General features: G+C 32.2%; 3 protein-coding genes across 5 annotated transcripts; 2 read left to right on the top strand and 1 right to left on the bottom strand.

Annotated features, from left to right (window-relative positions):
* Nucleotides 1-18,534: 18,534 nt before the first annotated feature.
* LOC111204420 (mitochondrial import inner membrane translocase subunit TIM17-2-like) lies at nucleotides 18,535-19,774 on the bottom strand. Of its 3 annotated transcripts, none has more exons than XM_048752523.1 (2): nucleotides 19,621-19,774; nucleotides 18,535-19,375 (listed from the first exon to the last, which is right to left on the bottom strand). In XM_048752523.1, exon 2 carries the CDS (start codon nucleotides 19,373-19,375, stop codon nucleotides 18,719-18,721), a length of 657 nt encoding a protein of 218 aa, XP_048608480.1. In that variant the 5' UTR covers nucleotides 19,621-19,774; the 3' UTR covers nucleotides 18,535-18,718. The 3 variants fall into 3 exon arrangements, with proteins under 3 accessions (XP_048608480.1, XP_022554774.1, XP_048608481.1); XM_022699053.2 differs by having other exon boundaries at nucleotides 19,541-19,754; XM_048752524.1 differs by having other exon boundaries at nucleotides 18,535-19,504; nucleotides 19,621-19,733.
* A 7,578-nt stretch (nucleotides 19,775-27,352) lies between these two features.
* LOC106427742 (zinc finger protein ZAT11) lies at nucleotides 27,353-28,097 on the top strand. Its single transcript, XM_013868459.2, has one exon. The coding sequence runs from the start codon at nucleotides 27,423-27,425 to the stop codon at nucleotides 27,960-27,962; it is 540 nt and encodes a 179-aa protein (XP_013723913.1). The 5' UTR covers nucleotides 27,353-27,422; the 3' UTR covers nucleotides 27,963-28,097.
* Nucleotides 28,098-40,152: 12,055 nt separating this feature from the next.
* LOC106427735 (type I inositol polyphosphate 5-phosphatase 8) lies at nucleotides 40,153-47,247 on the top strand. Its single transcript, XM_013868451.3, has 9 exons — nucleotides 40,153-40,638; nucleotides 40,730-40,913; nucleotides 45,234-45,318; nucleotides 45,402-45,506; nucleotides 45,605-45,995; nucleotides 46,085-46,269; nucleotides 46,359-46,464; nucleotides 46,540-46,688; nucleotides 46,779-47,247. Exons 1-9 carry the CDS (start codon nucleotides 40,615-40,617, stop codon nucleotides 47,065-47,067), a joined length of 1,518 nt encoding a protein of 505 aa, XP_013723905.1. The 5' UTR covers nucleotides 40,153-40,614; the 3' UTR covers nucleotides 47,068-47,247.
* The last annotated feature ends 4,398 nt before the right edge of the window (nucleotides 47,248-51,645 follow it).

Consider the following 51,645-nt stretch of genomic DNA (forward strand, 5'->3'; position numbering starts at 1 on the left):
AAGATTGCAACTAATTGTTTGACATGTGTGGAGAAACTTACATCTGATAATATAAACTAGCCGAGAATCGAAATCTGCTTTTGATATATCATGTTTAGATAGTCTAAAAGATAGAACTAAAGTTAAATTGTATGTTCATATTAAACCATAATTTCTCAGACCCAAAGTCATTCCACTCGTACCAAAATTTTATTATATCCAAACCTTACTTTACTGCCATTTTCTCTGTGCTGTTGATATAATTTTATGATTGACTTCACCAGTTGTAGGATCTTTTTCTCTTTAACCTAGTAATTTGAATTGTAGCTCGACTATTCTAGAGATAGCCAGGTTCGTTAGCTACAAGCATACCATATTAAATATCCAGTCCGTTGTCCATATCCAATTGGTCTTGCAGCAACAAAAGTGTTCCAGACGGAAATCAAGAAAAATTGAGTTTTACGCCTTGTTTCCGAATTCAACTACGAACCATTTGGATTTTACAGGATGGTTTGCAACTCAAAAAGTTTTAAGACTATATAAAGGCGAAGAAATTTAATTTTCACGTAGAAAATACATGAATCTTAATTAAGGTTAATGTAAAATTTAGTCTTAAAACTCAAAAATGTGATGAAAATAAAAAGCATCAAACGTTGACCTAAAGTCCCCAAAATTTTAAGAGTTAGCATACTTAAACAGATGTCTCTAAACTGTTAAAAATATTTATAAATAAAAATTCCTACTAAATTGTTTATTTAGTCCCCCAAAATTTTAGGACCAATTCTGACTACATGTAATTTTCCTGTTAAAAAACTGATTTGAATGACTAATGCATGGGTCTCTTTAAACTGTGAAAGAAAATAAGATTCAGAAACTACACATTTTCTACACTTTTAGCAACAACAAAAAACTAAAATTTGTTTAAAAATAAAAGCTCATATTGTGCTATATCCCGACTAATTAACAAAGATTAATAAAAATCCGCGTGGAAGAAAATCTCGTTGAAAATCTTAAGAGTCCATGGGAAGCATGATGAGTGTCAGCTGCATGAAAGTGTGTAGCTTTCATTTTCCATGCATGAAAGTTAAGCTTAAATATGTCACTGAAACGATTAAAGTAGCTTGTAATTATCAAAAGCACAAACTTTATTTGCTAGTAAAGTGCGACTAATTATTAAAAACAAACTCAGAAACACTAATACAAAAGAAAAACACTAGTGCTCTGTCTACCGATGCTCGAATGCTTTGTAACTTTTTTTGTAGTCTTTGTAGAAAATCAGTGGCACATTCGACATGTTCAAACAATGTAACACATGTTTGAATTAATTAACTTGTAAGTTTTAAAAGTATACTCAACAGTCAAAAACAATCATATCCTATAACGTAATACTGTTACACCATTCTAAGATCATGATTAACCCGGAGTCCGGTTCTTAGTTTTTTTAGTTAAAAATTAAAAAACAGTTTTTTAACTTCCGCTAAAAAACTTAAATCCCGGGTTAATCATACTCTAATAATATTATGAAATTCAACTTGATAATAATATTATAACAAAGTACCATTCAAACCCCCGCATATCAGTAAACTGTTCCCCTCGCAGAGGAGTCCAGAAATCCACGTGATCTACAACAGAAACCAGAAGATGAAGTGTGCCTTTCCACAGTTTTGAGTTTTGACCCATTCAAAAGTTTCAGTTGACGACTAAATCTTGTCAGTCTATTCGTACGATTAATAAAAAAAACATACAAGATTCAGAAAATGTGACACAGACTCGTAGAAACAACAATAATATAAATCATTATAATAATTTTTTTTATTTGACCAAATCAATATAATAATTATTATCATCTATTTTGGGGGCAATTCAGAAAAGGCAAGACTCGAAGATTTATCCTGTGTCTCTAACTAAAATGGAAATAAAGCAAGAACACCAATTATGTCTGTACATGGAGCCCACTTCACTTATCTTATGACTCGTTTCAACTGTTTATATATGCACTTAACAAATCTCTAATTAGTAAATGTTAACTACTAAAATCCATCTCACTTGTACAAAAAAACTCATTGTTTACTGCTCCCAGTGATCCATGCATGCACCTAATAAGCATGAACCTAGCTTTTAGTTGAATTAGGAGCCACATTCTCGCGAATTGGTTTGAATGATTGTATATGATGTGATACTATGTGATGTGCAATGAGAGACAAGTGAATTTGAAGCAAATAGACAGAGAGGCAATGACAAAAGGAGAGAGCATTTTCATGATCACAAGCTGGTATGAGTTTTCGGACAACTTAACTTGTATGTGGATGGGTTAGCTTTGTCTTCTTCCCTAATCCAGGAAGCTTTTTTCCATTCTAATGGATTCCACCGTTTGATACTGTATGCATGTAGCATTTGTCAAGAGTCCCGACCCAACACATACCTAACTAAAGAAAGATCATTGAATTTGGATTGCAATCATTAGATTTCCCGTTACATTGTTATCCTCCAAGCTGGATTGTGAAGGAACCTTTAATATCCTCATTAGATAGAATCACCAAAGTCTAATATATTTCGAAAAGGATTAAAGACCACATCTAGAGAGTTTGTCAAATCCTTTAAGAAAAATGTTTTACAAGATAAAACTCGTTTTGAAGTAAACATGTAGTGAGGATGGCAATGTTTTACTTAGCTTTGATCACATATAGTCTTCCTATAATGCAATGACAATATTCATTGTCTGTTTCATGAAAACATTCCTCGACAAGATTTACAAAAGCAGAAACCAAATGTCTACAAAAATGATATTAATTTTGTATGTTTCAAAGTTCAAACAAGTTGAGAGGGGAAATAAGAGTCGCTAGATTCAAAGTAACACGATGTTTAACGTCACCTCAGTTTATTTTTCTTCCAAAATATCTTCATGCACCAGTAGGCTGTCCAAAAAAGGACAGAACAAACTACGTGAATATAGGAGTTGATTGAAATGTTTGCCTAACTTTTCTGTTACAATCACAGTCACAGACAAGTATAAGCAAAACTGGTGGTTTGTGAGCTGTTTCCAAGTAGGTCAAAGGGAACATACTTCTGTTTACAGGGAGCATTTGTGGTTCCACTTTCAAAACCACAAAAGCATTTGTGAAGATCTCTTCTGTTCTATCTTACCTAGTGTTTGCGAATGTTAGTCATGTTTTCCGTACTAATTTGCCTTGCTTGAAAGAGAGATTATCGCCACAAGACACATTTAAAGGTCAAGCTCTGAACAGCAATATATAACTGAGCACTACAAAATGAAACATAGCTCTGTAGTGAAGCGCTTTACGTAATTCAAAGACTATATACAAACGATCGAGCTACTTGATCTAAAAAGTAAACTTCGCCTCAATAAATGCATTTCTATCCAGATAGACGCATACTTCGATAAATTCGGGTTTTCGATCGGTGACTTTGGCCAGTCGGAGGTGAACAAGGTCCGGCGAAGGTGTCATTAAGCTGGCTATGTCTCGTCTAATCTCACAGCTTGTGAACATTTGATCTTAGTTTCATCAAGAGAAACACAAATAATTTCAAAACACCATAGGGCAGCGATAAGTCGAAAACATCTCTGCTTTAAAACTAAACGTTTGGTAGTGACATTACCACATCGTAGCTTCATCAATAGAATACATTTTTAAAAATCAATAACAACTAAACCAGCCGGTACAATTGGTAGTGACATTACCACACTTCTTTTGCATCAAAACAACACAGTAACAGTTCTTTTATCTCTAGAGACCAATTCTTTGACTCGAGACTAATAGACAGCAGATCAAATGCTACTAGTTGTTGTCCAAAGCAAGAGGATGATCGTGCCATTAACTTTAAAACTAAGAAGAGAGGAGATAACTCGTTAACATTCAGAAAAGAAGCAAGCAATGCATGATCAGGTTGCCATCATTTAAATGCTATTTTTAAATGATTTAGAAATTAGGATTACATGAATATTTGTTGATAGATGAGTATTCTTTCGGATTTTTTCATCAATATTTTGTATTTTTATATATTTTTTTAAAAAACTGTTATTTTCGGAAAGTTTTCATTTTTTTAGAGAAATATTGTAGATTTGAGTTTGTGATTTAGAAATTAAGATAACAAGAATATTTGTGGATAGTTGAGTATTCTTACAGAATTATTCTATCAATATGTTGTATTTTTGAATAATTTTCTTAAAAACTGCTACTTTTTGAAAGTTTTCATTTTTAGAGAAATATTGTTGATTTGGGTTTTTGATTTAGAAATTAGGATAACCAGAATATTTGTAGATAGTTGAATATTTTTTCAGTGTTTTTCATCAATAGGTTGTATTTTTAAATAATTTTCTTAAAAACTGCTATTTTTGGAAAGTTTTCATTTATTAGAGAAATATTCTAGATTTGGGTTTTAGAACTGTTATAATGTGGTTTTCCAAAAACTCTAAAAAACTCTGAAATACAACAATATTTCTTTAAAAAATGAAAATTATTTCCAAATATAGGAGTTTTAAGAAAATTATTTAAAAATACAACATATTAATTAAATATTCTTAAAGAATATTCATCTATCCACAAATATTCTTGTTATCCTAATTTCTAAATCACAAAACCCAAATCAAGAATATTTCTCCAATACATGAAAATTTTCCAAAAATAGCAGATTTTAAGAAAAATATTTAAAAATACAATATATTGATGAAAAACTCTGAAAGAATACTTAACTATCAAAAACTATTCTTGTTACCGTAATTTCTAAATCAAAAACTCAAATCTACAATATTTCTCTAAAATGTAAACTTTCCAAAAATAGCAGTTTTAAAGAAATTTATTTTAAAAATACAACATATTGATGAATAATTCTGAAAGAATACTCAAACTATCACACATATTCTTTTTCCATCCTTGTGAACTAAACACAACATATCTCTCACTTTCTCTCCACAATGAGCTAAAAAAACCCAAGATTTTGATTCTAAATTTTTTATGGTTCATAGAGTCATAGAAGCTAACGATTCTGGGTGGGTTACTTTCGTTTGTGATTCTGTGTGCTTGGAGAAGCCTTATGTATGCTAAGGAACTTATCTCACCAATTTAAGGTATGACATCAAGTTTTTTTCCAGATCTGTTCGTCAGACGACTTACTTGGGAAGTCGTCTGGCTGTAGACAACTTACCTGGAAGTCGTCTGGTCAACGCAGAGGTTATTTTTGCAATTGACTTTGAAATCTGTAACCTGAGACGACTGAAAGTTAAGTCGTCTGTTTTTGTTTGGTTTCAAAAAAATTTCTAAAGAACCTAGACGACTTACATTTCAGTCGTCATAGGTTAGTTTTGCATTTGACTGGATAATTTCAGAAGTTTGACTTCCCCAGACGACTTACATTTCAGTCGTCTGGCAAAAATTAAAATAATAATATTTTTTTAAAAGTAGACGACTTACAGTTAAGTCGTCATAAGTTAGTTTTGCAATTGAAAAAAAAAACTTCAAAATTTAATTATACACAGACGACTTATACTTCAGTCGTCCACGAGACGACTTACTTGTAAGTCGTCCAGGATTTTTTTCTGAGATTCTGGTCAAACCTCGTAAATCCTGGACGACTTACATTTCAGTCGTCTCGTGGACGACTGAATTATAAGTCGTCTGTATATAATTAAATCTTGAAGTTTTTTTTTTCAATTGCAAAACTAACCTATGACGACTTAACTGTAAGTCGTCTACTTTTAAAAAAATATTATTATTTTAATTTTCACTAGACGACTGAAATGTAAGTCGTCCAGAAAAGTCAAACTTCTGAAATTATCCAGTCAAATGCAAAACTAACCTATGACGACTGAAATGTAAGTCGTCTAGCTTTTTTGGAGTTTTTTTTTTAGCCAAACAATAGTAGACGACTTATTTTTCAGTCGTCCGAAATAACAGATTTCAAAGTCAATTGCAAAAATAACCTCTGTGTTGACCAGACGACGTATAGTTTAGTCGTCTGGACAACTTAGATTGAAGTCGTCCGCGTCTTCTCCGCTAGTTTTTAAGTCTTCTACGTTAGTTTTTGAATAACTTGTATTTTTAAGAGTGATAAGTAACTTCAAGATATGTAAAACTCACATTTACAAAATATGTTCTCTCCCTTAGTTTTTCTAAATTTGACTAAGTTTTTCAACGCAAACTTATAATAAAATATGATATGCTTTGACTAGTTACTATTGTTTGTTTCCATCTCTTAAGTATTATTGTTATAGACAATAATGATGACTATTGTTATGAGTTGGAAGAAGGGTTAAAATACTTCTTAAAATGTTGTATCAATATAAAGCTACCAACATTCTTGTTTATTAAGATGAGAAAAAGGCCATTGGAGTTTATTATTGCATATGAGAGATCCAAAGATAAGAAAAAGGCTACTGAAGTCTATTATTTCATTGATTTGTAAATGTGTAAACACATTGTTAGCACATTTAATACATCTTGGAAAATATTATTACTGATTTTACAAAAAATTCACAACTAAAAGAGTAGACATGCAATTCACAAAACAGACCACAAACAAAACTATTATAGATCATTCCTCTACAAAGACAAGCTTGGATTCCACTTGAGTAAACAAAACCACACGACTTTTAAGAAGTCCAGACGACTTCTAAGAAGTCCAGACGACTTCTAAGAAGTCCAGACGACTTCCAAGAAGTTCAGACGACTTTGTCAGAAGACATTTAGGAAGTTCAGATGACTTCCAGACGACTTTACAGGAAGTCCAGACGACTTTACAGGAAGTCCAGACGACTTTACAGGAAGTCCAGACGACTTTACAGGAAGTCCAGACGACTTTGTCAGAAGACTTCCAAGAAGTCCAGACGACTTCCAGACGACTAACAGGTAAGTCGTCCCAGAAGTCTTCCAGATCTGAAAAACCTGCATATTAAATCCAGATCTGAAAAACCTGCATATCCAAAAACGTTCAAATGACTAAAAAACAGAAAAATGAGTGAAAGATTAGATAAATCTACCTTTACAGAACACACAAAAATACATATCTAAAAATAATAGATCTACCTTTAAATTAGTGGAAGATGAGTACCATCTAATTAAAAACCTGCAAAAAAGATAGATTAGTAAGAAAGACATGAGACAAAACTGGAAAATTCATATAAAGTTTGGTGTTTTCAAGTCAAAGAGATTAGAGTGGGTTTGGAGAGATTTAGTTTGGGAAAAAAGTAAGAACTTTATACAACAAGAAGTTCCCAAATGAAGAAAAATCAGACATAAGAACTTACTAAAACGCTCAGATCTATTATGAAAGGGAGACTTCGTCAGAAGACTTCCATGAAGTTCAGACGACTTCCTGGAAGTCCAGACGACTTCCCTGAAGTCCAGACGACTTCCTGGAAGTCCAGACGACTTCCTGGAAGTCCAGACGACTTCCTGGAAGTCCAGACAACTTCCTGGAAGTCCAGACGACTTTGTCAGAAGACTTCCAAGAAGTCCAGACGACTTCCAGACGACTTCCAGACGACTTCCAGACGACTAACAGGTAAGTCGTCCAAGAAGTCTTCCAGATCTGAAAAACCTTCATATCAAATCCAGATCTGAAAAACATGCATATCCAAAAACGTTCAAATGACTTAAAAATAGAGAAAATGAGTGGAAGATTAGATAAATCTACATTTATAGAACACACAAAAATACATATCTAAAATTAATAGATTTACCTTTAAATTAATGGAAGATGAGTACCATTTGATTAAAAACCTGTAAAAGAGATAGATTAGTAAGAAATACATGAGACAAAACTGAAAAATTCATATAAAGTTTGGTGTTTTCAAGTCAAAGAGATTAGAGAGAGGTTGGAGAGTTTTAGAATGATGAACATTACATTTTTGTTGCAGCCATTTGAGAGGAGGAGAGAGAATGTGTAAATTTTTCTTTATATAGGGAGACAAAAAATCCAATTAGATTAAATATTTTTTACTCAGACGACTTCCTGGACGACTTACATTTCAGTCGTCTGGTGAAGAAATTAAAACAGACGACTTACATGTAAGTCTTCCAGAAGAGTTTAATATTTTTAGCGGGAAATTAAATATTTTTAGCGGGAAACTAAAATAGAAGACTTTCCAGACGACTTACAATTAAGTCGTCTGGTTTAAATTATTTAAGCGGGAAAATAATTTTTTTAAAAAATTTTAGGCGAAAATATTTGGACGACTTACATGTAAGTCATCTGTTTTAATTTCTTCACCAGACGACTGAAATGTAAGTCGTCCGAGTAAATTATTCAACAGACGACTAAAATATACGTCGTCCGAGTAAATTATTCAACAGACGACTGAAATATAAGTCGTCCACACCCTAAACATAACCCCTAAACTTAATTATCTAATTTAAGACTTCATAAAATCAAATCAAACTTGAAAAGTGTTTACTATACACATAAATAAACACATATAGGTGAAAACTAATTTTTGAAAAAAACATTTTAGTTTTCCAAAATCTAACCCTAACAATACATACAATACTACAACATATGTTTGCCAAACTCCTAAACCAAAGTATTTCATGATTCACTACTTCCACTCATCTATCTTCAAAACAAATCAATTTTATCATATCTTAATTTATATCACTTAAAACTGTTTATAATTACTTGATTTTTATTTTTCACGCATCAAAATATTTTTTTACAAGATTTATAAATTATTTTTAAAATAAACCGATACCAGACGACTTACACTTCAGTCGTCCAGACGACTTCCAACATCTCAGACGACTCAGACGATTTACTAGGGCTATATTCGTAAAAATGGTTTCTGTTTTTTTGTTTGGTCACAAGGGGCTGAGCTGTAATTTCACTAGGCTATTAGGTTAGTTTTGAATTTGATTCAAGTTTGGGTATAAGTTTAGGATTAAAATCAAATTGTGGGTTAGTTTTGGCAAAAACCCCAAAATACAATATATTGATGAATAATTCTGAAAGAATAGTCCACTATGTACAAATATTCTTGTTATCTTAATTTTTAAACCACAAACCCAAATCTACAATATTTCTCTTAAAAAATGAAAATTTTCCAAAAATAGCAGTTTTTAAGAAGTTTTTTTAAAAATACAACCTGTTGATGAAAAACTTTAAAAAAATACTCAACTGTCCACAAATATTCTGTTTATCCTAATTTCTATACGACAAACCCAAATCTACAATATTTCTCTAAAAAAATTGAAAAATTTCCAAAAATAATAGGTTTTAAAAAAATTATTTAAAAATACAACATATTGATGGAAAACTTTGAAAGAATACTCAACTATCCATAAATATTCTTGTTACCATAATTTCTAAATCGCAAACCTAAATCTACAATATTTCTCTATAAAATGAAAACTTTCCAAAAATAGCAGTTTTTAAGAAATTTATTTAAAAATACAACCTATTAAAGAAAAACTATGAAAGAATATTCATCTATCAAAAAATATTCTTGTTATTCTAATTTCTAAATCATAAACTCAAATCACGAAATTTCCCTTAAAAAATGAAGACTTTTCATAAATAGCAGCCTTTAAGAAGATTATTTAAAAATACAACATATTGATGAAAATTTCTAAAAGAATAATCATCTATCTATAAAAATTCTTGTTATCCTAATTTCTAAATCAAAAACCCAAATCTACAATATTTCTCTAAAATGTAAACTTTACAAAAATAAAAGTTTTTAAAAAAATTATTTAAAAATACAACCTATTGATGAAAAACTCTGAAACAATACTCAACTATCCACAAATATTCTTGTTATCCTAATTTCTAAACCACAAAATCAAATCTACAATATTTCCCTAAAAAATGAAAACTTTCCAAAATAGCATTTTTTAAGTAATTTATTTAAAAAATACAATATATTGATGAATAATTCTGAAAGAATACTCAACTACCCACAAATATTTCTGTTATCTTAATTTCTGAACCACAAACCCATATCTACATTATTTCTCTAAAAAAATGTAAACTTTCCAAAAATAGCAGTTTTTAAAAAAATTATTTAAAAATACAACATATTGATGAAAAACTCCGAAAGAATACTCAAATATTCACAAATATTCTTGTTATCCTAATTTCTAAACGACAAACCCAAATCTACAATATTTCTCTAAAAAAAATGAAAACTTTCCAAAAATAGCAGTTTTTAAGAAGATTATTTTAAAATACAACATATTGATGAAAAACTATGAATGAATACTCAACTATCCACAAATATTTTTGTTACCATAATTTCTAAATCGCAAACCCAAATTTACTATATTTATCTATAAAATGATTTTTTTCCAAAAATAACAGTTTTTAAGAAAATTATTTAAAAATACAACCTATTGATGAAAAACTCTAAAAGAATACTCAACTAACCACAAATATTCTTGTTATCCTAATTTCTAAATCACAAACTAAAATCTACAATATTTCGCTAAGTAAATGAAAACTTTCCAAAAATAGCAGTTTTTAAGAAAATTATTTAAAAATACAACCTATTAAAGAAAAACTCTGAAAGAATATTCAACTATCCACAAATATTCTTGTTATCATAATTTCTAAATCACAAACTAAAATCTACAATATTTCGCTAAGTAAATGAAAACTTTCCAAAAATAGCAGTTTTTAAGAAAATTATTTAAAAATACAACCTATTAAAGAAAAACTCTGAAAGAATATTCATCTATCAACAAATATTCTTGTTATTCTAATTTCTAAATCATAAACTCAAATCTCTAAATTTCCCTAAAAAAATGAAGACTTTTTATAAATAGCAGCTTTTAAGAAGATTATTTAAAAATACAACATATTGATGAAAATTTCTAAAAGAATAATCATCTATCTATAAAAATTCTTGTTATCCTAATTTCTAAATCATAAACCCAAATCTACGATATTTCTCTATAAAATGAAAACTTTCTAAAAATAGCAGTTAGTAAGAAGATTATTTAAAAATACAACATATTGATGAAAAACTCTGTAAGAATACTCATCTATCCACAAATATTCTTGTTATCCTAACTTCTAAATCATAAACTCAAATCTACAATATTTCTTTAAGTAAATGAAAACTTTCCAAAAATAGAAGTTTTTTTGAAAATATATAAAAATACAAAATATTGATGAAAAAAATCTGAAAAATATTCATCTATCAACAAATATTCTTGTTATCCTAATTTCTAAATCAAAACTCCAAATCTACAATATTTCTCTAAAATGTAAACTTTCTGAAAATATCAGTTTTTAAGAAATTTATTTAAAAATAGAAAATTTTGATTAATAATTCTGAAAGAATACTCAACTATCCACAAATATTCTTGTTATCTTAATCTATAAACCACAAACCCAAATACACAATATTTCTCCTAAAAAATGAAAACTTTAAAAAAATAGCAGTTTTTATGAAGATTATTGAAAAATATAACATATTGATGAAAAACTCTGAAAGAATACTCAACTATACAGAAATATTCTTGTTATCATAATTTCTAAACGACAAACGCAAATCTAAAATATTTCTCTTAAAAAATGAAAACTTTCCAAAAATAGCTGTTTTTAAGAAGATTATTTAAAAATACAACATATTGATGAAAAAATCTGAAAGAATACTCAACTATCCAGAAATATTCTTTTTTATCCTAATTTCTAAAAGACAAACCCAACTCTACAATATTTCTTTAAAAAAATGAAAACTTAAAAAAAATAACAGTTTTTAACAAGATTATTTAAAAATACAACTTATTGATGAAAAACTCTCAAAGAATATTCAACTATCCACAAATATTCTTGTTATCCTAATTTATAAATCCTAATTTAAAAAAATTATTTAAAAATACAATATATTGATGAAATATATTTAAAGAATACTCATCAATCCACAAATATTCTTGTTATCCTAATTTCTAAATCACAAAACCCAAATCTAGAATATTTCTCTAACAAATGATTTTTTTTTAAAATGTTTTTCTGTTCATTGCTCTTTTCATTTGTTTAGTTTAGTTACTGTTAAAAAAAATTGGTTGAAATTGACTCATTAGATAAATTGGGACAAAAATAAATGGGGATAGACACAAGTATAGTTTTATGTAATACTTAAATAATGGAGTCTCATTTTTATTTTTAGATACTGAGTTGTATATTCGCATGATCCACATTGGGATAGTTCTATACCAAATTCTGAAAGAATAATCATCTATCTACAAAAATTTTTGTTATCCTAATTTCTAAATCAAAAACTCAAATCTACAATATTTCTGTAAAATGTAAATTTTCCAAAAATAGCAGTTTTTAAGAAATTTATTTTAAAAAATATAAAATATTGATGAATAATTCTGAACGAATACTCAACTATCCAAAAATATTTTTGTTATCTTAATTTCTACAGCACAAACTCAAATCTACAATATTTTTCTAAAAATTGAAAACTTTCCGAAAACATCAGTTTTATAAAAAAAATATATAAAAATACAAAATATTGATGAAAAAATCTGAAAAAAATACTCATCTATCAACAAATATTCTTGTTATTCTAATTTCTAAATCAAAAACCCAAATCTATAGTATTTCTCTAAAATGCAAACTTTCCAAAAATAGCAGTTTTTAAGAAATTTATTTAAAAAATACAATATATTGATGAAAAACTCTGAAAGAATACTTAACTATCAAAAAGTTTTCTTGTTACCATAATTTCTAAATCGCAAACCCAAATCTACAATATTTCTCTTAAAATGAAAACTTTCCAAAAATAGCAGTTTTTAAGAAAATTATTTAAAAATCCAACCTATTGATGAAAAATTCTGAAAATATATTCAACTATCTGCGAATATTCTGGCTATCCTAATTTCAAAATCAAAAACCCAACTCAACAATATTTCTCCAAAAATGAAAACTTTCCAAAAATATCAGTTTTTAAGAAAATTATACAAAAATACAACATATTGATGAATAATTTTATAAGAATACTCAACTATCCAAAAATATTCTTGTTATCTTAATCTCCAAACCACAAACCTAAATCTATTATATTTCTCTATAAAAATGAAAACTTTCCAAAAATAGCAGCTTTTAAGAAGATTTTTTAAAAATACAATATTGATGAAAAACTCCGAAAGAATATTCATCTATCCACAAATATTCTTGTTATCCTAACTTCTAAATCATAAATTCAAATCTACAATATTTCTCTAAGTAAATGAAAACTATCCAAAAATAGAAGTTTTTAAGAAAATTATTTAAAAATACAACCTATTGAAGAAAAACTCTGAAAGAATACTCATCTATCTACAAATATTCTTGTTATCCTAATTTCTAAATCATAAACTCAAATCTACAATATTTCTTTATAAAATGAAAAATTTCCAAAAATATCACTTTTTAAGAAAATTATTTTAAAATTTAACATATTGATGCAAAATTCTGAAAGAATACTCATCCATCCACAAATATTCTTGTAATCCTAATTTGTTAAGCATAAACCCAAATATACAATATTTTTCTATAAAATGAAAAATTTCCAAAAATAGCAGTTTTTAAGAAAATTATATAAAAATACAACCTATTAATGAAAAACTCTGAAAGAACACTAAACTATCCACAAATATTCTTGTTACCATAATTTCTAAATCGCAAACCCAAATCTACAATATTTCTCTATAAAATGAAAACTTTCCAAAAATAGCAGTTTTTATGAAAATTATTTAAAAATACAACCTATTGATGAAAAACTCTAAAAGAATACTCAACTATCCACAAATATTCTTGTTATCATAATTTCTAAATAACAAACTAAAATCTACAATATTTCGCTTTCTACAATATTTCGCTAAGTAAATAATTTTTTTTCAAAAATAGCAGTTTTTAAGAAAATTATTTTAAAATACAACCTATTAAAGAAAAACTCTGAAAGAATATTCATTTATCAACAAATATTCTTGTTATTCTAATTTCTAAATCATAAAATCAAATCACAAAATTTCCCTAAAAAAATGAACATTTTTCATAAATAGCAGCTTTTAAGAAGATTATTTAAAAATACAACATATTGATGAAAAATTATGAAAGAATACTCACCTATCCACAAATATTTTTTTTATCCTAATTTATAAATCACAAACCCAAATTTACGATATTTGTATAAAAATGAAAACTTTCGAAAATATTAGTTTTTAAGAACATTATTTCAAAATATAACATATTGATGAAAAATTCTGAAAGAATAATCATCTATCTATAAAAATTCTTGTTATCCTAATTTCTAAATCAAAAACTCAAATCTACAATATTTCTGTAAAATGTAAATTTTCCAAAAATAGCATTTTTTAAGAAATTTATTTAAAAAAATACAAAATATTGATGAATAATTCTTAACGAATACTCAACTATCCAAAAATATTCTTGTTATCTTAATTTCTACAGCACAAACTCAAATCTACAATATTTTTCTAAAAAATGAAAACTTTCTGAAAACATCAGTTTTATAAAAAAAATATATAAAAATACAAAATATTGATGAAAAAATCTGAAAAATACTCATCTATCAACAAATATTCTTGTTATTCTAATTTCTAAATCAAAAACTCAAATCTATAGTATTTCTCTAAAATGTAAACTTTCCAAAAATAGCAGTTTTTAAGAAATTTATTTAAAAAATACAATATATTGATGAATAATTCTGAAAGAATACTCAACTATCCACAAAATATTCTTGTTATCTTAATTTCTAAACCACAAATCCAAATCTACAATATTTCTCTAAAAAAATGAAAACTTTCCAAAAATAGCAGTTTTTAAGAAGATTATTTAAAAATACAACCTATTGATGAAAAACTCTGAAAGAATACTCAATTATCCACAAATATTCTTTTTATCCTAATTTCTAAACGACAAACCCAAATCTACAATATTTCCCTAAAAAAATGAAAACTTTCCAAAAATAGCTGTTTTTAAAAAGATTATTTAAAAATACAACATATTGATGAAAAACTCTAAAAGAATACTCAACTATCCACAAATATTCATGTTACCATAATTTCTAAATCGCAAACCCAAATCTACAATATTTCTCTATAAAATTATTTGTAATGAAAAATATAATTAAAATTAAATAGAAGAAATATATCGTAATTAATAATTAATGAATAACCTGGATCAAGTTACATCGTAATTAATAGTTAATGATCAGAGCGATGTTAATCACGATTCACGCATATTAAAAGTCGCATATTTGTAAGATGGGTGGGTCACTTGCCTGCCAAAGCTGGCCATATGAGAACACTTTCTAGGAGAGTAGTGGCACCAACTTTCTCTCTTCATACAATATTACGATCCAAATCATTGATCTCTCAACTGTATCATCAAAAGAAAAATTCATATATTAGTCTTCTTTAAAAATAATATTTGGAAATTATGAGCTTTACAAAAATGTTATACGAAGCCGTAAGTTTGTGACGAGCTTTTTAAAACAACGAAAAGCAAAGGAGATTAGACTCTTTACAAAAAAAAAACTAAAAGCGTTGCCATTAAGAGAGAACGAGTTTACTGCGAAGTATATGCATGTCTTTGGAATGATTAATTAGTTTAGCAATCATTTGCTTAAAATGTTTTTCTGTTCATTGCTCTTTTCATTTGTTTAGTTTTACTGTTAAAAAAAATTGGTTGAAATTGACTCATTAGATAAATTGGGACAAAAATAAATGGGGATAGACACAAGTATAGTTTTATGTAATACTTAAATAATGGAGTCTCATTTTTATTTTTAGATACTGAGTTGTATATTCGCATCATCCACATTGGGATAGTTCTATACCAAATTCTGAAAGAATAATCATCTATCTATAAAAATTTTTGTTATCCTAATTTCTAAATCAAAAACTCAAATCTACAATATTTATGTAAAATGTAAATTTTCCAAAAATAGCAGTTTTTAAGAAATTTATTTAAAAAAATATAAAATATTGATGAATAATTCGGAACGAATACTCAACTATCCAAAAATATTCTTGTTATCTTAATTTCTACAGCACAAACTCAAATCTACAATATTTTTCTAAAAAATGAAAACTTTCCGAAAACATCAGTTTTATAAAAAAAATATATAAAAATACAAAATATTGATGAAAAAATCTGAAAAAATACTCATCTATCAACAAATATTCTTGTTATTCTAATTTCTAAATCAAAAACCCAAATCTATAGTATTTCTCTAAAATGCAAACTTTCCAAAAATAGCAGTTTTTAAGAAATTTATTTAAAAAATACAATATATTGATGAATAATTCTGAAAGAATACTCAACTATCCACAAATATTCTTGTTATCTTAATTTCTAAACCACAAACCCAAATCTACAATATTTCTCTAAAAAAATGAAAACTTTCCAAAAATAGCAGTTTTTAAGAAGATTATTTAAAAATACAACCTATTGATGAAAAACTCTGAAAGAATACTCAATTATCCACAAATATTCTTTTTATCCTAATTTCTAAACGACAAACCCAAATCTACAATATTTCCATAAGAAAATGAAAACTTTCCAAAAATAGCTGTTTTTAAGAAGATTATTTAAAAATACAACATATTGATGAAAAACTCTGAAAGAATACTCAACTATCCACAAATATTCATGTTACCATAATTTCTAAATCGCAAACCCAAATCTACAATATTTCTCTATAAAATGAAAACTTTCCAAAAATTATATATTTTAAGAAAATTATTTAAAAATACAACCTATTGATTAAAAACTCTGAAAGAATACTAAACTATCCACAAATATTCTTGTTATCATAATTTCTAAATCACAAACTCAAATCTATAATATTTCGCTAAGTAAATGAAAACTTTTCAAAAATAGCAGCTTTTAAGAAAATTATTTAAAACTGCAACCTATTGAAGAAAAACTCTGAAAGAATATTCATCTATCAACAAATATTCTTGTTATTCTAATTTCTAAATCATAATCTCAAATCTCGAAATTTCTCTAAAAAATGAACACTTTCTCTAAATAACAACTTTTAAGAAGATTATTTAAAAATACAAGATATTGATGAAAAATTATGAAAGAATACTCACCTATCCACAAATATTTTTTTTTTATCCTAATTTATAAATCACAAACCCAAATTTACGATATTTGTCTAAAAATGAAAACTTTCCAAAATATTAGTTTTTAAGAAAATTATTTCAAAATATAACATATTGATGAAAAATTCTGAAAGAATAATCATCTATCTATAAAAATTCTTGTTATCCTAATTTCTAAATCAAAAACCCAAATCTACAATATTTCTCTAAAATGTAAACTTTCCAAAAATAGCAGTTTTTAAGAAATTTATTTAAAAAAATACAAAATATTGATGAATAATTCTGAACGAATACTCAACTATCTAAAAATATTCTTGCTATCTTAATTTACAAACCACAAACCCAAATCTACAATATTTCTCTAAAAATGAAAACTTTTTTAAAATAGAAGTTTTTAAAAATATTATTTAAAAATACAACATATTGATGAAAAACTCTGAAAGAATACTCAACTATCCACAAATATTCTTGTTATTCTAATTTATAAATCATAAACTCAAATCTACAATATTTATTTAAAAAAATGAAAACTTTCCAAAAATATCAGTTTTTAAGAAAATTATTTAAAAATATAACATATTGATGAAAAATATTCTTAAAGAAACTCATCTATCCACAAATATTATTTTTATCCTAATTTTTAAATCACAAAACTAAATCTAGAATATTTTTCTTATAAATGAAAAACTCTGAAATCGTGCTCAACTATCCAAAAATATTCTTGTTATCATAATTTCTACATCACAAACTCAAATCTCCAATATTTATGTGTAAAATGAAAACTTTTCAAAAATAACAGTTTTTAAGAAAATTATTTAAAAATACAACATATTGATGAAAAATTCTGAAAGAAAACTTATCTATCCACAAATATTCTTGTTATCTTAATTTCTAAACCATAAACCCAAAAAGTAATTGTTTGGATAGTAAAATTTTTTTACGCATTCACACCAATTAAATTATATACGTAGTAGTTACTAAATTTTTATATATACAATATATAAAATAAGATATAATATGTAAAAATAATTTAAATATACAATGTTCACTCCGCGCAATGTGCGAGTCTTAACCTAGTACCATAGTATAGTTGATTTTTACTCTAATTTTATTCCAGTTTAAAATAACAAAAAATAATATATTATATACAAATAAATTTATTATTCTACTTTTAAATAATCATAAGAAATGAAATATAAAATATCTTATTTTAAACTCTAGTTTTGAAATATAAAAATATTGAAAATAATTTGAATAAAATCTTCAAACTGCAGTATCAGATTTTGCAAACCACTATGATTTTGAAAAATAAATTAATATGTATGTATAGATCCAAATAAAATCTTGATTGATTGAGAGCTAACAGTACCAACTACTTGCTCTGTCTACATAATTGAGAGTGGTCGAGTTACTGGGTGAAGATTACACCTGAGTGACTCTGTGAGCAAAGGTGACTTGAATCTTGGACGAGATGATATCATTGAAGCTTATTCATTACGAAAAATCTAAAACTAAATTATTTAAAAGCCAACAATAGTTGTCAGACATAACTTTAAGAGAGAAAAGCGACACAGAGTGCTCATTGTTCCAAGAACAAAAAGGATAGGACGACGACAAAATATAACAGACTTGTTGAAGAGCATCCCACCAACAGACAAGCTTTACTTGTACTCAAATGATGGCACAGGAGGCGCATCAAAACTGTCTAACACCTTCGTTTCACTTCCGCTACTCGTTTGCTGCGGCTCCTCGTTCTTCTTACCAAAAAGACCTCCAAACCATGACGAAGCAGTATTCTCCGGTGGTTGCCCCTGATTCGGCATCTGCTGCTGCTGCTGCTGCTGCCCCATCTGCATCCCAGGCATCCCAGCCATCCCTTCCTCCATCTGCATATGCTGAGGCTCAGCCATCATCTTGTTCAACGCTATCCCCGCTCCTTCGATCAAAGCCAACAGAACCCCACCAACAAGCGCAGACCTCACAGCTGCGTTAGGCCCCTGACGCATAGACAGAAACCCACCAGTCGCAGCACCTGCAATAATCGAGTTCCAGGGATCCTCCTTCTGCCTAAGGTACACCATGGAGCAATCAAACGTCGAGAAAAGACCTCCCCAAACAGCGAAACTGCCTCCCAGGCGAGGAGCGTTCATGGCAACGGCTTGTTTGCCGCCGAGAAAGCGACTGCCTTTAGGGGAGTTGTATGTTCCCTTGAGGAAGTGAAAGGCGGATCCTCCAACGGCTCCCATACCAAAGGCGCCGCCGATGTCGTCGAGGATACGGTCAGGGCACGGCTCTCGTGATGACTCCGGAGTTCCCATCTAATAAGATGATAAAATTGATTGATTGATGATTCTGAGGTACTCAAATGAAATTAGGGTTTCTAAAGCCACCGCGATCAAGACACAGAGCCTTGTCTGATTCCGATTACGACAAAGGTTAAAACTTTTCTACAATCGAACAGAGGCGATTAGGGTTTGTCAAACCTTACGAACGTCGTAGGATTGTGGATAGAAATGAAGCCGCGAGAAGTGTGGAAGGTGCGAGAGGATAAATATAAACGTACCTGGGAAATCGATAGAGGATGGGCGAGTTTGAGAGAGGGAGAATGAAACGCGACGGAGAGCGAAGAAGACTCTGCGACAAGGCTTTTTTTTTTTTTTTTAATTATTATTAGGGTTGGGCCGACAAGAAAAACTTGGTTCAGAAGCGGTCGAAACTTGGTTGCCTTTTATATGTAGATTTTATTTTACCCTTTTACTATATTTTTTTTCATTGCTGTAAATAGTAAACATAGGAAAGAATGAAGGTTACAAAACTGAATGGAATTCTTAGCAAAAAAAAAAACTGAATAGAATCAAAATAATTAAATTACTGAAAATTTAAAATCAAAACTAAAATTATATATTTTTTAAAAAAATATCTTCAAATAACATTAAATCATGTTTCTATTTTAAAATAACATAAAGAAACATTTCACGAAATAACATTTATTAATAATTTAATAATAAAATTTCACGAAATAACATTTATTAATAATTTCCGAGAAACCATTGCCGTCGGAATATTCCGAGGAAGAGATACACTTCCTCGGAATATTCACAAAAATATTTTTTTTAAAAAAATTAAAAATTTATTTTTTTAATTGAAATTCGAAAATATAAAATTAAAATTGAAATAGAAAACATATTAGAAAATATTCAAAGTTGTACGTACCAAAATAAAACATTCAGAGTTTTTGAAAAAAAAAAAAGAAACTAGGGGAACTGCTCGTTCGGGTACATCCTCCTCATCATCTCCATCATTTGCTCGTTCTGCCTCCTCGTTGCCTCCCATCCCGCCTCTTGATCCGCCATCTTTTGCTCCAACGCAGCTATGCGATCATCTTTGTCCTTCAACTGGTCCAGCACTTCTGGATCAACATAGGTCTGTGTTGCAGAAGGAGGAACCGACCGGGCTCGACGACCCAAACCGACCAAACGTCCCTTCTTATTTGGAACCGACTGAAATAGAAAATAAACAAATTTAAATAATAGAAAAGATGATAAAATGAAAATAAAGAAATAAATGAATTGAACTTCTTTATAAAGAACATACCGATTCAACGATTTCGTTGATTCGAATCCGGGACAAGTTGGTCGAAGCCGTCGAAGTGGCGTCCAGGTCGGTTTGAAGCTGAGATAGACAGGTCTCTTCGTCTTCCTTCTGAGTTTCGATCAGGCTGAGCACATCCTTCACAACACCATCATCAATCTCCCCGGTGTGCTTGTTGGTATGTGTTGTCTTCATTAGGACGAAATCATCAACCGAATCGCCATCATTTTGATCCGCCTTGAAAAAAACAAAAGTTAAACAAACATTAGAAATTAGAATAAATGCATAAAAAATAAAATAAAAATACTTAAATAATTAAAAAAAAAGATTGAACTTACCAAGCGATCCCCCAGAGTGGCAATAGCCTGGGCACCCAAATTGTGCTTGTACATGCCTTTCCCGCCACGATCGCTCTTGCGGTTGGCGGAGTTGGTCACGGAGTTAGCTTTCGTCTCGTCCTTATCATGCACACACAACTCCTCCCAGACCGTGCTGTTGATCGACTTCGGGACCTTTTAGTAAAAAAAATATAAAATAGTTTAATAAATCCAAAAATAGTTTAATAAATTCTAAAAATTGTTTAATAAATTATAAAAAAACCTGGTTGATGAGCCACTTCTGCTTCTACTCGTAGATCTGCTTCCCATAGTTGTCCATAACTTTATGGACGAAGGCGTCACAAATAAAGTTCGTGTGATCGGGATTCCAGGTGAACTCTTGCTGAAAAATAAAACACAATTTGTAGAAATTTTATATTAAAGATTAAAAATATAAGTTAAAAAATTAGAATACTTACCGCAAACTAACGAAACCACATCTCCTGGTTCTCGGCAGGGAAGTGAGAGAAAGTCGGATATCCCTTGCTGAGGTTCAAGTACATCATATTGTTGATCCATGCGCTGATCCCGTTCCCGGATAGGTTGAACCTAATATAAGAAACAAATTATTAATAATGAATCAAATTTTAATGAAAGGAAAAAAAAGACTTTTAATTACCATGTTTGACGTCGTCCCTTTGGACACAGAGTGAGATAAGGAAGATGCTCACGACCGGGCTGTTGAACCAACTGGGCAACATTCATCACTCCCGGAATGACTGGAGGGGCGGGAGGGGGTGCAGCAGCGGGAGCAAAAACCAGAGCGGGAAATGAAGAATCCCGACAGTGGCTGCTCGACCCCCGAGAGTGGCTGGACGAACCCTAAGAGTGGCTCCCCGTACCACTACGACCTCGTGGTGAGGCACGACGAGATCGAGACCGGGTCTGATCACCAGTAGACCTGTAAATTAAAAAAAACATATTTAAAAATAGTTTTAATAAATATTAATTGAAAAAATATTTAAAATTAGTTATAATAAATATATAAATTAAAAAAAAAATTTAAAAATAGTTTTAATAAATATTAATTGAAAAAATATTTAAAATTAGTTATAATAAATATATAAATTAAAAAAACATATTTAAAAATAGTTTTAATAAATATTAATTGAAAAAATATTTAAAATTAGTTATAATAAATATATAAATTAAAAAAAAACATATTTAAAAATAGTTTTAATAAATATTAATTGAAAAAATATTTAAAATTAGTTTTTATAAATACAAAAAATAATAAAATAGTGTTTGTAAATCAAAAAAATGTTTTATAAATACAAAATAAGTTTTAATAAATATAAATATTTTTATAAATATGAAATCATCTTTTATAAATCCAAAAATCGAATTTATATACAAAAAACATTTTGTAAAATCCAAAAAATCGAATTTATATACAAAAAACGTTTTGTAAAATACAAAAATCGAATTTATATACAAAAATCTTTTATAAATACAAAAATAAAAAAAAATTATAAAAAAATTATAAACCAATTCAACACAACAAATTATCCAACCAAATCACAATTCTAAACCTATTATACAACCAAATCACAATCCTAACCAATCACCCTAACAAAAATCTATCAAAAAACTTCTAAAATCATCAAATCTACACAAAAACCTAACAAATAGAACCTAAGAGAGTGAGATAGGGTCCTTACATGATTTGTGTAGGTTTAGAGAGGATTCGCCGGAGAGATCGTCAGGAGAAAAGGGGGAGATCGCCGGAGAGGAGGGAGAGGAGCCGGAGAGGAAGAAGAGAGAAATGGGGAAGAAGAAGTGTTTCTTCTTTATAAAACCTAGGGTCCGACGGAAACTATCCGTCGGAATTTCCTCGGTATTTTCAATTTCAATTTTCGCGAAATATTTCTCGGCTGGTTTGTCCGGTTAAATGAAAATATTCCGAGGAAATTACGACGGACACTAAAATATCCGTCGGAATTTCCTCAGATATTTCATTAATTCGAAGAAAAAGAATATCCTATGCATGTATTTCTATTGGTTTATATTGTTCCTCGGAATTTCCTCGGAATATTCCGAGAAAATTCCGAGAAACACATGTTTGGGGTTTCAAAGCATCAATTTTTTTTGCCCTATATCATTTCTTATACAAATGCAATGCATACCATTGAGGAATTTTTGTATAGATGATCATAAACTATGAAATAACAAAATTTCAAAACGAATTGTAAGTATTCCCTTTATCGTTCATTAAAGTGTATAAATGTTTCTCTTATGCTGTGGGGATTTCGTTCATACAATCGGAAAAGTGTTTATTATAGGGTAAGGAACAAATTTTTGACTTCATAATAAGTCTAAGACACTTAATAAGGGTTATATAAGTGTTATTCAAACCGCAAAACGTTGTTTTCGGTTTAAAAACCCTACTTCCTCGGAATTTCCTCGGCAAAGTTTGAAGTTTCTGAATTTATCATCTGTGCGATTATAGAACCCACCCTACTATAATTTTTCACCATCTTCTTCAAATGGTACATATACCGCTCATACAAATACATCCATTTATACTGCACAGGACCACCAAGTTCCAATTCTCTTGCCAGGTGAATAACAAGATGCTCCATAACATCAAAAAATGATGGAGGAAATATCTTCTCAAGGTTGCACTGAATCACGGCTATGTTAGTCTTCAAATTTTCAATACCTTCAAGAGTCACTGATCTCGTGCATAAATCACGGAAGAAAGCACTAATCCCTGCAATTGCTTCATGAACATTCCGTGGTAATAGTTCCTTGAAGGCAAACGGAAGGAGGCGCTGCATCATTACATGGCAATCGTGACTCTTCAAGCCGATAAACTTTCATTCCTTTCTGTCGACACAGTTACGCAAATTAGATGCGTAACCGTCTGGAAATTCCACATCGTTCGAAATCCAATCAAAGAACGCATATTTTCCCTTTGCATCAAGTCGGTATATGGGAAAAGGAGCCCTACCATTCTCATCAACATGAAGTTCTGAACGAGCACATATATCGACTAAATCCAGTCTTGACTTCAAATTATCCTGTGTTTTACCTTGAACGTTAAGGATCGTGTTCATGAGATTGTCAAAAAAGTTCTTCTCAATATGCATGACATCTAAATTATGCCTCAGCAGATGATCCTTCCAGTATGGCAGATCCCAGAAAATACTCTTTTTGTGTCAATTATGTAGCTCTCCAACCGCACTGACTCTAATGTTTTCATGTCCACCTACATCTGGCGTCCTTTCTGCATCAAAATACCTAAACTGCTTCAACAAATCTTTTCCACTAACTTCCTCAGGTGGACCATCAAACACCTGCTTATTCTTCGTAAACGAAGTCTTACTCATGCGGTATGGATGATCAGGTGGTAGAAATCGTCTGTGACAGTCAAACCAACACGTTTTCCTTCCGTTCTTTAGTTGGAAAGCATCTGTGTCATCTTGACAATATGGACATGATAGCCTTCTATGCGTTGTCCATCCAGATAACATACCATATGCTGGAAAATCACTTATTGTCCACATAAGTACTGCCAGCATTTGAAAGTTTTCTTTACATGAAACATCGTATGTTTCAGCACATTGAGCCCATAGTTGTTGCAACTCATATATTAGTGGCTGAAGAAACACATCAAGTGATCTCTTAGGATGCTCTGGTCCGGGAACGAGAATGGAGAGAAACAAAAACTCTCGTCGCAAGCACAAGCTTGGCGGTAAGTTGTATGGTGTAGGAATGACTGGCCATAGAGAATACTGTCTTCCACTCTTGCCAAACGGGCTGAAACCATCAGTACATAATCCAAGGTAGACATTTCTTCTCTCATACGCAAAGTCGGGATATTTTGATTGGAAATGCTTCCACGCTTTTGCATCTGAAGGATGTCTAATCTCACCATTTGTTGAATGCTCCGCATGTCATCTCATTGGTTGCGCTGTGCGTTCAGACTGATACAACCTCTGCAACCTTTCCGTCAAAGGCAAATACCACATCCTTTTAAATGGCACTGGAACTCTTCCACTCATATCTTTATAACGAGCATTTCCACAAAATTTGCATGTAACCCGCTCTTCATCCGCCCTCCAATAAATCATGCAGTTATCGCTGCATACATCTATTACCTGATACGATAAACCAAGACCAGCTACCAGTTTCTGAACCTCGTAGTATGAACCAGGGGCTACATTATCCTCAGGTAGAATACCTTTTACAAAATCAGCAATCGCATCCACACAGTCTTCAGCCAAATTATAATATGTTTTAATGCCCATCAGTCTTGTTGCAGATGATAAAGCTGAATGACCATCTCTGCAACCTTCGTACAAGGGTTGCTTTCCAGCATCCAACATATCATAAAATCTCATAGCTTCTGCATTGGGTAAATCTTCCCCTCTAAAATGATCATTTACCATCTGCTCAGTACCTACACCATAATCTACATCCATTCTAATTGGTTCTTCTAACTTAACCGCAGGCTGAGGTTCGCTAGTACTACCATATTCATAATCAGTTTCTCCATGATGATACCAAATTTTGTAACTTCGTGTAAACCCATTCAAATATAGATGAGTCCAAACATCCCACTCTTTAATAATCTTTCTATTTTTACAATTAGAGTAAGGACATCTTAACATACCTGTTTCTGCTTCCGGTAGTCGTTGAACTAACCCCATGAATTCGGTTATACCTCGTTGGTATTCTTCCGTAAGCAATCTCGTGTTCGGATCCAAATGAGGTCGATCGATCCAAGAACGATAATACTTTGAAGAAGACATGCTTTTTTCAATCAAATTCGTGTGTAAATATAGTATGTGAGAGGATGAAGAAATGGAGTGAATGAAGAGGTTGGGGGTGCGGGTATTTATAGATGAAATGCTGCCGACAGTACCGAGGAAATTCCGACAGAATACCGACGGCAACGGCTCTTTCCTCGGAATTTCCTCGGAATTGTTAAAATCCCCAACGGCTCTGCAACGGTTATAATATATCCTCAGATATTCGTCGGTGTTTTCCGAGGAATATGCCTTCCTCGGTATTTCATTGGTATATTCCTCGGAATTTCCTCGGAAATTCGTCGGAATATTCCGAGGATCTCATTTTCCGTCAGAATGTCCGTCAGAATTACGATGTTTTCTTGTAGTGTATTGAGTTAAACTTAAATATAGATTACTTATTTAACTATCCCAATTTTTATGTAAATATTTATATAATTTTTTATCCTTGATATGATGATATTAAGATTATTAAAATATCTAAAACTCTTGTCAAAATGTAAATATATATAATAAACATATCATGTTACAATAATATTAACATCATGTATTAAATTTTGAAAAGTAATATTAGATTATTCAAAATATGGTAGTGACACAGTTTTCTAAAAATAATATTATATCCTTTGAATATATTTTTGTAAAAATATATAACATTTGAAAATATGAAGCACAGATTGTTTAAAAAAAATTCATTTACATATTTTGAAATATTATATATATGCTATAATATAAAGCACTTTTATTTACATATAATAATTTATATTCTGGTATTTTATGTCTTAATTATAGTATCATGTATATACTATATTTTGAAACTTTTTTATCAAAAACATAAGTATAAGAATAGACTATCTTATTACAATTTTACCATATTTCTCATTAGAAACATTAAATATATATATATATATATACAAATACAATAAAATAAATTAATATTTTTTAATTTATTTTTTATTATTTTGTTTAGTGCATAAGTTTACAATAAACTTTAGCTAAGATTTAAATTATTTTGCTTATAATTTTTAACTATGGAAATTACCATATACTTATTGTTTTATATTAAATTTTTATCATTAAACTATATGTCATAATTTTGATAAGGCATGTTATAATTAGATATGACTAATATCATCATTTTTAATTGACCATCTCACTGTTTTTTCTTAAATAATTGTTGCGAATACACTTAATCAAATCACTTATCAGATAATATAACGTCTAGGGATATCAAAGTCACATTGTTGAAATCATATTTATATCGCAAGGTGCTCATATTAAATTAATGACCGTGGCAAGTAAGTTGATGAGAACCCAAGTTGCTGGATTTATTGATGTGTGGTATAGATTTGTTGACTAGACTCTTTTTGTTCAACCCGCATGGTATGCGTTGCGTCCGGCGGTCGAAGGGTGAAATTGAAAATGTCAATTGTCCCCAGTCAAACAACCAATGCTGACTGGTTGTTAGAATATTATTTTGGACGACTTATTTTGTTGTTCAAACTACAAGAAAGTCCAACTTTTAGTATTGCTCCTATAAATACATTCACACATGTTCTCAACTTTCATTCCAAACTAAATTCACTTCTTTTATTTCACTTTTCTTTCTGATATATTTCTCAAGATCTTGTCAAAATGATAGCATGAAGAGAGAAAGATCTGAGTACGAAGAATCCATCAAGAATCTAGACATCGTTAAATGTTTAATGATATTATCACGAACCTCCATTGTTAAACAGATTGGTGTGAACCAGTTTACCGAGAGAAATACAAGTAATCGGTTCGAATGCAAAACATGTAACCGGAGATTTTCTTCGTTTCAAGCCCTTGGTGGCCACCGGGCAACCCACAAGAAACCAAAGCTAACCGTTGACGAGAAAGATGTGAAACATTTTACTAAAAATTATAAAGGAACACATATGCACAAATGTTCGAGATGCGGTCAGAGTTTTGGGACCGGGCAGGCTTTAGGTGGTCATATGAGACGGCATAGGTCAAGCATGACGTTGGAGCCATCGCAGCGCATCTCTCCCGTGATTCCTACCATGCCGGTTATGAAACGTTGCAGTAGTAGCAAGAGGGTTTTGTCTTTGGATCTGAATCTAACTCCCTTAGAAAATGATCTTGAAATTATTTTTGGGAAAAAGTTTTTCCCCAACATAGATATGAAGTTAGTTGTTTAGGTTAGATTATTTCTTTTTCTCAATTATTTAGGTTATTGAAAAAAAAAATTGTATTGTAATTTTCCCATTCTTTTAATAATTCTTTCAAATTTTATGTTCATTGTTAGATGTCATATACCAGAAAATTTAGCTGAATTATTTACATTTCTGCAACGAGTACAACATGATCGTTACCGGGCCAAAAGTTGGGCTCAACTATTCCCAAGTACGGGAATTTGAAACATGCATTGTTAACTCTAATCGTGATGAAAAATATTGATTCGTCATTTCACAAATCTGCTTATTTAATTTTAACATTGGTCGAATCGTCAATTACATCATAATTCATTATTTCTGTTACAAACAATGATCAACAATATGTAATATATGTGGTTTTGATTAACAGTTGCATGGATAACGGTTCCACGACATAACTTTTCACGTGACATTCAGATTGAAAGACAATTTAACGAATGAATCTGCTCTTAGAAGCTAATCGTTATCCCAAATACTCATTTAGGGGATCTTACCCTAATCTTTTTATAAGAGCATGATTATTGGAGTTCTTAGAGTGAGGTTCTTAGCGGAATATAAAAACTTCATCACCCTAAGAACTCCCAATAATCTTGCTCTAATAATTTTTAGTTGGAAAGTGAGTTTAAGAGACTTAGCTAAGAGACGAGAATATTTGTGTAGTCCAATGCAAGGTTCTTATTTAAGGTTTCTTAAAAAAAATGTTACTAACTAAAAATAACATACAATATTTTTTTTTTTGAAAAGAATAACATACAATATTGCACCAGAAGATCATACCCCGTTAATGATGCTCTGACACTCTTGGACTTGTGATAAATTTTGTATCTTTATAATATTTATGGAAACCAGATGTAAAAAACCCTTCTCTCAAAATCAAATATCTAACCAGATGTAAAAACCTTTGATCGCTAATGTTTACTAATGAAGTTCGCTTATCTTAGGACAAACCTTTCTTCTTTCTTTCTTCCTTCCTTCTAAGAGTTTTCATTCTTCGTATTACTACTATACTTATTTATGTCTTTCATAACCAAAAAGGCCACATTATATAATATCCAATCATGCTATAAAACTTCATATTTTCCAAACCATAAAGTATTACTCTCTCTCTCTCTCTAAAAACGAGAATAATGAAAAATCATGTTACATAAAACATATCTAAACCATCAAAAATAAAATTATACTATTTCCGTTTCAATTAATTGTTGGTGTACAGTAAAATTTTCTATTTAAAATAAGTGTCGTTTTATAATTTCAATATCAAATTTATTGATTTTATATTTCAACCTATTTTATATTGGTTGAAATGTCGTTAGATGCATTGGTAATAATGTTTTTATTTAGTAAATATAGAAAATTAAATATTTATGGGAAAATTGTTTTTTTTAGGCCAAAAATGATAACTATGTCATATTAGACTATTTTTGTACCTTTTTTTCTCTAATACCCTTTAGTATTTTCTAAAAAAAAATCAAATAAATAGTTTTACAAATAAAAAAAGATCAAAATAGTATCTACTGATGAAATACCTATATCAACTTATTGGTATTTTTTTCCAATTCTAAAAATGTTTAAATCATAATTTCATATTTTATTCTACAAGAAATATAATTGACATTCTATACAGTAGAAAATGTATTCCACTTTTTCATTGAATCTACTATGTTTAGAATATCTGATCTACGTAAATAATAGTAATCTAAAAATATTTGGATAACACATTCTACGCTTAACATATCATTCTAAAATCTGTAGAAATCAAAATCTACACATTATTATAAATATAAAACCAGTAGAAATCGGAATCTACACAATACTATAGATCTAAAACTAGTAGAAATCGATTTCAAACATGTTTAATGTATTCTACATATAGTAGAATACAAATTCTACGGATAGGATAACCAGTTTCAAAAATATGGGAAAAAATATTTAGAAATATTCAGTTTCCTTATTTATTAAATCGTTTTTAATATGATTTATGCATATATATTGATTTCTGCTTATAAAATTTTAAACTAAAAATAAATTATACACAATAAAAAGTTATCTAAATATTAAATATTTTTTATTTTTTATATAAAAATTTTAAAAATATTATCATGCTATTAAATATACAAAAATTGATCAGTTAATTTATATTTATTATTAATAGGAATAATATGAAATTTTATGTTATTGATTACATAATATTTCTATCATCTTTTTATAATAAAGTTGTTTAATGTAGTATACAATTATTAAAATCTGTTATGAAATTAAGTATAAAGTCAGATGGATTAGAGATTTTTTATATTATATAAAACTAGGGTAAACCCACCCTACTGGCGGGACAGTAAATTAAAAATAATAAAGAAACATCTTATATTTGAATGAGCATTTGTAAATATAAATGTTTGGATTGATATTTGCTTTTAACTTCAACGAGGGTTTGTTATATTATTTGTGAACCATTATTTCTATGCCATGTTTAGTTAGTTAGTTATTGTCCGGACGAGGTAGTCCAAGTGGCAGGACGATCTTGTGGTGGCAACCACCATTCGGATTCGATTTCCCCCCATGCGGAAACTACCCTGCCTCTTCTGGACACCAAAGCGGTACTGGATTCGATCCAGCCCAGGTAAAACCCTCCCAGGTGAAGTGGACCGCTGTCTGACCGGGCTCAGGGGAATGACCCGCGAAGCGGGGAACCCCTGGATTATCAAAAAAAAAAATGTTTAGTTAGTTACGTAGGATGTTAGAATATTGAGCGTGAGAACCGTCATTGACTACATAATACATCTTGTAATATATAGTCCTTAATTCATGCTTTATTTGGCTTTGGACATCAGACCCATATTAGTTTATTTAATAACAGTGATGCTCTACCCAAAAAAAAACATTCATGTTTGTTATTTTGTTTGGTATGTCATTCATGTTTGTTATTATAATTCGTATGAATTGAAATGTTTTTTATTTATATGAATGTTGTTGTAAGATCAACCTAATTAAAACGTAAATTAAAATATTAAATATATATAATATTGAATCTTTAATTCAGTTCGTAATAATTAAATGTTTGAATTACATATTGCTGGTCGAAATCAAGTGGTGATTCCAAGTTGCCACACGGCCCACACCCACTTTTTTTTACAATCTTTGTGAAATTCCACATTGTATTCCAAACTCGGTTAGATGTATGGAATTCCAAAAATGATATAAATCGGATTTACGCATCAGCGGGAGAAGAGATGGTTAAACATAGAAACCAAAGAATACTCTCAGTGTTTATACTCGGTTGAAAAATGCCCTCACATCAATCCTTTCACTAAGACCACCTCGTGAATAACTCAATCTCTCTAGAAAGCTGGTTTGGAGAAAATTCTTAATCTTAATGCCTTCTTCAAAGAAATCTCTCTACCAAATTTTGCTTTCGATCTCTTCTTCTGTTTAGTACTACCGTCTAACCATTCTCCCAATACAACAAAGTTTTCATTAAAACCGGACATTACAAACCTTGATTCAGCTTCAACTTTGGGCTCAACCTGAAATGTGATAACGACATACCTCAAAACCAGCAGGAAGCTCATAACATGGAGAGAGATCAACAACTACTCGTAATAAACCTGGTTAAAGACAACATAATAACTCTTGAGAAAAATATACAACAACGGAGGTGACAGAAAGATTATATAAAGATGGTCACCATTTACCTGATTTATTACAAGGTTGGTTTATTTCCGCTAAATACTGTAACCCTGTAAGAGAGATTGAAAGAAGAGAGTAACTTTGGGCTCCTTCGGTAAAAATGTTATTTCTCACTTTATTGATTGTGGCTGACCATGAACACAATGAAGATATATATCTGCAAAAAAAACTAAAAGACATAACAAAGCTTGGTTTAATAAGTTTTATCCTTTAACTTTCTCACAATTCCAACAGAAGTTCAAACTTTTTGTATAATGTATTTCATTCAAATTAATTTAAACAGCCAAAGTCATCATAATGCTTGCGTTTTACACGGTTGACTTAACATAGAATTTCTAAATCATATTTGTCATATTGATTGTTGTTACCTCTGATATTTGGATTTCTCAGCAAAGAAGTCACTAAACACAATTAATTCCCCACCCTAGAATAAAATCAGACGATGCAGTTTGAGGTGCTGGTTTTACGGACCTGTTTCTCAAATTAACATTATAAATTAGCCAAAGAGCTTTAAAATTGTAGCTTTAGAAAATCTTTGTTTCTCCAAGTGGTTTTTCTACAGGTGGAACAATGGTCATTTGTAAGGTAAGGACATAAACTTTCCAACAATAACATAACTCAAGAATAAATAAAAACAAAAGAATGGATGCTGCACCGAGATTCAAGTTCCTTAGTCTCTAGTTAGTCAGTGAGCCAACATCAACTGATCAACCTTATCCTCATCTTTTAGATTTGCAATCTCTCCGTCTTTCACCCCAGTAGCCTATTCATTGGCGCAAAGTTCTTTGGAGAAACCTCTGCAAGATGTTTCTGGAGCTCACATTTGGTGTATTTCCCAGACTGCAACAAATGCGGTTTACTCACGCTAGATTCTTATAGCTTCGTCTCTCAGCTACTTCTGAGAACACTCTTTGGAAACGTTTTTTAACGTCAAGTAATCTGCAAGCATTAAGCACTGAAGCTGTGCGGATTGAGCAGAAGCTGAGTAGCATATATGAAGTATGTCGTACATCAAACTTCCTTTTAATAACCCATAAAGATTCCATAATTAAACAAAAAATTACATCATATTCTAGCTAAATTGCCCAGATGTATTTCTTTGGTGGTGAAAACATTAATTTGGAAGTAGGCTGAAGAAATTGCACCAATCAAAAGATAGAGATTTCTATATTAACTATGGTCACCAATATCCTGCCTTTTGAAAAGTGTATTTTGAAGCTTTAATTACTTTGTCACTAAATAGATGCACAAATGAGAAAACGAAACATGGGTAGATGATTTTACAAACCCTTTTAACCAAGAAATATAAAAAAAAAAAAAAAAAACTCGATTAACTTTATGAAGTTCAAAATGTCAGAATTGTTCTTAAAGTAATCCGAAACTGAAAAGAATTGAGAGGTAAATCTGGGACTTGTTACCATGCCTCCATCATCTGATTCATCACCTCTCTCCAGCCTAAGAAGAAGCATCTGCCTTAACCGAATCGTCCATCCGCCGCATCAATGGCCGCCGCGAAACACAACGCTGCTATCGTCTCACATTAACCTCATTCTCTGTAAAAAAGCGTCTCCGCGAACAGCTTCATGAATGCGCAAGCAAAAGGAGGTAGACTAATCTAAGATAGATTTAAGAGATACAAAGAGAAGATGAGTTCAAGAAAAGCAATACTCACCAAAAGCAGGAACTCATACCTCTTTTTATAGTAGAACGTCCACCGCCTTGCATTCTCAAGGATCACATTGAATATAGATCATGTGTGGTCGATTAATGGAGGGCTTTATGAGAGGAAATCGGTTACTGGTTGCATCTCGCACCAGAAGAAGATGAAAGATCCGCTGCAAAGATGGACACAACACAAACCCTAAACCAAAACGCAGCGTTTAATTACATATACCGTTTCTTTAGAATGATATGGGCTGCACTAAGAAAAGACACAGCCCAACAAAACTAAAACCCGGCCGAATCCTGAACAGATTAAATAAACCGCAAAGTTTTTAATAAAGGGACACGTGTCAGAGCCTCCTCACCTTATTTATTGACGTGAAAAGAGGAGAAGAGAGTAGTGTTCTTCTTTATAGTATTAGACATCCTTGTAAGTAAGAGTTAATATAAATGCAATATTATATATTTTTGGTTTCAAATATTGCATAACAAAGAGTGTATAATTCGTTTTACGAAGATGTTATACGAAGCCGTAAGTTTATACAAAGAGTGTATATATAAATCTTTAAAAATAAAATTTGGAAATTATGAGCTTTACAAAAATGTCATACAAAGCCGTAAGTTTGTGACAAGCTTTTTAAAACAACGAAAAGCAAAGGAGATTAGATTCTTTACAAAAAAAAAAAAAAAACTAAAAGCGCTGCTATTAAGAGAGAACGAGTTGACTGCTAATTAGAAATCATTTGCTAGAAATGTTTTTCTGTTCATTGCTCTTTTCATTTATTTAGTTTAGTTACTGTTAAAAAAATTGGTTGAAATTGACTCATTAGATAAATTGGGACAAAAATAAATATAGACACAAGTATAGTTCTATGTAATAGTTAATTAAATAATGGAGTCTCATTTTTTTTAGATACTGAGTTGTATATTCGCATCATCCACATTGGTAAGTACTATTCCAAATCTAGTTTTCTTCTGCAGCATACTTATATCATGCATGACATTTTTGCATATTTCCAAGATCATAATTACCACTGATTATTGCTATACATTCTCTCTTTCATAAAATATAGATCGGTCATGTGCATCTTTTTGGGAACTTAACTTTTAGCAAGTGAGTTTAATTATTAGAACACTTGATTGTACTCACTAATCATGTGTCGTTAAAACTCAGATTATTAGAGATCACTTTAGTTCTTTAGCCTTTTTGTGATTTTTATTTGCCGTTTGTCAATTAACTAACCAAACCCATTTTTCATTTTTCATTTTCATTTTTCCACTCCATCTCAAACGCTCGTTGGCTTTTCGACATTTAATTAATTCCATTCATATTTAAATAGTATCATGATTTTGTTGAATAACACTAATAATTCAAATTTATTTATTTGGTAACTTGGTAGTGTCTTTAAGAAAACTTGAGTACTCGTGATTCAGAAGTCCAGAGCAAGAATCGTTTTAACAACCAATTCAGCTTCACTGTTGGTATATATGTTTGACTAATAAATAAATTTAAAATCACATTAGCTAATGCAAATTGTGTTGTCAATTACTTTGATTTACTATCGGTCTGGTGAAGACATTTATAACGATCAATTTCTAAGAATTGAAATTTTAGGTGACGTGTAGAATTTAAAGAGGTTTAAGATACTTAAACATTACGTGTCGTTCGTGAGTCTAAAAACTGAGGGCGTGCATGTTAGGTCGCCTGCATTATTCCAGTTAATTTATATTAGCCAAAAGGATAAATATATTAGCGATAAACATTAATTATACAGTTTACAAAAAAAAGAGATAAACATTAATTATACTCACTGGAAGCTTGTTCGGCTAGTCATTAGTCAAGCATCTAAAACTCCGAAAGAGCAAAGTAGATTACTAAGTTAATTAGCATTAGAGGAGAGGTTAATATTTGTTTATACATTGGGGAACATCAATCTTCATCTCTCTTTTTAAATGGATCGATAAGATTATATCAATTTGTTAAAGGGACATGAGATCAATGAATCCGAGAATTTCACCTACATGATCTATATATCAAATGTTACGTTAACATTCGAACCGTAGATAAATCAGTACGTGTCGTCTGAGATTATGTGATTAGTTGATAAGTAGTTATTTTTTTAAATGATGGTTTGTAGATTTGCAGTCGAGATTATATGATATAACACATGTCCAAGTGTGGAGCACGATGACGATTAGTACGTAGGTTCTTTGTGGGTTAGTCAAAAGAAAAGGGGACAATTTCGTTTTCCGATGTTTTTATCCTATTCATAGCTGTGTTTATATGTATATATGGCTCGAATGAAAAAATGAACAACAGAATATGTAATATGATTCCTTTGTTGTTAATTAATGGTGCAGAAGTATATATATGAACTTTGATATTCACTTTCACAAAAAAAAACTTTGATATTCATGAAAGACAGTCCAATAGCACTGTATGTTGGGTGTGTGTAAAGATAAATAATTGGATTAGACCAATAAGTTGATTCGTTTCTTCAAATTGGTATCTTTCGTCTCAAAGATGAAATCCGTGATCTCTCTTTATTTTTGTTCATTATGTTAACACATAAATAATTTTCTCTGAGATTGTTAGATTTAAATTTGTTATGGGCTTCCAATTTAAAATCAATTGTCAGTTAGTGGATTGACCCTAATTTTTTATGTATTAGTTAATATTCCATTAAATTTTTGATGTGGGATACTTTATCTCTAATATTCCTCTTCGAGATGATGGTTTTTATCAGCCAAAAATCTCAAAATTTTAAAACAGTTGTACTCGGTCGAGCAAGTTAATTACGATCTTTATACCTGGTCGGATAGGGATATTTTAATTAGGGGTATATCATATTTAGAACCTGACTCTGATACTATGTTATTTTTGAGTATGTTACGGGCTTATAATTTAAAATCAATTGGTAATTAGTGAACTGACCTAATTCTTTTATATAGTTAATTATATCCTATGAATTTCCGATGTGAGATACTTTATCTCTAATAGAAATCTTAAAAATTGTTCGTTTATAAATAACAATGCAGTTTTCGTCTATGTAACCTTCAGCTAATTATGGTTCCAATGATTGAAAGTCCCAAATTTGACGAACACTTTACTGCAGTAGCTGCTAATAACATTTGATGTCAGTAATTATGTGAATAATGTATGACTGGGAAGTTGAAGGAACGTTGTGTATCGAAGCTGCTTCCAAATTTTTTTTTATATTTTCCTACCACCTCAGAGAAGGCATCTTGTTTTCTTTTTTTGAGAAAAGCATTAAAATAAAGAAGATGTAAAATATATTTTCACTAATTAAAACAATTTGATATTTGTTGGTATTTGGTACTCCAAAATTTTGTGGGACTCAAATGTCACATGTTGACTTTGATCTCTATTTTCATTTCATTTATATCTCTTATTTTGAAGGAAAATTATAGTTTTATAAACACATATTGGATAGATAGCTGAATAGGTGAGCTCTTTGAGAACAAAGGACCGGGGTGCATATGTTCAAAAAAATACCTTAGTGGAGATTTGTCCCCAAAAGAATACAATTGCAACCCGGGTGTACTCCAAGAAGTGTAACAAGGGAGGATCGATGGCAATCATATGTTGCAGCAGGACATCCTTTTTTGGTTTCGTGGGTTGTTTATTCATGAACGTAGAATCACTTGAAGTTTTTTTGTATGGTGATTTTTTGCCTAATGCAGATTGATGTCGAACCTTTTTGTGCTGTTTTACATCAGGTGTGGGATGAGTGTCTGTAGTCCCCATGAGTTTCTGTTCTTGTGACAGCCTTTTGATTATAATGTAAGTATTATTCATAGCAAAAAAAAAAAGAATAGGTAACTCATTATTCGTTGTACGATATTAATTGAGAAGTCACTTTAGCGATTTTTGTTTATGTGTCGATCATAGGTGAACTCTTACAAAATTGTTATAATTTGATTGGTAGATGATTTTTAATTTTTATTTATTTTAATTAGATCTAAAAATAAAAGGTAAGTCTATAACTAATTAATATCACTTGCCAAATAATTTACATAATAATATTATAAATAATAATTTATGGTAACTAATTGTTGAAATTATAGAAAAAAAAATAAATTGATGATTTTTTTATATTTTTATACATAAAATAATAAACGAAAAACCGTTAATATAAATCAATATAACGATTTTATATTCTTATTTAAAGCATTATATTTTATATAAATTATCATGATAACTATTAACATCTCCTAAAGTTCATGTTATATGCTTTATAAATCATCTATAAAAACATTTATCAAATTATTTATCTTGGCTTATTGTATATTTTAAATTATTATAAGAGTTTGTAAGTCATCTATAAGAGCTTAAAATCAAAACTATATATTGATTGAAAAGTCATTTAAGAAATTTTTGGTTATGTGTCGATCATTTATGAAATCTTAAAAAACTGTTATAAATTTATTGTTGATAATTTATAATTTCTATTTATTTCTATTTATTTTAATTATATTTAAAAGAAAAAATAAGTCTATAAACAGTTAATATCACTTGCCAAACAATCTACATAATATTACAAATAATTATTTATGGTAACTAATTGTTGAAACTATAGAAAGAGTAATAATGTTTGATCATTTTTTATATATTTATAAACTACATAAAATAGTAAACAAAAAGGTTTATTAAAATCGATATAATGATTTTATATTCTTATATAAAGCCTTATATTTGTATATGGCCCTATATTTGTATATAAAGTATTATAATAACTATTAATATCTAATAAAATTCATACATGCTTTATAAATCATTTATAAAAATTATAAATACATTTATAAAATTATTTATATTGGCTTATCATATGTTTTAAATTATGATAAGAGGTTTTAATTATTTATACAAGCTCATAAATTAATTTATAAAATCTATTTTTAAATTTCATTTTATATTAAATGATAAATCACTTAATTGATTTTTTCTTAGGTGTCGATCATATATAGAGTTTGAGAAAAAATATTATAATTTGATTTGTTAATGGATTTTCAATTTTTATTTATTTTATGAGTACGAAAATTAGTTCTAGAAATAGTTTTATCAGAGTATCCAAATGGCCTAAATATATAGCACAAAATAATTTATGGTAATTAAATATGTGATTTATATAATATATATAATGCTTCATAAAATCATTTTTAGCAATCAAGTATTTCTAAACTATATAAAATATTTCAAAAGTTTCAGTATTATATACCTTAAAAAATTAAGTAACTTTATTAAAAACTGAATCATGAATATTATACATACCTAATTTTAGTACAATTACCAATACAAAATATCAAAAAATATTTAAAATAGTCATATTTATCTTTTTTAAAACAATTATTCTTAGAAAAATATTTAACAAAAACACATAATGATAAAAACATATTTTAATTTGAAAACTTATAATAAATATATTGTTACAAAACATTCAAATCCGCAAAACCGCGGTCATCCACCTAGTTGTAAGTAAACCGCGGGAGTACTAGTTGTTTTATTATACTATTCATAATTTTAATGTTCAGACAAAACCGTGGGCTTAATGTGAAACTTGTTCCAAGAAGTCAACACCATACAAGGAGATTCATGTGGGAAATATGCGCGGGAAGGAGTTGACAGAAATTTTATAATCATTAGAAAAATCAAAAATGTAATTTATGTACTCCATAAAAACTTAAATATGTGATTTTATGCGACTTTCTACCATTAATTATTATACGTAAGAACGTGACTACAATATTACGTCATTCTTGACTGAGTGATTGTGGTCGAGTGGTAAGGAGACGGGACTCAGACGCCAACACGTTTCAGGTTTGATCCACCTGCTATGCGAAACTAAGTCACAATTATACTGGTCACCTAACACGGATCGGCTCACTTTCCCAATCACATAAACTCGTTGGGCCTAGAAAGCGAATTGGTACGGAAAAGAGAAGAGGTCTCAACGAGCCTTCAGCATCAGCAGAGCCCAACTACCAATCCTATGTTCTCCCTGATATGTGCCTATGATTTAGGGTCCATTTGAATACCCGGAGAGAGGATATATTTGTGGACTGCACTTCTCCTTGAGGATTAGTCTAGACCTCTTTATGGGCCTGAGATACCTCCAGATTAATCCAAAAAAAAAAAATATATATATATATATATATTACGTCAAGAATTTATATATGCAGACTTTGTGAAAACTCAATAAGTAGGTGTAAGTACACATAAAATACTACAACTCTAGGCTTTAAATAGTGATTAAACGAATGAACGAGAATATTAAATTTCTTATCATTCTTTACAATTTATACTATTTACAAGAAATATTTGTTCCATATGATTTTTTAACATTCTTTTAAATTTAAAGAATAATAGATTACAATTATTCTTTATCAAATTAGGAGACGAATAGATTGTTTTCTTGTTTTATTCCTTTTCGTATGTTTCTTTTCTATTTCTTATATTTTTTTAATGGTTACTAGAGATAGTAGAAAATATAACAAGGCTTATACATACACTATCATTCTCCCAAACCCAAAGAATAATGGGCCGGGGTTCCCAAATTCTATTCAAAATTGCCGAGCTAGCTAATGTAATTAAATCCATATTTGAACCAATATGATCAGTGAATTCTACATAGATTTTTAAATCCTTCAAGAGAATTGCAAATAATTTTTTTTTGCATGAGTTCATTTCTGAATATCAGCAATTAACACGATTACCATATCTTTCTTCCAGTCTTTTTTTTTGCTATATTCATTTATAATAACCTTGCTTAGGTGATGTAAAGTATCCCTAATATTAAAATATCATACATTTTAATATCGACTATATTGGTCCAATCAATCAATCCCCCTCACACATAACACAACTTTTATGACATGTGGTAATTATAGAGTGTAAGACCTTGGATTTGAATATTTTTTGTAGTATTAAATATATCTATCTTAGATTCTCCTGCAACTAGTTTTTTTCTATGCCCCGTTGAATTTATGTGCTACTAGTACTATTTTTTGTTCAATTTTTGTCTGTGTTTTATTATTTTATGTTTTGTTTTCTGTCTTTCTTGCTCTCTGATTGGACTCTAATTGCTCAATAAATAATATTCTTATTGTTTTAGTCTTTTTTTGATTAATTTCGCTTTCTTCTACGCGTACTAATATCTTGCTTGCTTCTTGATTACCAGATCCTCATCCTATATCATCCTTAGATTCGGGTTCTTGACTTTGTACAAACAACGGTGGCGGAGAATACAGCAGAGCGTTCTATTGCAGAAACATGGGGAAGATCTTGAAAACTAAGGTAAGCTATCTCCTTTTTTTTGTAAACTTATTAGTCTCCTTTCTTACTCTTATTTTGTATATCTTTTTCTGAAAACGGCTCCGTTTTACAGTCGTCTTGGCCAAGAACCGTCGTTAGGAAGTGGCTAAACTTACGTAGCAGCGCTTACAAGTTCCACTCCGATTACCAAGTCAAAGGTGAGAGATTGGCTCGTGCAGTAACGGAGCCAACTCAGCCGAGGAGAAAAAGTTGCTCTGACGGTGATTACTATATGATCGTACCGGGAAAGTTTCCAGGTAAAAATAGTTATTAATAATAGTGAATAGCTCATGAATTTTATTTTTATTATATAGTTTTTGTGCATCGATAATGGCGTCGTTTTCCTTGTCCGTAAACCATACTGGAAGAGTTTCCTTAAATTACACAAACACAAAGATTATAAAAACTTCTCTTCTTATTAGATTTAAAAACTCTCTCAAAACTAAACTTTTCAATATGTTTCTCTTGATGGAACATCTCTCCATGAGAACTCTTTATATAGGAAGAAGCTACATCTTTTCCTAAGGGCGAAGCTACATCTTTTCCTAATAATAATATGGAAACATGTTTTCCTTTTTCCTTAACCCATCAAACTTCACTTTAATGAGTTAACTTGCTCCTCAAGTTAATTGGAATTATCCAACATTCTCCCCCTTAATTCCAACTTGAATCTTAGGTATGTTGATCTTCTGAACTCCGATGAACTTCCATAGACCGTTAATAGGTGCATCGCATTTCTTCGATACGATGTTGCATCAGAACGTGAGTATAGGTGCTTCACTGCTTCTCTATGACTCTCTCTTAAGCATCCTATGGTGCTTCGATACAAGACTCCATCTTCGTCTTGACAAGTATACCTTGCGGTATCCTTCTTGTTTGATGTGAATGCCATCAGCTCCTTGCGTTACTTCTATACCAAGAAAGTATGTAAGCATCTCGAGGTTTGACATCTCAAATCTTCTTGACATATCATCTTTGAATTGCTTGATAACATTGAGCGAAGTCCCTGTTACAAACAAGTCATCGATGTATATAGCTATGATCAGAAGCTCCCCCTTCTGTTTCTTTTGATATACCGCAGGTTCCTTGGTGCACTTCGTGAACTCCATCTCCTTGAAAACACGATCGAGTTTGATGTTCCAAGCTCTCGGAGCTTGACGCAAACCGTATAGTGCTTTGCTAAGTTTGTACACATGATCCTCCTTTCCTTTCTCCACAAAGCCTTCTGGTTGAGTAACGTATACATCCTCATTTAAGTCTCCATTCAGGAACGCAGTTTTCACATCTAAGTGATGGATCTCCCTTCCATTAGTTGCTGCTAACGCCAAGAGTAGTCGTATGGTTTCTATCCGAGCAACTGGTGCAAATACTTCGTCGAAGTCTATGCCTTGTTGTTGCACATAACCTTTTGCAACTAGCCTTGCTTTGTATTTGATCACTGTTCCATCTGCATTCCTCTTGATCTTATAGATCCACTTCAAACCTATCGGTTTCACACCTGTCGGCTTCTTGACGAGCTTCCAGGTCTTATTTTTGATGATAGATTCGATCTCTGCCTTCATTGCATCGATCCAAGCTTGTATCACTGCAGCTTCGATGTAACTTTCTAGTTCACCATCGATGGTGAGCAAGAGTCTGCCACCTTCAAATTCAGCAAGTAGGATGTAATCATCGAACCGCTTTGGTTTTCTGATGTTATGGCCATATCTTGATGTTACATGTTGGTCTTGGTTTGCATCGTTGTTCTCTGCTACTTCGTGGTGTTGGTGATCTTGATGCTCATCACCATCTCCTTCTTCTGTAACATCAATATGAGGAAGCTTGAATGATCCTGGTTCTTTCTCCACGTTTGTTGATAGTGTATACGATGCATTGAGATGTCGAGTTACACTGTTTTCTTCACAAAAATGAACGAACTCAGAGGATGTGAACTCTCCTCCTCTATCGGTGCGAAAAGTCTTGAGTTGTAGCTTCGTTTGATTCTCCACGTACTCCTTGAACTTTTTGAACCGATCGAACGCTTCACTCTTCTCTCTTAGCAGCATCGTCCACATATATCTTGAGTAATCATCAATTAAGACAAATACATATCTATTGTTTGCTGGTGTTGATGGTGATATCGGACCGCACAAGTCACCATGTACCAACTCCAATGCGTGTGATGCTCGATACTTTGCTTTAGGCGGGAAAGACTTCCGAGTTTGCTTCCCAACTAAGCAGGCGCTGCACACATCTTTCTCGTGTATCACTTGAGGCATCCCTACTACCATCTCCTTGTCTACCATATTCTTCATGACTCCAAAGTTCACATGTCCTAGCCGTGCATGCCATGTCCATGTAACATCAGTTTCTTGTATTTGAAGACACTTCGGATATTCAACCTCCATTGGCGTCTTGTACAATCGGTTTGGTTGCCTTGCGACTTGTACTAATAGCCTTCCACGGGGATCTTTAAGCATCAGTAAGTCTTCTTTCATATTAACCTCACAACCCATCTCGGTTGCTTGTCCAAGACTTATGATATTGTGTTTAAGACTTGGGATGTAGTAGATATCTTTGAGTGCTCTTCTCTCCCCTGTTTTTCCGATGAACGTGATCGAACCTTTCCCAACAATCTCGACGTTTGATCCATCACTGAATTTGACTTTGCCTTTGATGCTCTCATCTAGGTTTGAGAAGAACTCTCTCTTGCCTGTCATATGGTTACTTGCACCATTGTCAAGGTACCATATACACGTATTTCCATCGCATTCATCAAACCTCTTAGGAAACACTCTCTCTTCGTTGAGAAATACTACTTCATGCATATATAATGCATCTGCTTCTTGTGTTTCTGTTAGGTTAGCTTCTTCTCTTGGTCGTGTAGGACAATGTGACACGAAGTGCCCAATCTTGTCGCATCGCCAACATCTAACCTTAGAGTAGTCCTTCTTGGTCTTGTCTGAAGCTTCTCCTCCTTTGTTATGACCATCAGAACCATTAGACCTTCCTCGTCCTCTTCCTCTTCCACCATAACTTCTACCTCTGCCTCTTCCTCGCGAGTTGCTATGGCTTCCACGACCTTGTGCATCATTCTTTACAAACATTAGCTTCGATTGATCTTCATCTTGGGTTTCTTCTTTGATGTGTTCTTCGAAAGCCTTTAATCTCCCAACAATGTCTTCGAATCCCGTTGAATTTAGATCCAACACTTGTTCTAACGAAGCTACGATGTGAATGAACTTCGTTCTTGGAAGTCCCTTCAGAAACTTCTTTACCAGCTTTGATGCTTCCATTATCTCTCCTAACGCGGCTGCTCTCGATGCTAAGCCTGAAAGTTTTCCTGCGTAGTCATCCACCGTGTCTGTTTCTGTCATCTTCAGTTTGTCGAACTCAGACATCAAAGTTTGTAACCTTGCTTCTCTCACGCGATCAGCACCTAGGTTACGAGATTTGATAGCTTCCCAAATCTTCTTCGATGTATCATGTTCTCCAATCTGAAGTATTAGCGCCTCCGGGACTGATTGAAAGATTAGAGCAATCGCCATATTGTTCTTCTTTGCATCGTTACTCCCTGGATCAATTGTATCCCAAACTTCGTATAAACGAAGCATCACTTTCATTCGCATCGACCATACGGTGTAGTTGGTCGATGTTAGCATCGGACATCGTATGTCCTTCTTCATCTCAAGACCTTTATCACGTGCTTGAGAATCGTCTCCCATGTTTTGATCGAAGTTACAACTCCTCTTGTAAACGACCTTCGAAACCTGGAGCTCTGATACCAATTAAAGTTGCACAAACACAAAGATTATAAGAACTTCTCTTCTTATTAGATTTAGAAACTCTCTCAAAACTAAACCTTTCAATGTGTTTCTCTTGATGGAACATCTCTCCATGATAACTCTTTATATAGGAAGAAGTTACATCTTTTCCTAAGGGCGAAACTACATCTTTTCCTAATAATAATATGGAAACATTCCTAAGCTCGATATGTTTTCCTTTTTCCTTAACCCATCAAACTTCACTTTAATGAGTTAACTCGCTCCTCAAGTTAATTGGAATTATCCAACAAAGCTTGGGTCCATTGCTAGTCGTAGGATTAGACATCTGTGTTAAAACGACGGCAAATAAACGTTGAAAAGGATCAGAGGTTTACCTTGAAATTCGTGTTGGCATAGGAAATAAGGCAATTGCCTTAAAGCACCTTTATCCCACGTTTCTAGGGTGGATTTTTAGGAAAAAATGGAAGTGAACCCCCCACTGAAACCAGAGAAAACGTTTTCAGAAATCGCGAAATAGGAGACGTCTGTTGAACTGTTCGCGGGCCCCACTGATACGTGGCGGCCTACGATTGGTTTGATTTTAATTTAAAAAAAAAAAAATCAGAAAAACAAAAAAAATAAATAAATAAAAATAAAGAAACGTATATACGATAAAGATGATCTTAGGCTTTAAGTTAAAAAAGTCTTCAATTTTAGGTGAATTTGCTATACTCAATTCACCAGTTTCTGTTTTATACATACCTATATTTGTCCGATTATAATTTATTAAAGACTAAATATTAATTTATTCATTATGTTTTATGGTTGAAATAGGTTGGTTGGGCCAAGCAAATGGGGATTTAAGACAATCAATGTTGGGTGAACATGTGGCACGTGTTGATGACAAACTTAATCTCAAGTAATACATAATTTTGTGTCTAGTCAATATTTATGTTTGTAATTTAGCTGTGGTCATTAAATTTTTTACTTTTTTATGATTAGAATGTTCGTCGGGACATGGAACGTGGGAGGGAAGCCGCCACATGATGGATTAGACTTAAAAGATTGGCTTAAATCTCCCGCCGATACAGACATTTACGTGCTAGGGTATGCATGTAATCATGTTAATTAACGTTCTCTCACTTTTAGTATATTGTTTGTAGACTTGTAGTATAATTACATCATCATTGATTTGTTTTCTTTAGGTTTCAAGAAATCGTGCCGCTCAATGCCGGTAACGTACTTGGAGCAGAGGATAATGGCCCTGCGGCTAAGTGGTTATCTCTTATCCGAGAAGCCTTGAACAACAACATCAACAACATATCGCAAAAAGACCTCGAACTTTCTATTAATCACAGAACCTTCTTGGAACTTGCTAAATCATCACAGCAGCCCCGTCACAGCTTCTCCAGTCTCCCGGATGATAACCGATTTGCATGCAATTCGACTCCTATTCGAGGCTATTCCCTTGCAGCGAGTAAACAGATGGTGGGGATATTTTTGTGTGTGTGGATAAGAGATGATCTCCGGAAACGTATTACCAACCTCAAGGTTTCATGCGTTGGTCGTGGCATCATGGGATACCTTGGAAACAAGGTCAGTCTAATATTTGAATATATATAAGAAAATTAAAATCGTTACGTTTTGTATCACTGATAGCTAACGTACGATGCAACCTTGTATAGGGCTCTATATCAATCAGCATGTCATTGCATGAGACGAGTCTATGTTTTGTTTGTACGCATCTTACGTCTGGAGAAAGAGAAGGCGACGAGATCAGAAGGAACTTAGATGTGACCGAGATAATAAAGAGGACCAGATTTTCGTGTTCTTCTAAAGATTCTCAACCCGAATCAATAATGGACCATGAGTAAGTAAAGTCAAAAATCGATCTCTTTTCCAAAATACGAAATTCCATTTTTAATACTAATAGTTTAATTTATTGCGTCTATGTTACAGTAAAGTAATATGGCTCGGAGATTTGAATTATCGGCTAAGGGCCAGTAGTGACGTGCATGAACAGCTTAAGAATCATGATTGGGAAGCACTTCTTGAGAAAGATCAGGTTAATAACTTTTTGTTCTTTATAGTACTTATTTACGAGTAGTTTAACTAAAACATTTTTTTTTTTCCTTTGCAGCTAAAGATAGAACAAAGAGCTGGTAGAGTTTTCCATGGATGGGAAGAAGGAAAGATTTATTTCGCACCAACCTACAAATATCTTATAAACTCTGATAATTACGTTGTACAAACCGAAAAATCAAAGGAAAGGCGCAGAACACCAGCTTGGTAAGCTTCCATCATCTACAGAATCAAAACATGGATATGTAACTTTTTCAATAATTTGTTTTTGTAATGATTTTCTAACCATCTATTCAGGTGTGATCGAATATTGTGGAAAGGTGACGGGATGAAACAAATTTGGTACACGAGGGCAGAGTCGAGATTCTCGGACCACAGACCGGTTCAATCTTTATTTTCATTTCATATTGATTTGACTCAGAATCAATCGAACCGGAAGACCAGACTGATCCACCAAAACCATCGTCCCAACCCGGTCTTGCCTTACACATGCCACGGGAAAGTCCAGGCTGAAGTGATCTTGTTACTCACACGTGCACAAAGTTGTATAGTCACACAACCTAGACTTATATCGTCTGCTTCATGATTCATTAGTTTCATTGTTTTTGTTTCCGTTACTTTTTGGATGTTTTTATGTTGGCAAAGAAGATATGACACATGGATTCCTAGGAATGGACAGTGGAGCGTCCATAGTAGTAAAGCAAGATTGTTAAATAATTTTAATATTAGCTAATTTATGGTGTTAAAAATAAGAGTTTTTAGTTTATAAGCTGTGGAGGTTTGTTTTTGATTTTGTGTAAAGTAAAATGACTAATCTTATTACAATTGTTATCTGTGTTGGCATATAGACAAAACATTAAGGGGGAGTGTGTATTCAATCTAAAATTTGTGGTGATTTAATTTTTAATGAGGTTTTAGATGATTTTAAAGAATTGCATAGAATAAAATGATTTTTGTTAAACTATTCTAGAATATCACCTAAAACCATGAGATTTGAGTTTTGATTTTTTTACCTAAGAAACTCCACCCAAACACTCTAAAATCACTTGAAAACTTTAAAACTCTACGACTTAAAATATTTTCAATAACGGTGGATTTCAGAATATTTTATAAAATGTCAAGTTCAATAATACTAGATTTTAAATGACTTTTTAAAATTCATGTTTCAATAACAGTGGATTTGTCATTTTGACACAAATCACCTAAAACTCTCAATTGAATACATCCGCTTAGTCCAAATTCCAAAAGGAAAAAGAGAGAGAAATTAACTTTATAATGGGCCTTAACATCAAAGCCCAAATCGTTCGTTCTCTTCTGTCTTGCACTCTTGCTATTAGCTAAAAACTGTATCTCACTAGTTTTTCGGAGTTTTTTTTTCTTTTTTGCTAACAGCTTTTTCGGAGTTTTCAAGTATGATGAGTTGTTTTGGAAGCTTCTAATGTTCAGCTACGTATTCATATGTGTGATCCAAGGATTTGATTCTAATACTTAAGGTTTACACTTGCTGCTGCAAAGGACAGGTTTTCATTGTCAATAGATTTTATGTAGTACTGGACTACGGGTAGGGAAACAATCTTGATATAGCAAATACAGTGTAATAATCATATTCTGACGAAGCGGAAGTAACTGTTAGTAATCGATAACGCGAAGATAACATTGAATTCTGCGAATGCCCGTTAACTAAGCCTTCTTAAAATCTGTTGAATTCTCAAAGAATGCCCAGAAACTAAGGATCAAGAGTGGATTAAAACCAAAACTCTAAGTTTATATTAATATCAAATCAAAGGTCTCTCACAAATCCAAGAGATCACTATATATAGCAAAGCAAAAGTCCTACAGCTGCTAGGGATAAGGACAAACGAAACCTAATTAAAAACATAAAAGGAAACTAACATAACTATGGAAAAGGAAACTAGAAAACCAAAGCCTTTTGGGGTAGTGATGTATGCTACATCAGGTCTCCCCCCTAAGAAGGAGTCGTCCACGAATCCCGCCAGAGTATCATCATCCGGTTCGTACTTGAACAAATGGCGAACATTAAACACGTCGGCGGTGTTGACATGGGAAGGTAAAGCAAGCCGATAGGCATTACCTATGATCATCTGCACAATCTCAACGGGACCTATCTTGCGAGGTTTCAGTTTATTATACTGTCCCACCGGAAAACGTTCCTTGGTTAGAACTGCCCACACGTACTCGCCAACCCGAAAATGGACCTCTCGACGCTTTCTATCGGCATCACGTTTGTACTTGATCGTTGTACCCTGCAAATTGTCATGTGCTTTGGCATGTATGCCAGTTATCTCGTCCACAAGCTCCATGGCTCGGCCGTGAAACTCCCCCGGTTGAGGCAGGGTTGTTAACGCTAAGGGCCCCCGCGGGACGACACCATACACAACCTTGAAAGGGCTGAACCCGAGACTGCGATTGTTGGCATGATTATGAGCGAACTCCGCTTGACAAAGAAGAGAATCCCAAGAGCGAAGATTATCACCAACCAAACACCGCAACATATTACCTAAACTGCGATTGACGACCTCTGTTTGACCATCAGTCTGAGGATGATACGCTGAGCTCATATTCAAACTGGTTTTGAACAACTTCCAAAGGGAATACCAGAAGTGGCTGATGAACCTAGAGTCACGGTCGGAAACAATTGAGATAGGAAGACCATGCAACCGATATATCTCGCGAAAGAATAGCTGAGCGATTTGCACGGCATCTGTTGTCTTTCTACACGGAATAAAATGCCATCTTTGAGAACCTATCGACGACCACGAAGATTGAATCATTGCCACGTTGGGTTCGTGGGAGGCCAAGGACAAAGTCCATACTGATGTTGCTCCACGGTTGCGTCGGCACCGATAATGGCAAATAAAGGCCAGCGTTGGAGGCTTGCCCTTTGCCTTGTTGATATGTCGTGCAGCGAGTCACGAATCTCTCCACATCAAGTCGTAACGTTGGCCAGAAGTAAGAATCGGTGACGAGTTTCAACGTCCTATCCCGACCCACATGTCCCTCACAATGCAGTTCTTGTATAATCTGTAGCCACATACTGCAGTCAGGAACACAAAGGCGATTGTCTTTAAATACAAACCCATCCACCAGAGAGAACTCCGAACGCACACCAGCCGTAAGGTCTGCAAATATGGCCGAGAAGAACGGATCCGACGGGTAAAGGTCTGCAAAACATTCAAAACCCGGAACAGAGACCCGTAGTGTAGAGACCAAGGCATGCCGACGGCTTAGGGCGTCTGCAACTCTATTGAGTTTACCCGATTGATGTTTAATGACGAATGTAAACTGCTGTAGATAAGCTGTCCTAGTCGCATGTCGCGATGATATTTTGTCATGCGTTCCTAAATATTTTAACGCCACATGGTCGGTGAACAAGACGAACTCTTTATGTGCCAGATAATGGCGCCAGTGTTTGATAGATTGAACTATCGCATAGAACTCGATATCATACATGCTGTACCGAGCCCGCGCACCAGCCAACTTCTCACTATAGAACGCCACATGACGTCCACCTTGACTCAAAACCGCGCCAATCCCAAGTTTCGACGCATCGGAATGTAATTCAAATGGAACGTCAAAGTTAGGCAAGACTAAGATGGGAGCCGTAGTAAGTTTGTTCTTGATCAATGTGAAAGCCGCAGAGGCTTCATCGTTCCATGAGAACGACACTTTCTTCATGCAGTCTGTTATTGGCGACATAATGGAGCTGAAAATGTGAATGAATCGCCGATAGAAAGAGACCAAGCCGTGGAAGCTACGAACTTCAGAGATCGTGGTTGGTGTTGGCCAGCTTGCGACCGCCTCGACCTTTTGTGGATCCACCCGCAAGCCGTCCGCGGAGACCACGTAACCGAGAAACAAAACCTCGTTCGTACCAAACTCACACTTCTGTTTGGCGATGAACAGCTTGTCCCTGCGGAGGACGAGTAACACCTCGCGGAGATGCTCTAGATGGTCCACCATTGTGTTGCTGAAGATAAGAATGTCGTCAAAATAAACGACTACAAACCTCCCAATAAATGGCCGTAAATCTTGATTCATAACTCTCGTGAACGTGCTTGGCGCATTCGACAATCCGAAGGGCATGACTACTCATTCAAATAATCCTTCATGCGTCTTGAAAGCAGTTTTCCATTCATCCTCCGGTCTGATCCGAATTTGGTGATATCCACTTTTAAGATCCAATTTGGTAAAGATCGAAGCTTTTCCGATTTGGCCAAGTAGATCGTCCAAGCGGGGAATCGGAAATCGATACCGTGTAGTGATCTTGTTGATTGCTCTACTGTCCACACACACACGCCATGATCGATCTTTCTTTGGAATAAGTAGAGAAGGCACTGCGCAGGGGCTCATACTCTCGCGCACGTAACCTTTAAGCAACAAGGCTTCGACTTGTCTCCGTAGTTCCTCATGTTCTTCGGGGCTCATACGGTAATGTGCGCGATTAGGTAGAACTGTATTAGGTACGAGATCAATATGGTGCTGAATATCCCGAAGTGGTGGTAATCCCGCAGGGAGTTCGTCCGGGAAGAGTTTGTGAAACTCTTCGATGATAGGTAAAAATTCTGCAGGAATTGGTAGTGACACAGATTTTTCTGTCTCTATTGCGACTAAAGCAAATATCTGAGAAGTCTCGCGCAGCTCTTCGTTGAATTGTGACTTGGAAACGATGAGCAGGTTTGGTTTAGACGGGTTTAGTTCCTTAGGCGGCACGCGATCTGTCTCAGGGGACGGTAGCAGCGTGATCCTCCGGCCTTCAAACATGAAAGAGTTCGTGTTTGTCTTACCGTTGTGAATAACCTCTTGATCGTATTGCCATGGGTGCCCAAGGATGATATGAGAAACGTCCATTGGGGCGATATCACAACAAATTGTGTCTTTATAGAAAGAGCCAATGGACAATGATATAAGGGTTCTCTTCGAAACATAAACCTCGGCGCCAGTTTGCATCCATAGAAAGCGATATGGGTGGGGTGGTTTTCGGTGGTGAGGGCGAGCTTGTGGACTGCTTCTTCGGAGACGACGTTCGCAGAACAGCCCGAGTCGATGACGGAGCGACAGACTTTACCTTTCACCATACAAGCCGAGCTGAACAAGGTTGTTCTTTGCCATGCTTCGGTTGTCTTTGGAGCTAGACAATTTCGTC

Source organism: Brassica napus, chromosome C3 (genome assembly GCF_020379485.1).
Source record: "Brassica napus cultivar Da-Ae chromosome C3, Da-Ae, whole genome shotgun sequence".
In the NCBI taxonomy this organism is placed as follows: domain Eukaryota; kingdom Viridiplantae; phylum Streptophyta; class Magnoliopsida; order Brassicales; family Brassicaceae; genus Brassica; species Brassica napus.

What these genes read in the sequence shown, in the direction of transcription:
- LOC111204420 (XM_048752523.1), bottom strand. Translation starts at nt 19,375, where the DNA reads ATGGGAACTCCGGAGTCATCACGAGAGCCGTGCCCTGACCGTATCCTC.
- LOC106427735 (XM_013868451.3), top strand. Translation starts at nt 40,615, where the DNA reads ATGGGGAAGATCTTGAAAACTAAG. An exon ending in CGTACCGGGAAAGTTTCCAG is followed by an intron (nt 40,914 to 45,233) that starts GTAAAAATAGTT and finishes TGGTTGAAATAG; the next exon opens with GTTGGTTGGGCCAAGCAAAT. An exon ending in GATGACAAACTTAATCTCAA is followed by an intron (nt 45,319 to 45,401) that starts GTAATACATAAT and finishes TTTTATGATTAG; the next exon opens with AATGTTCGTCGGGACATGGA.
- LOC106427742 (XM_013868459.2), top strand. Translation starts at nt 27,423, where the DNA reads ATGAAGAGAGAAAGATCTGAGTACGAAGAATCCATCAAGAATCTAGAC.